We start from the raw sequence: 72,089 nt of genomic DNA, 5'->3' as shown, positions 1-72,089 counted from the left end.
ATCAAAATTCAAAATATCTTTACTTGCAAGCAGTTGAACACGGTAAATAATTGGAAATAATTTAAATTTATACTTCTGACCAAAACATACTTTAATTTAACAATGTGATTCTATACAATTAATAGCTTCTCCTTAAACCAAAGTGAGTTGAATATGGTTGGCGTACTTGCTGTTGCTATCATATGTCTGCACTTGATTTAATGAAAGTAATTATATTAATCAATTTTTAAGCATTTACGGAGTTAAAGGTTAAACAATATAAGTACTCCATCCATTATGTAGTATTTCCTTATTAATCAGTATGTTCTAAAAATAATAACATATTTTATTGGAAATTAAATAATTTAACTTAAACTTTTTAAATTAATAATATGCTTTTAAAATCTCATGACGTGTTCAAGTCACAAGTTAGACAATTTTTTTTTTTTCTAAACTTTGTGTCCAGTCAAACTACGGAAGAAAAAAGGGATTACGTAATAGATGGTAGATGCAATTGTAAACTTTAACTTTGTCCTATTTTAGAGGGAACCTTCAACCATTTTCTATTAGGAAGTTCAACTCCAATTATGAATGCTCTTAACAAAATCGCATGTTTCTTTTTGTTTTTGGACAAAAAGATTTCTTTTTTTTCTTCGCGCATATATATATATATATATATATATATATATATATATATATATATATATATATATACTAGTTTTAGGGTACGTGCTTTGCGCGTGTATTTATATTAAGGGGTACACAATTTTAAAAATCATGTAATATAAAAATAAAATTTTAAAAAGGATAAGTTCTTGAAAATGATGAATGTTAATCTCATTTAGCTAACTCAATGGAAAAAAGCTTGCTCCACAAAAGTCCTTAGATGCCTTATTGTGATTTTAAACTTATTTTATTTTACCTAGTACTAAAAACAAATAAATCACAAAAATCTTTTCAAATAAAATAAATTAAAAATTTAAATCGTTTGGTATTTTAGAGATTTGAAAATAATTATTAATGTTGCATTAATATTTTACCAAAATAATTCTATATAAAAGAATATAGGGAGCTATCATGTGTTGAAATGAATATGAAAAGAAACAAAAAATTAATACCAATTCATTCATTTTTGAATGCATTTTATCTACTAATGTTTTATTATTATTGATCTAAGTTTATATTTTTACCAATTTGACTTTTAATACTATAGAATAACTATTTCGCTTTATTTTTTATATCGTTAACTACCAATGCTCTTCTTATAAAAACAATTTTATGTAGCCTAGTAGTTTTTCAACTTGAAAAATAATTTTTACTTATATAATTAATTTGGAAAGAAATTGAATTGGATATTTTTAGTTTCTAATTAGTTAATTAATTTGGACATTAATTATTTGCTCTCAACCTTAAAGGAAATAATTTTTTTGTTGACTCAAATTCATATTAGCTCATCTAAGCTTTAAATATTTAAATTTAACAATAATATTATCCAAGAATGTATAACGTGGAAAGTTCCTTTTACCCTTTGAAGTTTTAATTAATATTAGTTTGCCTAAATAAATTTAGTTAGATATTTTTTATGATATAATTTAAGTACCTAAATGTTTGAGTTTGTACATTATTCATGATTAACACATCTATCATTTTAGAACTTGCAAATTTTCATTAAGTTTTATATTTTAATGCAAACACATATTTTAAATAATATTATTTTTTTTAATTTTTTTATTTTTAGCAAAATATCGTTCATATTTTTTACCCTTTATAAATTAATTTCACATTAGATATTTTCTAATATTTGTAACTTTAAAATTAAATTAAAAAATTATTAAATCTTTTCTTATTTGAATTAGATAGAAATTCATAATATTTAGAATTTTAAAGTTCATTAAAATTTTACCTTATAAAAGTATTTTTTTTTAAAAAAAAAGAAATAACTATAGATTTCGGTCCTATTTCCTTGTTGGAATCCATAACTTAACGTGAAAGGAACTTAAAAGTGAGGTGTTATTACTTGGCCTAATTTATAGAAAATTTTGAGGTAAAATCTTACCCAATCCCAAACTCTTAAATATTAGGAGTTTTACATAGTTCAAATAAGGAAAAATTTAATAAGAACAAATTTATTTGATTTTAAAATCCTAAATATTAGAAAAATAATTAATTACAATCTTGTCCAATGTGAACACTATTTTTAAGGGGCAAAAAAGGCGAACGACATTTCGCTAAGGGCATTCATGCTTTTAATATAGTACTAGTCTGTATGTACGTATGTTGCACGTAAATATTTAATCAACTAAAGAACGACTAAAATATTTCAGAATAATATTGTTCTCTATTTCTCAGAATATTTTAGTTAAAATAACTAAAATTTTAGTCGTTCTTTATTCATCGGTAGACATGAGGAATATCTATAAACAAATATTATTCTTTTCCAGATCTAACTCCACATCACATAAAACTAAAAGATTTTAACATTAAGAAATAAGGGAACAAAAAAGAAAGCAAAACAAATCATGTTAGGAAAATTATCTTTGGTTTGAGTAGAAAGAGAAGAAATAAAAAAGAGAAGCTTTTGCCATGCTTATAACCAACATATAAAAGTACCTATCCGTTTGGAACTTACCCGGCTAGAGGTCCATGCGGCTATACACTTGTGAGAGTATCTACGGTAAAACTTTTTTTTATAACAGTAAGGTGTGGTTTGAGGTATTCTTATTCAGGTAGGACTTGTATGGAAGTAGGATGCCTGATTGGTATAAGAATTCAATGCAAAATTTATTATGGTGAGGTTTTTGATGTTAGAATTTTAGTTTAGATTGGAAAAGAATTCCAGCCTTGGATAATTTACAATTAAATCCTTAAATTATACAAATATTTAAGGGCATAAAAGTCGATTAATATTTCAGGGATATTTTAATCGTTCAACATTTAATAAAAAATATATGTGCTTTTATAATAATATAGATATATACATACACACACACACACACACACATATATATATATATATATATATATATATTATGTAAAATATTATATGTAAAAAGAGAGGAACTTGGAATACAGGTGAAGTTATCTATTAAACTTCAAAAGTACTATAAATTTTGTTGTAGGACAATGAAAATTATATCAAACTCAAACTGGAGATTTTTCGGCATATTTTCAACAAGTAATTAGTAATTAACTAATGTTTTATTCCCCAATATCACACACAAAAGGGGTGATTTGTGTGATGCCCAATTTTCGTGTGCACTGGATTATCGAAGGACCTGTTTCTTTGATGCATTCCTTATACAACAATTGCGGAATAAATAATGCAGAAAGTAAAGAATATAATGGTTTTCACGTGGTAAACACCTGGCTCAAAAAGGTGAAAAAAATACAACATACTTCCAAGTAGGATTTTTCTCCAATACTTCACTAAACTCTGAGCCAAAAATAAAGTATACAAAACTCTTGCAAATCTAAAGTTTAAACTCTAACCCTTGTAGCAACACGCCACGGTTGTTGCGACTACTTCAAGTTAACTCTAACTCGAATAAGACAACTCAAGTACCTACTAGTACAAATGCTTCAAAAGAAAGCTGAAAGGTACAACTCAAAAGCTCTTACTACACTTGAACTAGAATTAAAGACATACACATAAAATCTTTATGGAACTGGTTCTTCAATATAGTTCATATAGCTTCAGGTTCGCACCCTTGAATCTCACAGGAATTGCTCATAAAATACCTTGTTATTTTATTCTCAATTCTTGCTTTACTTAAGTATGTGTGCGATTCTGTAAAAAAGAACAACATTGGTATTTATAGAATTAATAGAATAAAGAGTAACGAGAAGCCTGATGCTTTACACTTCTTTGGTGGAAGAGTTCTAGTTAACTTCAACCTCTAACGCTTTCCTTATCTTGGATAGAGATCTCTTCAAGTAAGGAGTCTTGTTCCTTATCAAATATGCAATCTTTTAGTTCATGGATTATCAGAAATAATCACTTATACTTATCCATTGCACATGCATTCCTTTTGTTTGTTTTTTACTGTGACCTGCGTACAGTGTTCATGAACCTAGTTCATGGATATGTTCCTTTATCAAATCATAAAAACCTATAATGCTCAAGTCAATAATTTCTCCCTTTTTGATGATGACAAACTCTGTACTTTTTAGAAGCAAGGAACCTATTTTAACTTAGCTCAACATCAAACACAATGTCAAAATATTTTTCATTTTAAGTCACAAATCATCAAGGACCAAGTTCATTAGGTTATAAACATTACAGTCCCAAGCAAAAGCATAATATATCTTCCCCCTTTTGTCATCATCAAAAAGTTACATAATTAAGTTAAGTAACTAGGTTTTAACAAATATTACTTATGGACACTGGAGCTATTTCAAATGCAATCATGGATTCAAATTTCTCTTTCTTTAATCTAAGTATATTAGTCATCTAAGAAATATCAACATAAAATAATTTGAGCAAAAACAGTAAATTTTATTAATTGATAAGATCCTACCACAAAGCATACGAAGAAATAAACAACACATAACCATGAGCGAAAAACAAGAAGGGTTAGAAATATCCCACTTGGGTCTTACAAATGGACTAGTTACATATGGGTTAGGAAGGAGTTAGGACTGGGAAGTACCAAGTTCTTGGTTCTTGGATTGAAGCAGCTTCATCATATCTTGAAGAATTCTTCCCCTTCTCTTATGCAAGCTCAAACTTGAGAGAGTCTCTCTCAACTTCCACTTCAGCTAACTGTTTCTGCAGCCTCTTAATCTCTGCATATTTAACCCCACATTCCTGCTCTAGTTCTCTAACCGTGATGTTCTTAGGTACCCTCTTAGATGAACTACATTCTTTGGGAGCAGTTGGGACTTGGTAGACACAATCAGTTAAAGTTCTAGTCCCAAAGTAGTCTCTACTATTACACACATCCCATTTCTTGAGAGCCTTCTGCCTTAGAAACATTTTTAGGTTCAGTGAGAGATAAGAAAGCATCAAAAGCATAGAGATTCTTTAAAGAAGATCTGATTTTAATTCCAGAGGTTGGATCGGTGATTATGTTTCCAATGGAATGAGAACGTTGATATAACCCTATGGTTTCACAACCAACTAGTTTTCTTTGGATGTTCCTTCCTTTCTTTGTTTTGAGGAACATGTTCATGGACAAGTTCCTTCGAGGTTTGAGGATCAGTTCCTCTCTGGTCAGTTCCCCCTGTCAGATTGACCTACGTGGAAGGACCTAGTTCATCCCCTATTCCTTGTTGTGATACAGCTTATGGCTAGACTGCTGTTTTAGCATTTAAATTTTTTGTCATCCCAATCTCTTCATCATACTGTTCCTTCCTCTCAAAGAGAATGTTAGTTTTATCAAAAGTAGCATGCACACTTGTAACGACCCGACTTATCGTTTTAAGAATTTATACCCCGTTCAGTGACTTAAAGTCTCGAGCAGCCTCGCAATATGTATTATGACCCGTGTGTGTGGTCGAGTTTGATTTACGGATGATTCGGAGAGATTTGGGACACTTAGTCCCTGAGATGGAAGCTTAAGTCATAGGATTTTTACCATAGTTGGAACTGTGTGAAAACGACTCCGGAATAGAGTTATGTCGGTTCCGTTAGCTCAGTTGGGTGATTTTGGACTTAGGAGCGTGTCCGGACTTTGAATCTGAGGTCTGTAGCCAATTTAGGCTTGAAATGGCGAAAGTCGAATTTTTTGGAAGTTTGACCGGGGGTTGACTTTTTGATATCGGAGTTGGAATACGGTTCTGAGAGTTGGAACAGCTCCGTTATGTTATTTGGGATTTGCTTGCAAAATTTGATGTCATTCCGGGTTGGTTTGATAGGTTTCGGCACGAGTTTTAGAAGTTGGAAGTTTTGAAAGTTCATAATTCGATTCGATGCGCAATTCATAATTCCGGCTTTGTTTGATGTGGTTTGAAACCTCGACTAAATTCGTATGATGTTTTGGGACTTGATGGTATATTTGGTTGAGGTCCCAAGGGGCTCGGGTGTGTTTCGGGGTGGATTCGGACCAAATTGGAGCTGTTTGGACTGTTGTTGCTGAAGTCTGGTTTCCTTCTTCGCGAACGCGAAGGGAGTCCCGCGTTCGCAAAGAGGAATTTGAGGGACTGATGGTTTCGTCTTCGCAAACGCAAAGCTGTGGACGCGAATGCGAAGAAGGAGCAGGGCAAGCCTTCGCGAACGCGAAGCATAGAACGCGAAGGAGTTGGTCAGCTGGTCCTCGCGAACGCGACAAGGAGTTCGCGAATACGAAGAGGAAATGATGGGGCAGAAACAGTTGGCCTTCGCGAACACGACGAGGAGGTCGCGAACGTGATGAAGGATTTGAGGCAGTTGGATTTTGGCCTTCGCGAATGCGAAGCAATGGTCGAGAACGCGAAAGAGGCCTATCTGGGCAGAATTAAAAGTCCCAAAACGGGGGTTTGAGTTCATAATTCAAAATCAAATTTGAGCTCGGTAGAAGGCGATTTTTGGAGAGATTCTTGCGTGGATGTTTGGGGTAAGTGATTCTTATCCAGTTTTGATTAATTTCCTTGATTATGTCTTTGAATCCATCATTTAATTCGGATTTAATGGAGGAAAAATCAAGATTTTTGTAAAATTTTCCAAAAAGAAAATTTAAGATTTGGAAGTCGAGTTGTTATTGGAATTCGATAAAATTAGTATGGATGAACTCGTATCGGAATGGGTGTTCGAATTTCATAAAAATTATGTCGGGTTCCAAGAGGCGCGTCCCACGTTGACTTTTGTTGACTTTTTGGAATAAAATTTTAAGTCGACGTATTATTATCCGGAATTATTTCCGATAAATTTTAATGAAGTTATACAATTAATTTGGATAGATTTGAACGGTACGGAGGTCAATTCAAGCAAGAAGGCGATTTTGGAATATCGACATAACTTCAAAGAGGTAAGTGTCTTGCTTAACCTCGAGTGGGGAAAATTCTCCTTAGGCATTGAGTCTTATATGCAACTTGTATAATTGAAAACCATATTCGTGAGGTGACGAGTACGTACTTGGTTTATATGTGCAAATTTTATTGAGTTAAAGTCTTGAGCATATTGTGTAGTAAATTAGATAATTGTTGGCATATATTTAATCATCTACTTGTCGTGCCTAAATCCTTGTTGTTGACTCTGTTGTTATATGACAATGTGATGTGATTGTTATTTGATTATTTATGAAATTTCGTGAATTTGCTGGTTTGATAATTATTGGAATTTAATTTTATTTTGGATTTTTTCCTCTGTGAATAATTAATTAAATGGGCTTAAGAAGAGGTGTTTATATAACTATTGAAAATTTGATCTTTTATGAAGACTTTGCTTTATGTTGAGTAATTTCTATCTCTATTGATTATTTTTGGGTGTTGTACACATTGTGTGTAGCATTTGGCTATTTGCTGTGAAATTAATTGACTTGGTTGTAGCTTTAAAATTTGGTTGTGGCTATTGGGCCAATTGTGATATGAATTAATTTTTGTTATGTTGCTGTGATAATTTTCCGTGTAAATTGTTGTGTTGTGTGAGTTGTTATTTTGGGGAGATAAGGGTGGCATTTCACCGTTGATATTATGTGGTTATAAGGGTGGCTATAGGAGCGATAAGGGTGGCAATAGGAGCGATAAGTGTGACTATTGATATTGTCTGGGCGGAGCGATAAGGGTGGCTATAGGAGTGATAAGAGTGGCAATAGGAGCGATAAGGGTGGCTATTGTCAGGGACGATATGTGATGGTGTGGGGTTGTGGTGTTAATGATTTTTATGTGATGTTGTGATTTTTTTGTGTTTATATTTATACCTTGTGCAACTTGTCTTGTTGTTAGTAAATTGATAATAATCTGATTTATGTTAAAATTGGGAGCCTGCGGCTATTGCCAGGCGGTTTATAAAGTGAAATGTGGGCACGAGGTGCCGTGATTTGTGATATGAAATGGGGATATGGGCACGTGAATTGTCCGTGCAGTTGTGATATGAAATGTGGGCACGAGGTGCTTTGATGAAATGATAATGATATTTGGCACGTGAATTATCCATGCAGTTGTGATATGAAATGAGGGCACGAGGTACCGGAAAAATATGATGATTTAATTATGGGCACGAGGTGCGGTAAAAATATGAAAATGGGCTGAAACCCGTATTTTTGAAAAATATGAAAATGGGCTGAGACCCGTATTTTGATGATTATGAAATGAGGTGTCACATGGTGACTTTTTAATTGAAAGAATTATATTCAAAATATTTATTTGGAAGGATTTTTACTTAGAAAGTATTATATAAAAGAATTATATTTGAAAGATATTTATTTGAGGAAATTGTATTTGAAAAGATTTATTGAAAGAATTATATTTGAAAAATAATTATTTGAGAAAATTATATTTGAAAGAGAGTTATCTGAAAGAACTATGTGAAAGACATTTATTCGAAGGGCTTGATTTAATTGGGTGTAATTGTATTTTTTAATTGTTGAGTGATATTAATGGTATTCTTGTTGTCGGTTGTACATATCACTGGTTGCCTTATCCTGCCCTTATTATTATTTGTCTCCTATTATTTTGTATATTATATTGCACAGGTTATTAGACTAGTGAGTGTCTTGACTATACTTCATCTCTACTCCATTGAGGTTAGTCTTGATATTTACTAGGCACCGCTGTGGTATGCTCACTCTATACTTCTGCACATTTTGTGCAGAGCCAGGTATTGGAGATATCGGACTTGAGCAGAGTTAAAGCGCGATCATAAGGATTCAAGGTAGAGTTACTTGGTCATCGCAATCCCTTGGAGTCTTTTCATTTCATTGTACTATTAAATTGTAATCAAGCAATATTGTATATTCGGTCCTCGTGATCATTCCATGTATTCAGTTAGAGTTCGTGACTCAGTACTACCAGTCTTGGGAGGTTGTATATTCAAATTTATTCCGCCGTTAGTTTTGGTTACTTATTTAATTAAAAAATATGGCTTCAAAATATAATTGAAATCGGCTTACCTAGTCTTAGAGACTAGGTGCCATCATGACGCCTGTGGTAGAATTTTGGGTCGTGATAAGTTGGTATCAGAGCTCTAGGTTCATAGGTTCTACAAGTCACGAACGAGTCTAGTAGAGTCTTGCGGATCGGTACGGAGACGTCTGTACTTATCTTCTAGGGGCTACAGAACTGTTAGGAAATTTCCACTTCTTTCATTCCTGTCGTGCGGAATTTGTTGAATTTGAAATTTGACCCTTTGTATCTCCATTCTCTCACAAATGGTGAGGACACATGCTACTGGGTTAGCTGAGCAGGCATCTGCACATACTGCTAGGGCTGCAAGAGGCCGGGGTCGAGGTAGAGGTCGAGGAAGGGCACGTGCTGCGACTAGAGCACCTGTCAGAACAACTGTTGAGGATCCACTAGTAGCTCCAGTTGGGGGACAGGTACCAGAAGCACCTGTTGTTACCCCCGGACTTCAGGAGACCTTAGCACAGTTCCTGAGTATGTTTGGTACATTAACTCAGGCGGGATTGATCTCTGTTGCACCAAATATTTCGCAGATTGGGGGAATAGCTCAGACTCCTACCACAACTCCAGAGCAGCAGGTTCACATTGGTCAGGTTCTGGGTGTAGTACCGGTACAATCTGTTATTCCGGTTCTGCCTGAGGTCAGTCCCGAGGCATCAGAAGAAGAACAAAAAAGACTTGAAAGGTTTAAGAAATATGATCCACCAACTTTCAGTGGCACAGCTACAGAGGATGCCCAAGAATTTCTAGAGAATTGTCACCGTATTCTCCGCACCATGGGTATTGTGGAAGTGAGCGGAGTTGCCTTTACTATATTTCAACTGTCAGGCACAGCGTATCGGTGGTGGAAAATTTATGAAGAAGGTAGACCAGCCGATGCAACACCACCAACTTGGACTCAATTTTCGGAAATGTTCTTGAAAGAGTTTGTTCCCCAGACTCTCCGAGATGCGTGGCACACGGAGTTTGAACGGTTGCGTCAGGGCACTATGATAGTGTCAGAATATGCTATCAGGTTCAGTGAGTTAGACCGTCATGCACCTATCTTAGTTCCTACAATCAGAGAACGGGTTCGCAGATTCATTGAGGGGCTCGATTATGATATTAAAATATATATGGCTCGAGAGTTGCAAACTGATGCCCCATTTCAACAAGTAGTAGAGATTGCAAGGAAGATTGAGGGTGTTTTAGGCGAAGAAAGGGAGTCTAATGAGGCCAAGAGGTCTCGAAGATCTGGAGGGTTCAGTGGATTTTACTCTTCAGCTAGAACCCATTAAAACGGAGGCTCGAGCAGTCGGTCAGCTTAGTCCGCACATCAGATTTCTCGGAGTGCTCCAGTTTATAGTGTACCACCGACACGAGATTCTTATAGTGGTTATTCCAGTTATCCGACACAGACTCAGTACGAGCAGCCGCGACCTTAAAGGGGTTGTTATGAGTATGGTGATACTAGGCATATCATGAGAGATTGTCCCAGACTTGGGAGGGGTAGATTTCATAAGAACACTCCAGCTACAAGCTTTATTCCAGTTGATACTCCACGTGCACAGTCATCTAGAGGTGGAGGACAGGCGGGTAGTGGGCACCTAAGAGATGGAGCCCCGACCCGTTGATATAATTGCTATCATTTGGCTGAGGTCAATACACCAGATGGTGACGTTACAGGTACGATCCTGATTTTTGTCATAAAAGGATGTTTTCCCTTAATTTGATTCGATTTTGAATATTGAGGTGAGTCCTCATATTATGCTCCACTTATGGGTGAGCTTCGTAAAATTGTGACCCACTTATATGTTTATCCCTGTTGGGAGATTTAAAGATGTGAACCCGTGTCTATCATTTTATTTTGTACGCCATTGAGGGCTATAAGTCCAAAAGTAATTTTTTTTTATTATTCATTACAATGGGTTAAATGTGTTTCGGAATAATTGATTTTAATTTTTTTATGAATTATATGCCCTACCAGTATGAGAGTTCATTATATGTTGTGAAAAATTATTTATGAAATATATTGAAAAGAAGAAATAAAGGAAATTGAAAATTTCAGTTGGCACAATGTGCAACATACTTGTGATTCGGAGTTGAGGACGAGATCCTCACATTTTTACATGATGTGAAATATTTAAATCGGGCTGCAAGCCGCGATGGAAGTTATGTAAGGACGAGGTCCTTGTGGTGAAATATTTATGAGTTTAAAATTTTTTCTTTGTAAAATTTAATTGTACAATGGTATTAATAGGGAGTCATGCCTGTTAGGCTTATTTAATAATTCTTGTATATTATTCAGTGCATATTCAGCCATTTTGGTGCTGTAAACATTGAGTTTTAACCTATGAGATGAGTGCCCAGGTGGCGTTAAATGTGACTCATTAACCCGAGTAAGCAATCATGAGGTCTTCATACCTCACATTCTGTTGTAAGTGTTGTGAAAATTCAAAATGAGGTGGTGGTTAATATGAGATTAATTGATGATGCTGGAATTAATTATGAACAGCTTTTAAGACCAGAGATGTGGTGATGAGCATACATATGATGTGCTTCATGTCCTGATATCATTATGATACTGCAGTGCTTGTAATGCTGAGATTGGTGTTATTGATATATACCGTGTGGTATTGTGTTGGGTTGTAGATGTGTTGTTAGGAGTTGTTTTGGTGTTACTCTGGCAGGTGGATAGGCCCAATTACAGGGGAGACTCTGCCGAAATTTCTGAAAAATTTGGGAGTTAGTAAAAATTTGGAGGATTGAGATTTGCAAAGGAAGAGATAAGTTATGTTATGTGTTTGAGGGCGAATGATCCTAAGCGGGGAATAATGCAGCACCCCAAAGAAAGTTTTGACTTACTTCAACACTATCGAGAAAATTAATGTGTGCATAGGCACGAGTTGCTATAGACAGTTGAGACTAATACTGTGCGTTGTTGTGAGAAATCAGGCCTTTTAAAAATATTGGAGCGTAAGAAAATAGCCTTAAAGTTTTTCAAATGTGGATAAAAGAAATAATCTCAAATGAGATGATGTTGTCACACTTATCTCAAATGCGGTAGCGTGGAATCAACGGAGAGTATATGTGTAAAAGTAAAATCATCAATGTGGTAACCGCAGAATAATTCTTAGCACGTTCGAGGACGAACATTTGTTTAAGAGGTGGAGAATGTAATGACCCGACTTGTCGTTTTAAGAATTTATGCCCCGTTCAGTGACTTAAGGTCTCGAGCAGCCTCGCAATATATATTATGACCCACGTGTGTGGTCGAGTTTGATTTACGTATGATTCGGAGAGATTTAGGACACTTAGTCCCTGAGATAGAAGTTTAAGTCTTAGGATTTGTACCGTAGTCGGAACTGTGTGAAGACGACTCCGGAATAGAGTTCTGTCGGTTCCGTTAGCTCAGTTGGGTGATTTTGGACTTAGGAGCGTGTCCGAACTGTGAATCTGAGGTCTGTAGCCAATTTAGGCTTGAAATGGCGAAAGTCGAATTTTTTAGAAGTTTGACCGGGGGTTGACTTTTTGATATCGGAGTCGGAATGCGGTTCTGAGAGTTAGAATAACTCCGTTATGTTATTTGGGATTTTCTTGCAAAATTTGATGTCATTCCGGGTTGGTTTGATAGGTTTCGGCACGAGTTTTAGAAGTTGAAAGTTTTGAAAGTTCATAATTCGATTCGATGCGCAATTCATAATTCTGGCTTTATTTGATATGGTTTGAAACCTCGACTAAATTCGTATGATGTTTTGGGACTTGATGGTATATTTGGTTGAGGTCCCAAGGGGCTCGGGTGTGTTTCGGGGTGGATTCGGACCAAATTGGAGCTGTTTGGACTGTTGTTGCTGAAGTCTGGTTTCCTTCTTCGCGAACGCGAAGGGAGTCCCGCGTTCGCAAAGAGGAATATGAGGGACTGATGGTTTGGTCTTCGCAAACGCGAAGCTGTGGACGCGAACGCGAAGAAGGAGCAGGGCAAGCCTTCCCGATCGCGAAGCATAGAACGCGAAGAAGTTGGTTAGCTGGTCCTCGCGAACGCGAAGAGGAAATAATGGGGCAGAAATAGTTGGCCTTCGCGAACACGACGAGGAGGTCGCGAACGCGATGAAGGATTTGAGGCAGTTGGATTTTGGCCTTCGCGAATGCGAAGCAATGGTCGCGAACGCGAAAGAGGCCTATCTGGGCAGAATTAAAAGTCCCAAAACGGAGGTTTGAGTTCATAATTCAAAATCAAATTTGGAGCTCGGTAGAAGGGGATTTTTGGAGAGATTCTTGCATGGATGTTTGGGGTAAGTGATTCTTATCCAGTTTTGATTAATTTTCTTGATTATGTCTTTGAATCCATCATTTAATTCGGATTTAATGGAGAAAAAATCAAGATTTTTGTAAAATTTTCCAAAAAACAATTTAAGATTTGGAAGTCGAGTTATTATTGGAATTCGATAAAATTAGTATGGATGAACTCGTATCGGAATGGGTGTTCGAATTTCATAAAAATTATGTCGGATTCCAAGAGGCGCGTCCCACGTTGACTTTTGTTGTCTTTTTGGAATAAAATTTTAAGTCGGCGTATTATTATCCGGAATTATTTTTGATGAATTTTAATGAAGTTATACAATTAATTTGGATAAATTTGAACAGCCCGGAGGTCATTTCAAGCAAGAAGGTGATTTTAGAATATCGGCATAACTTCAAAGAGGTAAGTGTCTTGCTTAACCTCGAGTGGAAAAAATTCCCCTTAGGCATTGAGTCTTATGTGCAACTTGTATAATTGAAAACCATGCATGCGAGTTGACGAGTACGTACTTGGTTTATATGTGTAAATTTTATTGAGTTAACGACTTGAGCATATTGTGTAGTAAATTGGATAATTATTGGCATATATTTAATCATCTACTTGTCGTGCATAAATCCTTGTTGTTGACTCTGTTGTTATATGACAATGTGATGTGATTGTTATTTGATTATTTATAAAATTTCGTGAATTTGCTGGTTTGATAATTATTAGAATTTAATTTAATTTTGGATTTTTCCTTCTGCAAATAATTAATTAAATGGGCTTAAGAAGAGGTGTTTATATAACTATTGAAAATTTGATCTTTTATGAAGACTTTGCTTTATATTGAGTAATTTCTATCTCTATTGATTGTTTTTGAGTGTTGTACACATTGTGTGGAGCATTTGGCTATTTGCTGTGAAATTAATTGACTTGGTTGTAGCTTTGAAATTTGGTTGTGTTCATCGGGCCAATTGTGATATGAATTAATTTTTGTTATATTGCTGTGTTAATTTTCCATGTAAATTATTGTATTGTGTGAGTTGTTATTTTGGGGAGATAAGGGTGGCATTTCACCGTTGATATTATGTGGTTATAAGAGTGGCTATAGGAGCGATAAGGGTGGCAATATGAGCGATAAGGGTGGCTATTGATATTGTCTGGGCGGAGCGATAAGGGTGGCTATAGGAGCGATAAGGTTGACTATTGTCAGGGACGATATGTGATGGTGTGGGGTTGTGGTGTTGATGATTTTTATATGATGTTGTGATTTTCTTGTGTTTATGTTTATACCTTGTACAACTTGTCTTGTTGTTAGTAAATTGATAATAATCTGATTTATGTTGAAATTGGGAGCCTGCGGCTATTGCCAGGCGGTTTATAAAGTGAAATGTGGGCATGAGGTGCCGTGATTTGTGATATGAAATAGGGATATGGGCACGTGAATTGTCCGTGCAGTTGTGATATAAAATGTGGGCACGAGGTGCTGTGATGAAATAATAATGATATTTGGCACGTGAATTATCCATGCAGTTGTGATATGAAATGAGGGCACGAGGTACCAGGCAAATATGATGATTTAATTATGGGCACGAGGTGCCGTGAAAATATAAAAATGGGCTAAGACCCATGTTTTCGAAAAATATGAAAATGGGCTAAGACCCGTATTTTGATGATTATGAAATGAGGTGTCACATGGTGACTTTTTAATTGAAAGAATTATATTCAAAATATTTATTTGGAAGGATTTTTACTTAGAAAGTATTATATAAAAGAATTGTATTTGAATGATATTTATTTGAGGAAATTGTATTTGAAAAGATTTATTGAAATAATTATATTTAAAAAAATAATTATTTGAGAAAATTATATTTGAAAGAGAGTTATCTGGAAGAACTATGTGAAAGACATTTATTTGAAGGGCTTGATTTAATTGGGTGTAATTGTGTTTATTAATTGTTGAGTGATATTAATGGTATTCTTGTTGTCGGTTGTACATATCACTGGTTGCTTTATCCTGTCCTTATTATTATTTGTCTTCTATTATTTTATATATTATATTGCACAGGTTATTAGACTAATGAGTGTCTTGACTGTACCTCGTCTCTACTCCATTGAGGTTAGTCTTGATACTTACTGGGCACCGCTGTGGTGTGCTCACTCTACACTTCTGCACATTTTGTGCAGAGCCAGGTATTGAAGATATCGGACTTGAGCAGAGTTAAAGCGCGATCATAAGGATTCAAGGTAGAGCTGCTTGGTCGTCGCAGTCCCTTGGAGCCTTTTCATTTTATTGTACTGTTAAATTGTAACCAAACAGTATTGTATATTCGGTCCTCGTGATCATTCCATGTATTCAGTTAGAGTTCGTGACTCAGTACTACCAGTCTTGGGAGGTTGTATATTCATACTTATTCCGCAGTTAGTTTTGGTTACTTATTTAATTCAAAAAAAATGGCTTCAAAATGTAATTGAAATCGGCTTACCTAGTCTCCTAAAATTCCATTCCGCGCGTATCAACCTCCGAACGCCTTCATATCTCCTCAATTCCAAGACAAACGATTAGAAACTAGTCAAACAACGTGCAAATAAATCAAAATATACTCCAATGCTTGCAATTTAACAATTTATAAAAATTCTTAATTCCGCTCGAAAAATCGACAATGGGGCCCACGTCTCAGAACTCGACGAAACTCATAAAATCTGACAAGTCATTCAATTACGAGTCCAACCAAACCAAAATAACTCAAATTCGACCACAACTCGGCCTTCAAATCCTCAATTAAGTTTATAAAATTTTCTACTATTTTCAACCCAAATTCAAACATAGGAGCATATCTCGAGGTTTTACGTCTCAAATCATAAATCTACAGGTGAAAGACTTTTTTTTTAAAATATCAAAATCCAGCTCGTTGTTCAATTAGAAATCTCATATTTGAATACACATGTCAAAAGAATAATAATTATGTCATAAAATAGTTTAATACCTTGAATGAAAATTAACTACAATTGTAGTTTGCGATTGTTGGGCATACTGTTGCTTCGTCTGAAAACCACGAATTGGAGGACATTTAGTCTGCCTTGAATCTCGAGAAAACAAGGTTGAAAAGCTTTGTAATCGATTCAATGGTCTTTGGAATACCACCGTCAGAAGCTCCCTTTAACTTTTCCCATCATTATCATATTCTCCTTTAACACTTATAAAGCATCCCTAATTGGGATTACTATTACTGCCAGCAAAAAGGGTGGGCTTGACCCTTAATTCTCTTCCTAAATTATTGTCTAAAGTTACCAAAGTCCAAATACGGAACTACAGATGGCCCAATAATCCCTACTTACTTTCTTAACTCTCTTCTTTGTCCCATACTACGTAAATGTAAATATTAACAAAATGACTACAAATATACGTATAGGTAAACTATAAAAATAAAGAAACTATAATTAATGAGATAATTCAAAAGTTCATATATATATATATATATATATCGGATCGTTACAGTTGCGAAGAGTAGCATCAAAAATTATTTTTCTAAAAATATTTTACTCTCTAACCAAACACTAGAAAATATTTTCTTTCGTACCAAACACACCCATAGCTTCAATTTTCAAACATGACAAAGCGAAATTCAGACTTGTCCCTCTAGCATAACAACTTGTATAATCAAATCATGTCATTTTTCCTTATAGTATAATTTATTACCATTATTTTATGTCTTGATCTTCCATGTGATTAAAGAAGCTATTACAATCGTCCTAGCAAAATTTGATATTAAATTTCAGAAGGGGTGACCTTCCACCACACGCTACTTCGTGCATGCACTAAATCTCCCAATATTCAGCAAACCAACTTCACTTAATATGAAAATAAGGGGCATGCAAAGCTGCCAACACCTGGCTAAATAAATCTTGAATTACAAAATTATGAAGTAAGTAAATTATCACCCCAACTGCAACCATATTAAAACAAAAGGGCCTAAATTTTATATGATATGATAGCAGCTAATATAATTATCTGGAAATTAACAAAACACTAAGGGTGTGTTTGGTATGGACGAAAATATTTTTCTTAAAAATGTTTTCCTGAAAAACGAGTAGTTTTATCACTTATTTTCTCATGTTTGGTTAATAAGTGGAAAACCTTTTCCAAAATATATTTTTTTAATATTTAGTTAGTGTGTAAAAAATATTTTTTAGGAAATATATAATTTAGGCAAATACTATAGGTGGGGTGGAGGGGGAGGAGGGGGTGGTGGGGTGGGTGGGTAGGGAATGGGGTGGGGAAGGTGAAAAGAGTTTTGGAAAATGTTTTCCCTCTTTTTGGTAGGGAAAATATTTTCTTCCAATTTAAGACAACTAAATATGAAAAAATTGAAAAATATTTTCCAGACCTTCACACCAAACACACCCTAAGCACTCAATATTTTGTGCATGGATACGAAGACGAAAAGTTGAAGATGTACGCATGGTTTGAATTGCACATAAATATCCATCTATTAGCAAATGCCCCACCAAATTAAGAAACTCTCAAAGTTTTAACTCGACGTTTAACAACTTCATCATCTTCATGAAATATTATTTTTCCCACTTCCATGTGAATTAAATTCTCATGTTGTCTAATAATTTGGGTTGCTTACATTTGATTTGTTAAAATATTGGAACTGTCGATTTTAAGGTGGTTGGACATAATAAATAATTGAAAAGATAATGAAGCATATATTGTAATTGACATGTGCATCAAAAACTACAATCATCAACTGTCAAGTCCTTGCTATTGTGTGATAATATTCTGTTATCAATCAATTTGTGTTAACATTTTGTATTGGAATTTTTTTTTTTTTTTAAAATCAGGCATGAAATTTCAGAGCAATACATCTGCTTACGCACGGCAATTATATAACTTGCTTTCTTTAAATATCAATGTTCGAGAAGAAAGTGATGTAGACGACAATAGGAATGGAAAATATGGCAAACTGTAACACCTCAAGCGTTTTTTTTAGTGTCAGGCTTTTGAGGTAATATCTAGCCTCAATCGAGCTTTCCAAAAAACAGAGAAATCAGTTTTACAACAGTTGAAAAAGTTTCTGAACAAAAGGAAAACCATTTTCAGTTTGTTTTCTTGATGAATACCTTATTGAAGAACATAAACCCATTGCCAAGCTATATATAGGTTGAAAAACCTCTAGGCATACTTATACTCCAACCCTTTGTGAGATTCTTACTGGGTTATTTCCTGTTACCAAAACGATACAAGTGGGAGGGGATGGTTCATGGTTAAGACTTCAGCATTTAACAGATAGGTATGAACAGTCTTTTAGAGTGGGATGCTCTAGTGGTGAGCACTCTCCACTTCCAACCAAGAGGTTGTGAGTTCGAGTCACCCCAAGAACAAGGTGGGGAGTTCTTGGAGGGAGAGAGCCGAGGGTATATCGGAAACAGCCTCTCTACCCTTGTATGAACAGTCTTTCAGAAAGCCTGCTCTTTGTTAGAAAAATCCTTCCTTTACAAAGAGGACTATGCTCTTGCACAACCCCTAGACCTCCTTTTCGTGCTGATAATGAGAAAAGTTCTCTTTTAGAGGAAATGAAATTAAAAACGGAAACCATTGCTAAAATAACCTGCCTTGGACATTATAACAGAGTAAGTATAAGTGTTTCTTATTCAATGGAATATCTTTATCATGTTGTCACACTTGTACAAATGATAAGTATCATGAAATGAAGCACACAATTTTAGCATCCAAATATATAAGGGAAAATGATCAACCACAGCTAACCACAATTGTTGCTTCGTAACAAGACTAGTAATCTTTTGTTCCAAAATTCTTGCACCAGAGTTGAGAAGGAATGGGCCGTACTGGATGATGTGGCCTTTGCTGCAAAATAGAAACCTTGTTATCACATGAATGCAGATCAAATATTTTGCAAAGTGCACACACGAACTCATTTTAATAGGTGGTATGGTTGGTTGCATAGGAAAAAAAATCCTAACATAAAATTCTGCGCAACCAATACAACTTTTCATTGCAATATAATACTCTGCATTACTAATCTAGTCTCTACATAACTAATACTACAAAGTTCAGTCTCCGATATAGAAAAATGTTATCTGCATAACTAATGCAGCATTTGGTTACAAATACCGACATAACTCATTTCTTTTCAAAAGAAAAGTACCAACATAACTCATGTAAATCTATATACTCCGTATTATTTTATAAGGAGAAAAACGCTTAGTAAGAATATGTGCTAGAATAAGAGTATCCAAAGACAAATATCTTTTTAATGTAGACAATCACTACATAATAATCTCGTGTTATTATTTGTCGTATAATAATCTCTATATTATGATTCATTGTATAACAACCCCTACATTGTTATTTACTGCACAACAATCCCAACATTATTTGTTATCACATAACAATCTTCTGTTATAATCCCTGCATAACAAGTACATGAATCAAACGGCCTTAACAGTATCAAATCAATAAGAAAAAGAGGAGCAATAGAGCAACCAAGAAGAACACTGATCATTCTAAAAGAATTATATTAAGTTGATCAAAGGCTAGAACAACCATTTACATAAACAAATAAAAAGATTCAACAAGACATCATCTTTGAACTGAACCTTCAAATTGAACAAACAAACATAAATAACCATTTTTTTCAGGTTGACTGAGCCTGTTTTTGCTCCAGCCAGACGTCATATACTTTTAAAATTTTCAATCTATTTACATGTACACTTAATAAAAATTTTGTTTAAGAATTGATCATTTTACAGCAATTACTAATTGATTCAATCCAATAATATGAATGACAAATCATCTAGGCTGAACTTTTTTGCAAGAAACGCTGCCAGGAGTTTCTTGCAAAAAATATGAATAACAAATCTCTACAACGTAATCATTCTTTCCTCTGTCTTGCTACACCTCGACTAATCCTTCGGGTAGCCTATCCAGCACGCAAGCAGCCAAGCACAAGTTACCAAGGTAATCTTACTCACCAAGGTTGGAGCAAATGACTCACACTAAGTGTTATAACTGCAATTCAAACTAGGGATCATCAGGTTACTACTCTCATGTCTCAACCACTAGGCCATCCCCTAGGGGACTCGACAGAAGCATGGATATTTCCCTCTCAAGTCGGCCAGTCAAGGTGAGCTGGAGGAGGACAGATCAAACAAGGGGGGAGAGTTTCCCGACGTGATATTAAGACTTACATCAAGGTCTTACAATAAACATCTCATGGATAGATGAGATGTTTACCTATGTCTATAAGTAAGATTACCGGGAATGTCCAAAAGCCACTCACAGCCTCAAGTAAAAGATGGATATGGTACTTTCTTTTTATAAGTGAGATGATTGTAATCTTACCTTACATAAGTTTTCGTCTCGATTAGGTTCCCAGGCAAGTGATCTCAGTCAAAGCAATTGGATGTCATTGTAGCATAATCAAATTCTATTGATGCCAGATTTTGTTAGCTCCAATTATTTCTGAAAAATCATAGTAGGCAGCATCTAGAACAGACTTTCACATGCAATATTAAGCCTACTATGATTGCGAATCATCAGTCCATCAGCTATAACAATTGCATGCTATACACATTTACGAAACTAAATAACGTCACACATAGCTGACAGGCTTCTGAAAGCAATTTCTTTCTTGGAGATTAGGCTAGGGTTTCTTTTTCTTTCTTTCTTTCTTTCTTGGAGATTAGGCTAGGCTAGCAATTTCTTTTGGCTGGTCGTGGGGTTTAAAAGTCAAAATAGGGCCTCTAGATTCAGTGTTTTTTACAGCGAAAAGGCTACTGAGATTTTAAGTAAGAAGTGAACTGCACTTTGTTTTTACATAACGGTTTACGGGCCAACTTGCGTGCACCTCGATTATTCCACTATTCCACTAGGTACCTACTATCTACTACCAAAACTGCAATAGAGTAACTCTGCCTAATGCCCCCAAGACTAAGGCAGATGGAAGTAAATCACTTGGTGTGTTTTATCTCCAGTGGTAGTTGAACCCTAGTCTCTCATAGTTTAACTTCATTGACCATTAGACCACACCCTTGGGTGCTAAGCGAATTTCACACTTTCCCGAAACACAATCTATAACAAACTATAAAAATTACTCAATATATATGTGCGAATAACAACATAACTGCAACTAACATTACTATTTTTTTACAACGAAGAAATCTCCAACGACCAGTGGCGCACAACCCCTCTACTCCTTCTCCACTTACATATCAAGCTTTTGTCTATGGCAGGGTTCAAACCCGTGATATGCGCCTAACCCACACATCACGCATTGTGCTCTTACCACTACACCAAAACCCCGGGGGCTGCAACTAGCATTAACATTTCAACATCAAATGTAGAATATCGACTATACTAATCTACAACACAAATCAAGCATAATCAAAATGATATCATAGCAAGCTTTTGAGAAATATTACCTTAATTACAAAGTTGAGTTTTAGTTTCAATTAATCAGCCATAAAAAACAATTAGTTCGCAACATTCAACTACATGTTAAATGCTTTAGATAAATTACTATCATGGCTTGAGGATAGTAAACAAAACATAAATAAATAAAAAAAGTGTTGCTACCAAGAACGAGACCCAAAAAAAAGGATAAAGAAGATAAGCCTAGAACAGAATAGCAGAAGAAGAGGATTCACATGCCAAAAAATATGTCATGGTGAACAACAATATGAAGAACAAGAAGCAAATTCAGAGAGACAGATAAACATAAATGATTGAAGAAGAGTCACTAAAAACCAAATAAGAAGAAGATGACAACGAAGAAAATATTGAAGCATACTGTAGAAGAGTCCTAGTACTCGGATACCAAAAGGTCTTATTTTTCCAACTCCTTTTCTTTTGTAAACTCTAATATTAAATTCAAAGAACCACCACTTGTGCCTCACTGTCTGAAGTCGCATCAGTTCACCCATAATAAGTAATAATCCCTTCCTTCACATTTCTCCGTCGCTTTCATTTCCTACTTCTTACATTCATCACTGAAGCTAAAGCTGCAGATACATTTATACTCCTAATTCCTACCACTACACTTCTAGCAAATATATTTACCTCAAAGCATGGTATGTTCTCAGAGAATTAATTTCCCAGGATCAAAAGAACTCATATTTGAGTTCATTAACCAACTTCAACAATCAATTGTATCAAGAATAAGAAATCCTGCTTTCTGCCAAACGGAATATAAATACTATTCACCATATGATGAGATTGTTTTAATTTCACTTCACCACACATGCTGAACCTGAAGATCCTAAACTCATTGCATCAAACAAATACAAAGTACAAAAATCAATTTTCACCCCAAAGCTAACGCCTTTATCCAATTTCACCAAGATCAATCTCTAACCAAAATTAAAGCACAATATGTGATTTCAATCTTGAATCTCAAATTGTTACGAATATATTTCACATAAAAAATAAGTGAAATTTGGAGATACTGACCTCGAGTTCGGCGGATTTCAAGGCGACAGGGATACATATGAGCACGATTCCAGCGAGAGCAATGGCAGTGTTACGCTGCCAATGCTTGGGCCTACAGTAGGGCCCACCACTCATGCTCCAGACCTTAGTCCTGAAGTCCACACCATGTCCATGGGCGTGATCTCCTCCGCCGGCCATTTTTCTTCCACAGCTGATAAGATGCAGAATTATGCGAACGAATTTGACTGGATACAGAATTTTAAAAAGAAATAATTTTTTTTATAATTTGTGGTGTGCGACTAAAGAGCTCAAAAAAATCACCCAACTAAAGGTCACTTTTTTTTTTTAATCACAAAAGTTCTCTATTTCTGTCATCTTACCCACAAGGTCACGCACTACACTTTTTTACTTTTTATTTAAAGCTAAATATTTAAAACATAATAAGGCACCAATTAAAAATATTTTTGATCTGCTCCGAGACACGACCCGATATCTTTTATACCAAATTTACTTATTTTTAGTCTCATTAAAAAGGTAATTTAGTGTGAGCAAAAGACAACATTTAAAGGATCATTTGACGCGAGCTAAAGTTCACCATCGTTTAATCAACTAAAAATATTCATTATCTGGTGAATTTATGGCAATTATAATGAGCAAAAGATATCAATTGGACATTGCAGAAATATTTCTGTGATATGCTAGATAAAAAGAGTATTGTTAAGATAAATGAAACAGTACTATTAAAAAGATAAGTTCAATATAAATAATTAAAATTAAAAATTAAAACCAACAAATAAATGCCTCTGAAAATTGAAACTTGCAATCTGTGGTAGCATTAATAAGAAAACGAGTAATAGACCAAAGGCACTCTGAATTATATCATATTAATAATCTTCTCCAAAGGTTTGATCTTCCTCAAATTAGTGCCTTTCCTAAATAATTACCTTAGTCAAGTGACCTTCGAAGTAATAACTCAATATTTATGTGACCGTAAAAGCTTCTGATTAAGAATAAAATTAAAATTTTAAATTAAAAATTTAAAAATTTAAAAAGTAATTATTTTTTTTGGAACAAATTAAAAGGAGCTTACATCAATTGAAGTAGAAGGTACAATATTTTTGGCTTTTTTACACGCTTGATCTTTTTTTAACTATAATTTTTTTTTAAATAGCAACATTTATTCTTTATTCCATAAAGAGCACTTTTTATTATTATTAGCATATTATAAAAATTAAGCTCAACATTTAATAAGTTAACTGACTCACTAATCACAGGAAGTACTTTTTTTGTCCATCTCCATTCTCCCTTTCCAACATTCATCTTGTTCACTCTATTTTTGAAAATCTGATGCATATGTGTAACGACCTGGCCGGTCATTTTGAGTATTATAACCTCGTTCCCCCATTTACTGCTCAATTTATGCTTTATAGTTGTTTTATGACTTGCCGGGTTAGTTGGTTCGGGTCATGAAGGAATTCGAAATGAAATGAGATACTTAGTCTCATAATTGAAATTTTAAGTTAGAAAAGTTGACTAGATGTGGACCTATGTGTAAAAGACCTCGGATTTGAATTCTGATAATTCCAACAACTCTGTATGCTGATTTTGGATTTAGGAGCGTATCCGAAAAATTATCTGGAGGTCCGTAGTGGAATTAGGCTTGAAATGCCAAAAGTTTAATTTTTGAGAAATTTGACTGGGGGGTTGACTTTTTGATATCGGGGTTGGAATCTGATTCTGAAAATTAGAATACCTCTGTTATGTCATTTATGACTTGTGTGCAAAATTTGAGGTCAATCGGGCGTGATTTGATAGATTCCGGAGTCATTTGTAGAAATTAGAAATTTAAAAGTTCATTAGGCTTGAATTGGAGTGTAATTCATGGTTTTAGCGTTGTTTTAGGTGATTTGAGGATTCGACTAAGTTCGTATGATGTTTTAGGACTTGTTGGTATATTTGGTTGAAGCCCCGATGGGCTCGTGTGAGTTTTGGATGATTAACGGATCAAAAATTTAGACTTGAACAGTTGCTGAAATTTTCTGATATCTGATGTTGTTTTCCTTCTACGCGATCGCGTGAATGTATCTGCGATCGCGTAGGCTTAGTTGGTTAGTGGAGGTTTTTGTTCTACACGATCGCATGGGGATATCTGCGATCGTGTAGGGTTAATTTGAGCCAGTGATATTTTGTGCTTCGCGATCGCGTGAAGCGGGACGCGATCGCGTAGCTATGTGAGTTTGTTATTCGCGAACGCGTGAAGAAGGTCGCGTTCGCGTAGAGGAAATGGGGCAGAAATGGAAATCACGCATTTGTGCTTCGCGATCGCGTGGTTAGGTCCGCGATCGCGTAGGTCTGTGATATTGTGCATCGTGATCGCGTAGGAAAGTCCGCGATCGCGTAGAGTTAAATCTGGGCGATAGAAAATTATTCTTCGCGATCGCGTGGGAATGTTCGCGATCGCGTGGGAATGTTCGCAATCGCGTAGAGCAAATGTCTGGGCAGAGAGTTTAAGTTCTAAAAGTGGGACGAAGTCCCATTTTCAGTTTTTGACGGATTGGAGCCCGGGAAGAGGCGATTTTCGGGAGTTTTTTAACGAAACCAATGGGGCAAGTGTTCTTAACTCAATATTGTTTAAATTACATGAATCCATGGTTGTTTTTATCATTTAATTGATGAATTAAGTTGGAAAAGTTTGAAAACCCTCTTGGTTTAAATTGAAGATTTGAGGGTCGAGTTGGGGCCGGATTTTGATAAAATTGGTATGGTTAGACTCGTGGTTGAATGGGCTTTCAAATTTTATAACTTTTGTTGAGTTCCGATATGTGGGCCCCACGGACAATTTTTGAGCTAAATTTCAGATTTTTTTTATGTAAAATTAGCATTTTCTTATGGAATTAATTTCAATGAATTTTATTGACTGAAACAAATTATTTATGGCTAGATTCGAGGCGTTTGGAGGTCAATTCACGAGGAAAGGACATTGCAGAATAAGAATTTCACGGCTTGAAGTAAGTAACAGTTTTAAATCTTGTCCTGAGGGTATGAAACCCCGGAATTTTGTGTCATGTGATTATTTTGGAGATGATGCACATGCTAGGTGACAGGCGTGTGGGCGTGCACCGAGGAGATTGTGACTTAGTCCGTCCCGTAAAAACCGTATAGTTGAATAATTTATTGTTAGCTATATTCTCTCTATGTGTTGAATAAATTTGACTGTAAATCATGCTTAGGCTATGTTATAGTATTGTTGGAACTCGTAGAGGTCGCGTACTTGTTGAATTATTTACTAAATATTATCTTGTACTCGGTCATGATTTTTCTTGCGTATTATACCTCAGTCTTTCTAGATATTTATTGATACACTATGTTATCTTTGTTTGGACTGATCTTTGTGATTTCTAAGAGCCCGAGAGACTAGAGAGGTTGAGGAATGAGTAAGGCCGAGGGCTTGTCGGTGAGGTAAGGATATTATGGTACGTGAGTTATCCGTGCAGGATAGTATAGCACGTGAGTTGTCCGCGCAACACGTGAGTTTTCCGTGCAGATTATGGCGTTTGGACTGTAGGAGCCCCTCCGGAGTCTGTACACCCCCAGTGAGTGCGGGTACCTATTGAGTGTGAGTGCTGAGGGCTGAGAGCCGAGTGGTTGAGTTGTTGTGACGAGTGGAGTGATTGTTGCCTTGAGAGGTTGTACTTACTTTTCATTTGTTGTTGCGCTTAGTTGCTATTTGTCATTGTTGTGAAATTCTCTGAAAGATTTTATATCCAGATTACATGAACTTGAACTGTATAAATTGATTTGACTTAAACTGCTGGATTTGAAAGCATGTCTACTCTCTATTGGAATTACTGAAAATGAACTATAACTGTGTAGCTCGTCACTATCTTCAGTTCCTTATTTATTATTGTTACTTGCTGAGTTGGTTATACTCATACTACACCCTGCACTTCGTGTGCAGATCCAGGTGCTTTTGAACATAGCGGATGTTGATTTTCTTGCACATTTAATTTTTCGGAGATTCAAAGGTAGCTGTCGTGTTTCGCAGACCCTTGCTCTCCTTCCCTATCTCTTTGTTTACTGTATTTGGTCTTAGACTATTATAGACTATTTTCTTTTGCCTTGTATCCATATTAGATGCTCATGTACTCAGTGACACCAGGTTTTGGAGGAGTGTTCGTATCCGTATTTGTGAAATTTTGTATTGTATTTAAATATTATATTTTCAAACTTAAGAGAAATTGTGGTTTATTGAGATTATCGGCTTGCATAGTATCGAGATAGGCGCCATCATGACAGGTTGAGATTTTGGGTCGTGACAAGTTGGTATCAGAGCCTATGTTACGTAGGTCTCACGAGTCATGAGCAGGTTTAGTAGAGTCTTGCGGATCGGTACGGAGACGTCTTTACTTATCTTCGAGAGGATGCAGAACCTTTAGGAAAATTTCACTTTCTTGTATTCTGTCATGCGAATTTGTTGATTCCGAAAACTAAATTTTTGTTAATCTATTCTCTCACAGATGGTGAGGACACGTACTACCGGATCGGACGGTCAGCCACCAGTTAAGGCCGCGAGAGGCTGGGGCCGTGGTAGAGGCTGGCGTTGAGGTAGAGGTCGAGGTGTAGCTCGTACCACAGTTGGACCAGCACCTGTAGTACCACCAGTTGCTCCAGCTCAGGAGCAGATTCCAGATATAGCTGAGCCGACAGGATCAGCTCAGGCACCAGTTGTGCCCATCGAGATTCCAAGCCTTTAGGAGACTTCGGCCCAGATATTGGCAGTTTGCACTGGTCTGGCTCAGGTGGTTTCAGCTCAGGCCGCACCTGCCACTTCTCAGGCCGGGGGAGGTACTCATACCCCGATTGCCCGTACTCTAGACCAGGTAGTACAGGGACTTCAGATACCGGGGGCACTACCAGCCCAGCCAGTTACAGCTGCTCAGGCCCCGGTAGTTCCTGTTATGGCACATGATGAGTAGAGGAGACTTGAGAGATTTGAGAGGCTTCGACCTCCATCTTTTAGCGGTGCGGAGTTAGAGGATGCTCAGGGTTTTTTGGATAAGTGTCAACGGATGCTTCGGACAACGGGTATTCTAGAGACCAATGGGGTCTCATTCACTACTTTTCAGTTTTCTAGGGCTGCCTTCAGATGGTGGGAGGCTTACGAGAGGTGTAGGCCGATCGGTGAAGCACCCCTTACCTGGCAGCAGTTCTCCGGTCTATTCCTGAGGAAGTTCGTGCCTCAGTCCCGCAGAGAGGAGCTGTGCAGGCAATTTGAGCATCTTCGTCAGGGTGATATATCTGTGACACAGTATGAGATGAGATTTTCAGAATTGGCCCGTCATGCTATTTGGTTGATTCCCACAGACAAGGAAAGGATCAGGAGGTTCATAGATTGCCTCACTTTTCAGCTGTGGTTACTCATGACTAGAGAGAGAGTGTCTGGTGCTACTTTCGACGAGGTTGTCGACATTGCTCGTCAGATTGAGATGGTTCGCAACCAGGAGCGGCTTGAGAGGGAGGCTAAGAGGCCTTGTGGTTCAGGTGATTTCAGCGGTGTTCCTTCAGGGGGTCAGTTTTACCGCGGTAGGGGTCGTTCTTACAGACACGCTCAGACAGGTCGTCCAACTCATCGTGGTGCATCAGCTAGCCACAGTTCTTACAGTGCTCACTCAGGCCAGTCTTCATTTAGTGCACTACCAGCATAGAGTTCTCATCATGCCTCGTCCGCTCAGGCTTCTACAGGTTTCTTCGGGTTATTAGGAACAATAGTTCCTTCAGATGAGGGGTTGTTTCGAGTGCAGAGAATTGGGTCATTTCAAAAGAGATTGTCCTAGGTTGTTGAGTGGGGCTCTGCAGCAGAGTTCTCGACCAACGGCACCAGCACCAGCAGTTACAACACCCACCCAGCTAGCTCGGGGTGGGGGTCAGGCAGCTAGGGGTCGCCCAAGAGGGGAAGGCCGGTCAGGTGGTGGTCAGGCCCGATTCTATGCTTTTCCTGCTAGGCCAGATGTTGTTGCCTCAGATGCAGTGATCACATGTATTGTTTCAGTGTGCCACAGGGAGGCTTCTATATTATTTGACCCTGGTTCCACTTATTCATATGTATCATCGTATTTTGCTCATTATCTGTATATGCCCTGTGAGTCCTTAGTTTTACCTGTTTGTGTATCTACACTGGTGGGCGATATTATTACTGTGAACCGTGTGTATCGATTGTGTGTGGTAAGTATTGGGGAACTAGAGACTAGAGTTGATCTCTTATTACTCGGTATGGTTGATTTTGATGTAATCCTGGGTATGGATTGGTTGTCTCCATGTCATGCTATTTTGGACTGTCACGCAAAAATCGTGACGTTGACGATGCCGGGGTTGCCAAAGGTTGAATGGAGAGGTTTTCTAGATTTTGTTCCTAGCAGGGTAATTTCTTATTTGAAGGCCCAACGTATGGTTGGAAAGGGATGTCTGTCATATTTGGCCTTTGTGAGAGATGTTGATGCTGATACTCCCATTATTGATTCAGTACCGGTCGTGCGAGACTTTCCGGATGTATTTCCTGCAGACCTGCTGGGTATGCCACTCGATAGGGATATTGATTTCGGTATTGACTTGGTGCAGGGCACTCAGCCCATTTCTATTTCTCCTGAGTTAAAAGAATTGAAAGAGCAACTTCAGGAACTCCTTGTGAAAAAGAAAGATGGTACTATGCGAATGTGCATTGATTATAAGCAGTTTAACAAAGTGACAATCAAAAATAAATATCCTTTACCGCGTATTGAGGACTTATTTGACCAGCTTCAGGGAGTGAGGGTGTTCTCCAAAATTGATTTGAAATTTGGGTATCACCAGTTAAAAATTCGGGATTCGGATATTCTAAAGATGACATTAAGAACTCGCTATGGCCACTACAAATTTTTTGTGATGTCTTTTGGGCTAACCAATGCCCCAGCAGCATTTATGCATTTGATGAATAGTGTGTTCCAGCCATATCTTGATTTATTTGTCGTAGTATTTATTGATGATATTCTGGTGTACTCACGTAGCCAGGAGAAGCATGCACAACACTTGGGTATTGTATTACAGAGGCTGGGAGAGGAGAGACTTTATGCCAAATTCTCTAAGTATGAGTTCTGGCTTAGTTCGGTGGCATTCTTGGGACATATAGTGTCCAGTGAAGGAATTAAGGCGGATCCGAAGAAAATAGAGGCAGTTCAAAGTTGGCCCAGACCATCTTCAGTTACTGGGATTCGGAATTTTCTCGGCTTGGTTGGTTATTATCGTATTTTTGTGGAGGGATTCTCGTCTATTGCATCGCCTTTGACTAAATTGACCGAGAAAGGTGCTCCGTTCAGGTGGTCGGATGAGTGTGAAGAGAGCTTTCAGAAGCTAAAAAACAACTTTGACTACTCCAGTATTAGTGTTGCCTACAGGTTCAGAGTTTTATACTGTGTATTGTGACGCGTCGCGTATTGGTCTCGGGCCTCGGCGCAGTGCTGATGCAAGACAGTAGGGTGATTGCCTATGCATCCAGACAGTTAAAGGTACATAAGAATAATTATCCAGTCCACGATCTTGAGTAAGCAACTATTGTTCATGCCTTAAAAATTTGGTGGCATTACTTGTACGGTGTTCGGTGTGAGGTATGTACCGACCATCGGAGTCTATAACATTTGTTTAAACAGAAGGATCTGAATTTGCGGCAGTAGAGGTGGTTAGAGTTGTTTAAGGATTATGACATTACCATTCTCTATCATCCCGAAAAAGCCAATATGGTGGCTGATGCCTTGAGTCGTAAGGGGGAGAGTTTAAGCAGCTTATCATACTTACCGGTAGCAGAGAGGCCTTTAGCCTTGGATGTTCAGGCCTTGGCCAACCAGTTTATCAGATTGGATGTTTCCGAGCCGAATCGAGTTTTGGCTTATGTGGTTTCTCGGTCTTCTTTATATGATCGCATCAGAGAGTGCCGGTATGATGATCCATATCTGCTTGTCCTTAAGGACACGGTTCAACACGGTGATGCCAAGAAAGTCACTATTGGAGATGATGGTGTATTACGGGTGTAGGGCAGGCTATGTGTGCCTAATGTAGATGGTTTGCGTGAGCTGATTCTCAAGGAACCTCACAGTTCACGGTACTCTATTCAACCAGGCGCCGCGAAGATGTACCAGGATTTGAGGCAGCACTATTGGTGGAGGCGAATGAAGAAAGATATAGTTGAGTTTGTAGCTCGGTGTCTAAATTGTCAACAGGTAAAGTATGAACATCAGAGGCCGGGAGGATTGCTTCAGAAACTTGAAATTCTGGAGTGGAAGTGGGAGTGTATTACCATGGACTTCATAGTTGGGATCCCACAGACTTTGAAAGTTTGATGTTGTTTGGGTGATAGTAGATCGGTTGACCAAATCTGCGCATTTTATTCCAGTTGGTACTAATTATTCTTCGGAGCGGTTGGCTAGGATTTATATTCGCGAGATTGTTCGCATACACGGTGTGCCAGTGTCCATCATTTCAGATCGGGGCACACAATTTACATCACAGTTTTGGAGAGCAGTGCAGCAAGAATTGGGCACACAGGTTCAGTTGAGTACAACATTTTACCCTCAGACGGACGGATAGTCCGAGCGCACTATTCATATATTGGAGGATATGTTACGCGCTTGTATCATTGATTTTGGGGTTCTTGAGATCAATTTCTGCCACTCACAGAGTTTGCTTACAATAATAGCTACCAGTCAAGCATTCAGATGGCTCTGTTTGAAGCTTTATATGGGAGACGGTGTCGGTCTCCGGTGGGTTGGTTTGAGCCGGGTGAGGTTTGAATATTGGGTACTCACTTGGTTCAGGATGCTTTAGAGAAGGTCAAAGTGATTCAGGAATGGCTTCGCACGGCGCAGTCTAGACAGAAGAGTTATATCGATAGGAAGGTTTGTGATGTTACTTACATGGTTGGGGAGAAGGTTATGCTCAAGATTTCACCCACAAAAGGTGTGTTGAGGTTTGGGAAGAAAGGCAAGTTGATCCCTCGGTATATTGGGCCTTTTGATATACTTAAGAAAATTGAAGAGGCGGCATATAAACTTGCTTTGCCACCTAGTCTATCAGGTATTCATCCAGTGTTCCATGTATCCATGCTCCGAAAGTATGTCGGGGATCCGTCTCATATTTTGGATTTCAGTACAGTACAGCTGAATGATAATTTGACTTATGATGTGGAGCCGATGGCTATTTTAGACCGACAGGTTCGAAAGCTGAGGTCAAAAATCATAGCATCAGTAAAGGTACAATGGAAAGGTCAGCCAGCCGGAGAAGCTACTTGGGAGATTGAGCAGGAGATGCGGAGCAAATATTCACACTTATTTGAGACTCCAGGTATTGTTCTAAACCCGTTCGAGGACGAACGTTTATTTAAGAGGGGAAGAATGTAACAACCCGGCTAGTCGTTTTGAGTATTATAATCCCGTTCTCCCATTTACTACTCAATTTATACTTTATAGTTATTTTATGACTTACCGGGTTAGTTGGTTCGGGTCAGGAAGGAATTCGGAATGAAATGAGACACTTAGTCTCACAATTGAAAATTTAAGTTAGAAAAGTTGACAAGTTGTGGACCTATGTATAAAAGACCTCGGATTTGAATTCTAATAATTCCAACAGCTCTGTATGGTGATTTTGGATTTAGAAGCGTATCCGAAAAATTATTTGGAGGTCCGTAGTGGAATTAGGCTTAAAATGCCGAACGTTTAATTTTTGGGAAGTTTGACCGGGGGGTTGACTTTTTGATATCGGGGTCGGAATCCGATTCTAAAAATTAGAATACCTTCGTTATGTCATTTATGACTTGTATGCAAAATTTGAGGTCAATCGGACGTGATTTGATAGATTCCGGAGTCATTTGTAGAAATTAGAAATTTCAAAGTTCATTAGGCTTGAATTGGGGTGTAATTCATGGTTTTAGCATTGTTTGAAGTAATTTGAGGGTTCGACTAAGTTCGTATGATATTTTAGGACTTGTTGGTATATTTGGTTGAGGTCTCGAGGGGCTCGGGTGAGTTTTGGATGGTTAACGGATCAAAAGTTTAGACTTGAACAACTGTTGGAATTTTCTGATATCTCATGTTGTTTTCCTTCTATGCGATCTCGTGAATGTGTCTGCGATTGCGTATGCTTAGTTGGTCAGTGGACGTTTTTGTTCTACGCGATCGCATGGGGATATATGCGATCGCGTAGGGTTAATTTGAGGCAGTGATATTTTGTGCTTCGCGATCGCGTGAAGCGGAACACGACCACGTAGCTATATGAGTTTGTTATTCACGAACGCGTGAAGAAGGTCGCGTTCGCGTAGAGGAAATAGGGCAGAAATGGAAATCACGCATTTGTGCTTCGCGATCGCGTGGTTAGGTCCGCGATCGCGTAGGTGTGTGATATTATACATCGCGATCGCATAGAGTTAAATCTGGACGATGGAAAATTGTTCTTCGCGATCGCGTGAGAATATTCGCGATTGTGTAGAGCAAATGTCTGGGCAGAGAGTTTAAGTTATGAAAATGGGACTTCTTTTTGACGGATTGGAGCTCGGAAAAAGGCGATTTTCGGGAATTTTTCAAGGAAACCAATGGGGTAAGTGTTCTTAACTCAATATTGATTAAATTACCTGAATCCATGGTTGTTTTTATCATTTAATTAGTGAATTAAGTTGGAAAAGTTTGAAAACCCTCTTGGTTTAAATTGAAGATTTGAGGGCCGAGTTGGGACCGGATTTTGATAAAATTGGTATGGTTAGACTCGTGATTGAATGAGCTTCCGGATTTTGTAACTTTTGTCGAGTTCCGATACGTGGGCCCCATGGACGATTTTTGAGCTAAATTTTAGATTTTTTATGAAAAATTAGTATTTTCTTATGGAATTAATTCCAATGAATTTTATTGACTGAAACGAATTATTTATGGCTAGATTCGAGGCGTTTGGAGGCCAATTCATGAGGAAAAGACATTGTAGAATAAAAATTTCACGGCTTGAAGTAAGTAACAGTTTTAAATCTTGTCCTGAGGGTTTGAAACCCCGAAATTTTGTGTCATGTGATTATTTTGGAGGTGACGCACATGCTAAGTGACAGGCGTGTGGGCGTGCACCGAGGGGATTATGACATAGTCGGTCCCGTGGAAACTGTATAGTTGAATAATTTATCGTTAGCTATATGCTCTCTATGTGTTGAAGAAATTTGACTGTAAATCATGCGTAGGCTATGTTATAGTACTGTTGGGACCCGCAGAGGTCGCGTACTTATTAAATTATTTGCTAATTATTGTCTTGTACTCAGTTATGATTTTTCTTGCGTATTATACCTTAGTCTTTTTGGATATTTGTTGATACACTATGTTATCTTTGTTTGGGCTGATCTTTATGATCTCTGAGAGCCCGAGAGACTAGAGAGGTTGAGGACTGAGTAAGGCCGAGGGCCTGTCGGTGAGGTAAGGATATTTATGGCACGTGAGTTGTCCATGCAGGATATTATAGCATGTGAGTTGTCCGTGGAGCACGTGAGTTGTCCGTGCAGATTATGACGCTTGGGCTGTAGGAGCCCTCCGGAGTCTGTACACCCCGAGTGAGCGCGAGTACCCATTGACTATGGGTGCTGAGGGATGAGAGCCGAGTGGTTGAGTTGTTGTGATGAGTGGAGTAATTATTGCCTTGAGAGGTTGTACTTACTTTTCATTTGTTGTTGCGCTTAGTTGCTATTTGTCAATGTTGTGAAATTCTCTGAAAGATTTTATATTCGGATTACATGAACTTGAACTGTATAAATTGATTTGACTTAAACTGCTGGATTTGAAAGCATGTCTATTCTCTGTTGGAATTACTGAAAATGAACTATAACTGTGTAGCTCGTCACTATTTTCAGTTCCTTATTTATTATTGTTACTTGATGAGTGGGTTGTACTCATACTACACCCTGCACTTCGTGTGCAGATCCAGGTGCTTCTAGAGATAGCGGGTGTTGATTTTCTCGCACAGTTAATTTTTCGAAGATTCAGAGGTAGCTGTCGTGTTTCGCAGATCATGTCTCTCCTTCCCTATCTCCATGTTTACTGTATTTGGTCTTAGACTATTATAGACCGTTTTCTTTTGACTTGTATCCATATTAGATGCTCATGTACTCAGTGACACCAGGTTTTGGGGGAGTGTTCGTATAAGTATTTGTGGGATTTTTTTATTGTATTTAAATATTATATTTTCAAACTTAAGAGAAATTATGGTTTATTGAGATTATCGGCTTGCCTAATATCGAGATAAATGCCATCACGACAGGTTGGGATTTTGGGTCGTGATAATATGTGAATGCCACCTAAATTCAAGATGTATTGATTTATACGTCTTTTATACTTTGTATATCAAGTATCACTTTAATTCGAAATGTATTTTTATGTATATAATTGTTGTATATTTATTTATGAAGTGCCATCTTATTTTAAGATGTATTTTTAATATATATTTCAAATATATTTTATATGTCAAGTGCCATTTTAATTCAGGATGTATTTTTTATGTATATGTTTTTTGTATATTTATATGCCATCTTAATTAAATTTAAGATATATGTTTTTATGTATATTTCACATGTCTCATCTTAATTGAAGATGTATTTTTTATGTATATATTTTATATGTGTTAATTCAATGTATATTTTTTATATATACATTTTTATATATATTAACATATATTATTATCGAAGTAAGATCTTTATGTTAAGAAAGGAAGAAAGAAGGAAGAGAAAAACTTAAGAAAGATAATTAAAAAGAAAACGAATGGAACAAATTTAGAAAATATATTGGTTTCGGCATAAAATAAAATTAAGAAGATGAAGAAAAAGAAGGAAAGCCAATAGATAAAGAAAAAAAAAAGGACATGATTTTTGTAGAAAGAATTATTGACTTTCCATTCAAATTGCTTATGTTTATGGATTAATAAATAATATTCCTATTTTAATAGAATTGTGTGCTACAAATATAAATATTTTTTTGTCACAACTGTAATATTGAGTTTCATGCTAAGAATTTGTTATTTTTATTTTTATTTTTTTCCAACAAACGAAAAATATAGATGATACCAATAACTTCTTAGTTAACTTTTCAGGAATGATGAAAATAGGTGGTTTCCTTCTGTTTCTTTCTTCTTCTTTCTTTTTTTTTTCCAATTTGGTAGTAAAAATAATATAATGGCAAAATAGATCGTGATTTCCTTGAACTTGACGATTTTATGCTGGCCAAATTATCACTTTGAACTTAATAATTTAATAGTCTCGATTGGCCTAAAAAATATACTAGTAATATTTTTGAGACGTAGAGAATATTAAATATTAAATTAAATAATAATCCAAAATAAAGGTGTAAAGAAAAAAAGGGGTCTAAGATAGTCTGTCACTACAGTCCTGTACGCGACACTTGCCACTAGATAAACAACCCCTGCCGCCCCTTTCATTCAACACACCACTTTGTTAATCTCGCCCCAATTTCACAGATATTTCTCCACTCCACAAATCTCTCTTTTAAGTCGAGAACCATGGTCCTACAACTATGGGACACCATTAAAGATTCAATCACAGCATACACAGGTCTATCTCCTGCTACTTTCTTCACAGTTGTTGCTTTGGCTCTTGCTTTCTACTATGTTGTCTCGGGTTTGTTCGGTTCATCTGATCATGGTCACCACCAAAGGTCAAGAGATTTTGAGCAACAGATGCAGCCTTTGCCCCCTCCTGTTCAACTTGGAGAAATTACTGAACAAGAGTTGAAAGAGTATGACGGCGCTGATCCCAAGAAACCTCTTTTAATGGCTATTAAGGGTCAGATCTATGATGTTTCTCAAAGCAGGTTTTTTTCTTTGTCCGCTAGTGTTTTAAGCTATTTTGACTTCTGGGTATGTGACATTTTTGCATAGTCTTCAGTTTCTGCTTTAGATGCTTTTGGATTTTGACTTTGATTTTTGAGATTGCTTTTGGGTGTGGGATTTTCCTTTCTTGATTGTTAATGTAGGTACTTTTGTTAGATGATGTCTTGTGGAAAAGTTGGAAACTTTATATGCACTTTTGGGCACATAACAAGTCTTGATGGCTTTGGAGAAGTTGGACTTTTTGCTCATTGTGTATTGCAAGTACTGTGAATTACTTTTTTGCTGGAAAAAAAGTGAATTATGCTGAAGTTCTCAGGTTTTGCAACCTGGTATTACACGCCATTGCCTAATAGTCTGGAGTAGGAATGGAAATTGCCTATTATTCTGGAGTAGGAATGGAAATTTGTGGAAATTGGGATTGATGTGTAGGTCTTACAATTGGTATGCATTTTTTTTCTCTTACTTTTGGTGCCCGACTTGATGGGGAAAGCTTTGGATAAAATGTTTTCTTTTCCCAATTTTCTTGAACGTCTTTTAAGTGTGTAACACTGCTGGTAAGGTGGTGAGGGCTAGTCGAAGGGCAACTGATTGAGGTCCAAAGGGCTTTTAGATGTCTCGGGTCCAATTCTTTAAGATAGCAAAGGTGACCTATGCTTGATTCTTAGACGAGTGAGTCGAGTTCTCCATTTTTGCAATCATAGATCACCTTTTGCATTGTAATCAACTAGTCTTCTCAACCAATGTCTTTATTTTTATTTGTTGAGGTTTTGGGGAGATAGTAGACATATTTGGTTTGTTGTTTCTCTAGTTTATTACGTCCACTATAATCTCGTTGGAGTGCTGAATTGCTTCGGTTGATTCTAAAACTCTTGGATTCTGAAATGTTTAATATGTACTTTTTTTCTTGTATCAGCAAACAAACCGTCAAATGAAGATCTATTATATATTGAATTATGAGGTCAAATTGCTTTAGGTGTGTTTCTGTTAGTCCCACCATACATTAAATTTATCTAGGACTATATCCTTGATAAATCAAATATTCATGAGTCTGTATAAATTTGTATACTCACATGTAAACCTAACGTATCTTGATCAATGTTAAGCTTTATGAGCTGCTGAGGGCTGTCATCTTTTCAGTAGTTTTTCAACAGTAGGTGCTGCTACAACATCTTTGTGTTTAAACTTGTATGTGTTTGTGCAGAATGTTCTATGGACCTGGGGGACCTTATGCATTGTTTGCTGGTAAGGATGCTAGTAGAGCTCTTGCCAAGATGTCCTTTGAGGAAAGAGATCTCACCGGGGATATCTCTGGCCTTGGTCCTTTTGAGCTTGAGGCCTTACAAGATTGGGAATACAAATTCATGAGCAAATATGTCAAAGTTGGGACTATCAAGCAGGCGGTGCCAGTAATTGATGGGGCAGCTGACGGCGAATCTGTTGAAGCAACTGATCGTGAAGCTAAGCCAGCCGAGGATGGTGCATCAGCGAGTGCCAAGCCATTGGAAGATGATGTTCCATCAAAGAGTGTTGTTGCTGAAACTGTGGACAAATCTGATGTTGATGTCGACAACAAGGATTAGTGGTGACAAGTAAAAGCTGAGAACCAGAGGGAACTGTTCTTGTGGAGATCCAAAAAAATATGACACGGTGCATTTGTTTATTATCTTGTGTCACATGAGGCTCCTTGGCAGTCAAGTTAGTTTAAATGTCTAAATTGTTGTATGAAATAATGAAGAAAGCATTTTACTTCCTGTTTTTATAGGCGTTTTATTGATGTAATACTTGATTATGGTGGAAAGACCTCTTTATCTCAAAGCAGTGCATCTCTAAATGTTGCAGGTGCAGTATCCACATATTACCAATAATATGTCTCATCTCTTTCCGCCCTTACTTTTGGTGTTTTTGAAGCATTCTAGACTTCACACTGAAAGAGAAGTCTAGAAGTTCGGTATGGACCCAAGTTAGCTGGCATACTATATATTTCTCTAAATTCTATACTTTGGGGTGTCAAGTTTGTAATGGTAGTACTTCTATTGCACCACTTGAAGGAGACATTGCTTGCTATTTTTGATTTTACGATGCGCAAAGCAAGACCTTTCTGCTTTGCCTTTTCCCTATGCCGCCTTTGAAGGACTATGTGGATATCTCAAGGTGGCCCATGGACAGGGCGAGAGGGCGGATGAAGGTTAGAAATTATCGGTTAATCCGAACTTAATAGCTTTAGTTTTGTTTATCCTCAAAATCGGATAACAATTGAATTTGTAAGTGGTTTTAAGGATACGCGAACTAACTTGACACAACGATAAATTAGATTGCGATTGAAATAAATAATGGTAAAGTAAATGCAAACCACACGAATTGAACAAACTTAGCCTTGGGAGGTTAATCGTCCTCGAGCCAGGTACGCTTCAATCGATATCAGAATACAGAAGAACAAGAGCTTAAATAATAATGATATATTGCTTTGGGATGCGTGTTACAATATATTCAATGAATTATCAGACCCCCTTTATATAGTAGAGGAGTCCTACTTTAGGTACAATTTTTTAAAAGGCAAAAATTCCTTGATTAACTGATTGCCGGTTCCTTATTGATATGCGTCCAGATTCCCGCCGAAATATCTGACCAGTCACGGATATTTCGGTCTTCTGTTGGTTATGCTAACAATGTCTCTTCGAGCTCGTTCAGGGCTAAGATCGACTCCGGGGTCTCAGACTCAATGTTCTCGAAGGCATGTATTCTGACCCCGCGTTCTAGCTCGATGGGACTCAAGGTCGATCTTCAGCCCTTGGTTGTCATGTTCCGAGCATAATCTACCATGTCGTAAGCGAGCTCGATTTCGACCGTATACAGATAGTCCCCTCGTTTTTCGGAGAGTAGTCGACGAGAAACGACATGAGCTTCCGATCCTGACTTCGATACCCCGTGATAGAAACGACAAAACAGTTGAAACGTCTCGTCAGTCAAGTCTTAATGACATTTGAAAAACTATAAATACCCCCTCATTTGTTCATTCAAACTTTACATTCAAACCTTCTGCCTTCGTTCCTAAGAAATTTCAATACTTCCAAGCACTTATATTCTGGTTACTTTGAGATCTTTGATAAGAACTCTCATCCGTTTTTATCTCAAACTATCGAGTGTACTCTTTTAACTTTCGCCTTTTCCTTATTTCCTTTCCATAAAGAAATGGCGAAAACTTCCAAAACCGTTCCCCAAAAAGAAACTCCTTCCACCTCGCGGCCGACTACCGAAGAGACCGCTTCACGTGTTGTGGTCGAAGAACCAACACCGGAACCTCCTCTAAAAATATTCATCCCCGGGGGGGGGGGGGGGTGCCCGGTCAATGCAGATTTTAAAGTCGAAAAGCCCTCCTCTGTACCAGGTCGGTGTGAGGAGGTCTCGAGGTACATCTGCTCGATCACCGAGGATATTCTCTCCGAAGTCAAAAAGGATTGTAACTGGGTTGACAAACATGTGGTGGTTCCCGAACCTGACGAAGCCATCACCACCCACGTCGAGGGATTTTTAAGTGTCTACATTTATCCTTTCACGTTGGGCCCCTTGGATCCGGTTATCGTCGACTTTTGCAAAATGTACGACGTAAACCTTGGTCAAATTCACCCTTCTTTCTGGAGGATCGTAATCCTCCTCCGTTTCTTTGTAAGCAAGATCGAAGGGTGCCCTTTCACTATCGACCACCTCATGCGTTTATATAGTCCCCGACTCTACCGGGGGGACTGATCAAGCTCGCCCGTCGGGCCAGTAAAGCCGTGTTCTCGAGTATCGATGAAGATAAGGATCGAGGTTGGCTAGGCCGTTTCGTCCTAGTAAGGACCTCGGACTTGATCCCAACCGAGCACATGTCGTTCCCTGAGAAGTGGAACATGAAACGTAAGTATAATTTTGTTTCCAAAATTTAATTTATCCCCTTTTTCCTTCCTTCTTATTGGTGTCCTATGGTGGTGCAACTGTTGCTCGGATCCCGAATGCAGTTCCTCGACTCAAGGAATGGGTCGAGGGCATCATATCACAAAGGCCTTATTCCGAGCGCTCGGGGTGCAATCTTTCAAAGGGCCGATGGGAGGCTCTTCGCATGGTGAGATCTCTTTCAAGAGTAATATTTCGTTTCCCTTTTGCATGATTAAGTCCTTACTTGTTTTATTTCTTTTTGCAGGTTTACCCAAGAAAGTTCAAATGAGGCCCCCATCCGGTAGTGACGATTTCCCCACTGAGTCCCCTGCTCCGAAATAGGCTGAAGAGAAGAAGAGAAAAAGGGCTCAGAGTTCTCCGAGCTCGCAGAAAAAGAAACCAAGGAGGAGGCTCATCCGCAAGCCAAATGAAACCTCCAGCTCTCGAATACTTGATTCGGACTCCCTCTACCGGCTCAGGGACGAGTCTGAAGAGGATGAAATTTTAGTGGCCCGGGAGCCATCGGGCTCTGAAGAACGGGCATCAACCGAAGGGGGGACGATAGAGGCCAATCTATCCCAAACTCAAGAGATCGATGCATCAATGAGGGTTGAGAACCCTCAAGACGCCGGTTCTGCTCCACCCGGTGTCATCGATATAACGGGATCGCCTTAGTTCACAGACTCAATGTTTGATGAAGCTCAAGCGGCGAAGGAGCGTTCAAATGAGGGGGTCCAAGGAGCGAACGATTCCCTCCAAAGCTTTTTTGACGGCGTGGACTCTATTTCCACGTAGGATATCACCGGATTGGGTGATTTAGAAGTACCAAGAAGAAGTCCACCCTCGGGGACAAGTGGGTCTAACTCGAGCCCGAGATTGGTCAACCGATTCCCTGCCCCGAGTGCCGATCCCGGTCGGAAGCAGTCGATCATTATCTCTATTCCGGAGGACGCCCGGGTCCTTTCTGCGCCTGTTGGGGTAGCTAGTTATCTCCGGTGCCTGGTGACTGAAGAAGACTAATCAAAGATGAACGAGGTGGAGTCTCCATGCTTGTTCAACGAAGCACAATAGCTATTGAATCGGGTAAGGTGTTACCAAACCTTTTCAATTTCCAGTTTTGGTTACTTAATAATCTTAGTATTTTTCCTTGTATTCGCAGGCCTCGGTGCTTCACCACGAAACCTTCCTCAGATATCGAGAAGAGCTGAGTCTCCTCGAGGCCGAAGCCAAAGAGCTTATTGAGAAGAGAGATATGTACAAACTTCTCAGTGAGCAACGCGAGGGGGCGGTTAAGAGCCTCCGAGCTGAGCTGGAGGTGGCTCGAAAGGAGCATGCCGACTTGGTCGAGCAGGTAAAAATATTTGATCTTAGTGACGAAGAGCTAGGTTCGGTGACTAATGGTCGGAATCCGCAGGTCTAACAAAAAATCGATCAGATTGATCAACTGCGAGCTGAGATGGATGCTATCAAGGCCGAGATCGACGAATGGAGGGGCATGATGGATTTTTTGGCCTCAGAAAAAGAGGCTGCTCGGGCGCAACTGGCTTCGGCTGAGGTCCAGCTTCGAGCAGCAAAGGAAAAGGCCGAGGTGCAAGCCAAAAAGATTGAAGAGCTCTAGTCTTGGCTAAGTTCGGCTACCTCTAATTGAAAAATTATGGCCAAGGAACTTGAAACGGCCAAGTCAGCGGCCGTGATGGTTAAAGCCGATGCCGACGAGATGGTGGCCCAATATAAGGCTGATGGCGAGGCGGCCCAGGACCGCTTGAAGGACATTGTTGATTATGAGAAGCGGCAATCGCGAAGAGAGGCCCTCGAGGAGATTCATGCTCGGAGTTTAGATCTATCAGCCGAGATCGAAACCGCTAAAGGGTTCGAGCCTGAGGCCAAGAAGTTGGCCTACCTCGAAGAAGAAGAAGACTCCGAGGGTTTCGATAGACCCAGAGGTGGAGAAGACTAGGCTATTTAGACGCCTTTGTAGAATTTTTTTGTTTTTTTTGTTTTTTGTACTTGTGTACTTTTGTATTTTTCATTAAGGCATTTGGCCTTTGTAAAGACTGTATATAATATAAAAGGCTTATTTTTCCCTTCGACAGTTTAAGAATTTTGTTTTCCTTTGCTTTATTTTTTATGTTTGCAAAGGTCGAAATGCCTTAGCATAAAATAGTTAGGTCATGTTCGGAGGTTCAAACAGGCCTTGTCTTCGACATTATTTTGTTTAAGGCATCATGTGGGTTTGGTATGACCAGAAACCTTTTCCCCAAAGTACTTATGATTGTTTAGATTATAGTTTGTTGAAGGTACCCTTTAGAACCGGTTATGAAATTTTGAATGCCTTGTTTTTTGTTACGGGTCTCGGACATCCCGAGCCGTTTTAATATGGCCGTAGCCTTTAGTTCGGGTGTTGCCCAGTGGGCTTGTTACCCCGAGTTATCCGGGCTTGCCTAAGATAACAGTCCCCGAATGGGGATGGCCGTAGCCTTTAAGGTTCGGGCGTTGCCTAATAGGTCTCGTGCCCCCGGGCTTCGATAGGCCGAGCCGTCCGAGTTTGTTTTTGGACGGAAGCCCCCGATTGAGAGTGATTGTTTGAACCCGAATAAAGGTGGCCCTTGGGCTTGATACCTTTAGGGGATCGAATGTTAGAAATTCCTTAAAAGGAAAAGAAATAAGAGAAATTCTTAAGGGACAAAATATTTATCCGCAAGGTATAAACTTCTTTTTATTCTTGTGCGTAATAGTTACACATTTTTACAAGTTTTGTGCCAGGGATCGAGTAGTCTATGTAGGCATGGTTCATTTGACCGTTTGGCCCTTACAATAAATCCTATCGATCGAGCTGAGACCATTCAATCATAAAGTTTCCTTCCTTGCTAAAGTCATTATCCGAGGGTGTACCTCCCAGTGTTCGGGGCCAGGTGTAGAGAGGCCTCGAATACTGTTGTCGTGATCTTCGATATCGGTTCGTAACCGGCCTTCAATTTTAAGTTAGCACGATTTAATGTTGCCTCATTAAAAACCTTGCCGGAAAACCCATTTGGGCCAAAACCGGTTCAAGGGAAAAAGCGTGCAACGCGTGCTTTTAGGCCTAAAGATTGTATCGTTCTTTGATGATTGTCTGTAAGTGTTAGTTCGTAATGTAAATAAATAAAAGGAAATGAATGGGGTCGTACCTTAACAGTAATATCGCTTTAAGTGAGTTATATTCTAGTTGTTCGGTAGTTGCTCACCGTTCATCGTTCCGAGCTTGTACGATCCTTTACCGGTGATCTCGATAATTTGATAAGGTCCTTCCAAGTTTAGCCTCAGCTTTCCTTCGTTTGGGTTTCGGGTGTTTAGTGTGACCTTCCTTAACACTAAGTCCCCGATATTGAAGTGTCGAAGGTTGTCCCTTCGATTGTAATATTGCTTTTGGGTGGCCAACCGGACAAGGGCTGCTTCACGCCTTTCATCTAATAGATCAAGGCTCGCGTTCATAACCTCGTCATTTGATTCCTTGGTTGCATATCGGAACCAGAGACTTGGTTCTCCGATTTCGGCTGGTATTAGAGCTTTCGCGCCGTAAACCAGTGAGAACGGGTGGCCCCGGTATTGGACTTCGAGGTCATACGGTATGCCCATAAAATTTCGGGCAGGGTTTCCTTCCATTTTCCTTTGGCGTCGGTCAACCTCTTCTTGAGGTTTTGGAGTATGGTTTTTTTTGGTCGATTCTCCTTGCCCGTTCCCACTAGGGTTGTAGGGTGTTGATAGGATCCTTTTGATCTTATGATCTTCGAGAAACTTGCTAACTTTGTTGCCGATGAATTGTTTCCCATTGTCACACACGATCTCGGCCGGCATTCCGAACCTGCATATGATGTGATCCCAAATGAAATCGATGACTTCCTTCTCCCTGATCTTTTCATATGCCTGGGCTTCCACCCACTTAGAAAAATAGTCAGTCATAAACAATATAAATTGAGCCTTACTGGGTGCCCACGGAAGGGGGCCAATGATATCCACTCCCCACTTCATGAACGGCCATGGTGACAAAATCGAATGCAGTAGCTCCCCGAGCTGATGAATCATCGGAGCGTGTCTTTGACATTCATCACATTTTCGTACGACTCATTCGTGTCCTTTTCCATATCGATCCAGTAGTAGCCGGCTCTAATCATTTCGAACCAATGATTCAGAGCCTGAATGATTTCCACAGGTGCCTTCATGGATTTCCCTCAAAATGTACTCGGTATCTCATGGTCCTAGACGTATCGCGAGTGGGCCATCGAATGTTCTCTTGAACAGGGTTCCGTCTTCGGACATGCTAAACCGGGCTGCCTTTGTACGTAGGGCCCTCGATTCTTTTATATCCGAGCACAGTTTTCGGGTCTTCAGATATTCTATATATTTATTTCTCCAGTCCCAAGTTAGTCTCGTTGAGTTAATCTCGGCATGGCCTTCTTCCACTACCGATCTCATAAGTTGTACGACTGCCCCCGAGTTGACTCGTCATCCTCGACCGATGACCCTAAGTTAGCAAGGGCATTGGCCTCACTATTTTGATCCCGAGGTACGTGTTGCAAAGTCCATTCTTTGAACCGATGTAATGTTACCTGCAACTTATCCAGGTACCTTTGCATTCGTTCTTCTCTGACCTCGAACTTCCCATTAACTTGGTTTACCACAAGGAGGGAGTCGTACTTGGCTTCGATCACCTCAGCCCCCAAGTTTTTGGCTAGTTCGAGACCTGCAATCATGGCCTCATATTCGACCTCATTGTTAGTCAATTTCACAGTCCTAATAGATTGTCTAACTACATTGCCTGTGGGTAGCTGATAAGTGGGGATTTTGACTACTTATTAGCGCCTTTTAGCTTTTGTTTTAGTCTAAAAGTATTGAATTGTGTTCCCGAAACTAATGAAATGTGCAAAATTGCAGGAATATTGGAAGTTAGACTTCCGAGATGAAATCTGACTCAAAGAGGAGTAGTCCGAGCACAAGGCAACAATAGGGCACAAATTCATACAAAGTGCGGTCCGCATAAGAAATTGCGGTTCGCAGAATTCCATCTGCGACCGCAAACAATGAAGGAAATCCCAGCAGACTTTCTAGCAAACTGCGGACCGCACAGGAATTGTGTGGCCGCAAAAGAAGAGCTTGAGATCAACTTCAGAGGATGTGAAAATTTCCAAGTTCCAAGTTCCAAGTCCTTCAGAATTGCGGACTACACAAGAATTGTCCGGCCGCAGAAGAAGTGCCTTGCAGCCGCAAAAGTGAAGATATGGACGCAGAAGACCAAGTTGCGGCCGCAATGTTAAATCTGTGGACCGTTAGAATATTGCTTCATGGCTGCAGTTCAGAATTGTGCGGCCACAGAATCACAGCTCCTACAAGATGAAGAATTCTGCGGACCGCATATGGAATTGTGCGGCCGCAGAACGTCCCGAAGGGCATTTTTATCTAAAATTTCCAGCCTTGTATAAATAGACGAGTTTCACAAAATTAGGTTAATTTTTGAGATCAGCTAGTTCTGTAGCCGTTTTTCTTTGCCTCTTTTGGAATTTTTCTATATTTTGGAGTATTTTACTATAGATTTTAACATTTTAACTTTACAATATGAGTTTAATTAGTATTTCTTCTTCTATTTTTTCAATTTCAAGCATGAGTAGCTAGATGTTTACTAGGGTTGTGACCCAACACTAGTGTGTAAACCTTATGGGTATCTAATTTAGTGCTTGTTTATGATTGGGTGTTTATTATTTAGCCTTGTTCATGCTTTAATTTGTGAAATTAATGGTTGCAAATATTAGTTCATGCCTATTTGACTTAGTCTCTACTTGAGAAAGAAATACTTAGTCTAGGAAAACGTGGATAACAGAAATTGGGTCAATCGAGAGATTGATTAACCCAATTGAAGGGTTCAACCTAGAGATAGTAATAACCCGACTTGAGCTTTTATCAACTGTTTTGTGTGATACCCATTTGGACTTGAGAAAGCCATATTGGGCAAAACCACTCCTTGACCGAGAGGTATTGAGTGGGTAATTGAGAGTTGATAGTTATAATACACCTCGATCAACAAAACAAGCATTAAGGTTTATATCCCATTAGGTGAACACCTAGGCGATGGTCATAGCCCTAGGCTTTTTATAAACTTGAAAAACAACAAAAACAATTATCCTAGTCTTATTTCTTTACTTTGCAATCTTTAGCTTTAAAATAGAAATAGCAGCAGAACCATTTTGTGGAAGTGCAAATTAAGATAATTCAAATTTACACATTAGAATATATACTCCTAACTCCCATATAGCTCCCTGTGGATTCAATCCCGACTCTTCATTGGGTTACTATAATTGCAATCGACTGTGTCATACCTTAATTTGAGGTGTGCATTGCGCGATAGGTTAATTTTTGGCGCCGTTGCCGGGGAGTTAAAAACAGTGTTAGCTTTATATTTGGGTGTGTTTTTGGAATATCTTATTTTCCTTCCGTGTTACTAACGTGTTGGGAAATTGTAGGTGCAACCATGGCAAACAATGAGCTCGGAAACATTGCTTTGGTGGATATGGACGTTGAGGATGATCAAATGGATGAGGTTCCTCTTGAACCTCAAGCCAATAAACGAGTGTGAGTGCCTCATGACAATGTGACCGCTCCACCCCCACCTCCACCACGAGCGGCTCCACACCGGGTGTTGTCGAATGAAGGATATTCAAGTGCAATAGTCCCTCCCCATATTAGGGTAGACAACTTTCAAATAACCAACGTGATGCTCACCTTGCTTGAGCAACGAGGGTTTTTCACCGGTGATCCGAGTCAAAATGCATACAAACATTTGAAGGGGTTCGTGGATACGTGTTAGGGGAGTAAGCAAACAAATGTCTCCGAGAATGCTTTGAGGCTAAGGCTTTTTCCCTTCTCTCTACGGGGGAAAGCTTTAGATTGGTTGGAACGTTTTCCAAACGATTCCATTCATACTTGGGATAAATTGGCGGAGAAATTTATTTCTAAGTACTTCTCTCCCAGGAACATGGCTATACTTCGGGATAAAATTCTAGCATTCAAGCAAGAGCCCAATGAATCACTACACGAGATATAGGAACGATATAGAACAATGGTTAAAGAGTGTCCCAACAATGATATGACAGAGAACATGATTCAACAAACTTTCTATCGGGGTATCAACACAACCAACCAATGTGTAGTGAATCAATTTGCCGGTGGAAACTTCATGACTACGCCTTATGTGGAGGCGTGTGATATTTTGGATAAAATGGTGGATACTTCATCGGCGTGGCAATCTCGGGCTAATGTTCCACAAGGTAATCTCAATGTGATTCACCTTCACAAAGAGTTGCATGACCATGGGAAAGCCATAGCCGAATTGACTACCACCATGAACCAATTGGCAAAGGCTTAACTTCAACTAGTGCAAAACCCGAGGCAAGTCAATGCAATGGAGGGAGTAAGCATGATGGTAAACAAACTGAGAACAAAGGGTCCACAAGTGCAACAAAGCGTGGACAATTTTGTGCAAGAAGATAGTGGATTTGATCAAGATGACTCTTATAATGACCAAGAAGAAGAGGTCCAATATGTGAGCAACTTTCAAGGGAACAGAAACAACTTCCAAGGCCTAAGCCAACAACAATGGCGAACTCAAAATAATCAAGAAAATTGGAATTCTCACAACCAAGGTAATTGGAGCGGTGGAAACAATCAAAGCAATTGGAATAACAATAACAATCAAGGAAATTGGAGTGGTGGCAATAATCAAGGGAATTGGCATAACAACAATAACCAAGGCAATTGGGGAGGTAACAATCAAGGCAATCAGGGGTCGGGTTTTCAAAGGCCCCCGATGTATCAACAACCGAGCAACCCGCCTACTTATCCTTCCCATGGTCCTAGTTCTTCCACCAATGAAATGAGACGTATTGAGAACATGTTCAAGTAAATGATGGAGAATAATGTCGATTCCGATGCCCAACTTGCCTCACACAACACATCGATCGGCAACTTAGAAGTGCAAATGGGGCAAATCTCTCAAGCTCTAAATTCTCGTCCTAATGGGGCCCAACCAAGTGACACGGTGGTGAACCCAAAGGGTGGGAACAACACGGGGCATGCCATGGCCGTTACTACAAGAAGTGGAAAAGGTGAGAATGCACCCACCTCAAGTTAAAGGCAACTTGTAGATGATGAGCAAGTGGTAAAAGAAGAAGAGATCCCGAACAATGTGGTGCAAGCACATGAGGAAGTACAGATTGATATTGATGACAATGTGGAAGAGACTCAAGAGGAAGTGAACCCGTCTAGGGATCACGTTATTGACATACCGGAACCGGTAGTGCAAAAGGCTAAGGCACCATTACCTAAGCCTACTCCTCCATATCCTCAAAGGCTTGCCAAGCAAAATGGTGAGAATCAATTCAAAACGTTCATTGACATGATGAAGAGTCTCTCGATCAATGTGCCATTAGTTGAAGCTTTGAAACAAATGCCCGGTTATGCAAAGTTTATGAAGGATTTGGTGACAAAGAAGTGGTCGATGAATTTTTAAACTATCAAAGTCACTCATCAAGTGAGTGCAATTGTGCATTAAATGGCTCCTAAATTAGAAGATCCCGGTAAGTTCACAATCCCTTGTACCATTGGAAGTGCCGAGTTTGCTAAAACTCTTTGTGATCTTGGGGCAAGTATTAATTTGATGCCCTATTCAGTTTTTAAGACTTTAGGAATTGGGCAACCAAGACCCACATCTATGATATTACAAGTGGCTGATTGCACCATGAAGAGACCATTAGGAGTGATTCAAGGTGTATTGGTTCGTGTTGATAAATTCATTCTTCTGGCGGATTTTGTCATTCTTGATTGTGAAGTGGACTATGAGGTACCAATTATTCTTGGAATACCTTTCCTTGCTACGGGGAAGGCTCTTGTTGATGTGGAAGTCGGAGAACTCACTTTTCAGGTGGGTGATGAAAAGGTAGTGTTCCACGTGTGCAAATCTATGCGAAAACCAAATAGCAATGAAGTGTGTTCTTTTGTGGACTTGGTGACCGATGTGATTGTTGATAACACAAGTGCCACGATCAATGTGGGTGATATGTTGGAGGCCGTCTTGCTCAACTTTGATAATGACGAGATGAATGGCTTCATGGAATGTGTGAATTCTTTTCAAGGAATGGGGTCGTACAACTATGCACCCCGAAAACTATTCTTGGATCTTGAAAATAGGAAAACTCCTCCTACAAAGCCTTCAATTGAAGCACCGCTGACCTTAGAGTTGAAGACATTGCCTCCACATCTTCGGTATGAATTTCTTGGCCCTTGTTCTACTCTACCGGTTATTCCTCTTGTTTGACTAATGTGCAGGTTGACTCTACATTGGCGGTGCTACATAAGAGGAAGAAGGCTATTGGATGGACATTGGAGGATATTAGGGGAATAAGCCCCGCATTCTGTATGCACAAGATCAACTTGGAGGAATACGCCAAACCATCTATTGAACATCAAAGGAGACTCAATGAGGCTATGCAAGAAGTCGTCAAAAAAGAGATTATCAAGTGGTTAGAAGTCGGGGTTGTCTACCCTATTTTCGATAGTTCATGGACTTCTCCGGTGTAATGTGTCCCAAAGAAGGGCGGTATGATAGCGGTCACTAATGATAAGAATGAGTTGATTCTCACAAGAACGGTGACCGGATGGAGAGTATGTATGGACTATCGCAAGCTCAACAAAGTCACAAGGAAGGATCATTTTCCACTTCCCTTCCTTGACCAAATGCTTGATAGGTTAGCCGGCCGTGCTTTCTATTGCTTTCTAGATGGATATTCGGGCTACAACCAAATCCTTATTGATTTGAAGGATCAAGAGAAGACAACTTCTACATGTCCCTATGGTACGTTTGCTTTCAAGCGGATGTCATTTGGGTTATGTAATGCACCATCGACTTTTCAAAGGTGTATGATGGCGATCTTCATGGACATGGTAGAGGACTATCTTGAAGTTTTCATGGATGACTTCTCGGTGGTTGGGGATTCCTTTGATTATTTCTTGGCAAATTTGGATAAAGTATTGGCAAGATGTGAAGAAACGAATTTGGTGCTAAATTGGGAGAAGTGTCATTTCATGGTCGAGGAAGGCATTGTCCTTGGCCACAAGATCTCTAAGAATGGCATTGAAGTCGACAAGGAAAATATTGAGGTTATTTCTAAACTTCCACCCCCAAATTCGGTGAAAGGCGTGAGGAGTTTCTTAGGCCACGCGGGATTTTACCGGCATTTCATCAAGGATTTCTCAAAAGTGGTGAATCCGTTGAGCAAGATTTTAGAGAATGATGACAAGTTTCACTTCAATGATGAATTCATGAGAGCGTTTGAATTGTTAAAGTTCAAGTTGACAACCACTCCCATTATCACCTTTCCTAATTGGAGTATCCCTTTTGAGCTCATATGCGATGCTAGTGACGTAGCGGTTTGAGCTATTTCGGGGCAACGCATCAACAAGATTTTTTATCCGGTCTACTATGATAGTAATACCATGAATAGTGCCCAAGTCAACTACACCATTAAGGAGAAAGAGCTCCTTGCCATTGTGTTCGCAATTGAGAAGTTCCGCCCATACTTGATGGGTGCGAAGGTTATTGTCTACACGGATCATGCGGCACTTCACTATCTTACGAGCAAGAAAGATTCCAAAGCTCAGTTGATGAGATGGGTGCTATTGTTCCAAGAGTTTGATATTGACATCCAAGATCGAAAAGGGAGTGAAAATCAAGTGGCGGACCACTTGTCTCGTTTGGAGGAGGAGGGGAGGCCGCATGATGGCCTTGAAATCAATGACTCATTCCCCAATGAACAACTCTTGGCTATTTCAATGAAGGATGTGCCATGGTTCGCGGATCTAGCAAACTTTCTTGTGTGTGGAATTATCCCGGATGAGTTCTCTTCAAACCAAAGGAAGAAGCTCAAACGGGATTGTCAAGATTATTATTGGGATAAGCCATAGCTTTTCCGGATTTGTACATATGGGGTAATTAGAAGATACATACCGGAAGAAGAGCAAAGTGATATTCTTGGAGCTTGTCATTCTTCGCCATATGGTGGTCACCATTGTGGAGCAAGAACGGCGGCCAAAGTGCTAAGTTGCAATTTCTATTGGCCTACTCTTTACAAGGATGAAAGTGATTTAGTGAAAAGATGTGATGAATGCCAAAGGGTTGGTAAAATCTCGAAGAAGAATGAAATGCCTCTCACTACTATTTTAGAGATTGATATCTTTGATGTGTGGGGTATTGACTTCATGGGTCTTTTTGTGAGTTCTTGTGGAAATACCTACATCTTGGTCACGGTTGATTATGTGTCTAAATGGGTTGATACCATTGCTCTACCCAACAATGAATCGAGAGGTGTGGTGGCGTTCTTGAAGAAGAATATTTTCACAAGGTTTGGTACTCCGTGGGCTATCATAAGCGATGGGGGGTCGCATTTTTGCAACAAGGCTTTTGACACTTTACTTAACAAGTATGGTGTTACTCATAAAATTATGACTCCCTATCATCCATAAGCTAGCGGTCAAGTGGAGGTCTCCTACCGCGAGATAAAGAGTATCTTGTCCAAAACAGTGAATGCTAACCGAACGGATTGGTCAAAGAAGCTTGATGACGCATTATAGACTTATCGGACTAGTTTCAAAACTCATATCGGAATGCCTCCATACCGGTTGGTGTTCATCAAAGCTTTTCATCTTCCGGTGGAACTTGAGCACAAATTCATGTGGGCTCTAAAGAAGTTGAATCTTGATTGGGATGCAGCCGCTAACTTGAGGGTTGCACATTTGAATGAATTGGATGAGTTCCGGTACCATGCTTATGCAAGTTCGTCCTTGTACAAAGAAAGGATAAAGTACCTTCATGACAAATACATCTGGAACAAAGAGTTCAAGGTGGGCGTTCTTGTTTTGTTGTTCAACTCACGGTTGAGGATGTTTCCCGGAAAGCTAAAGTCTAAATAGAGTGGTCCTTTTGAAATTGTGGGTGTGACACCTTTTGGTGCATTGGACTTGAAAAACAAAAGCAATGAAGTATTCCGAGTCAATGGTCACTGGGTGAAGCATTATTTGGGAAAAGTTGGTGATGGCCACATCGTGGCGGTGATTCATTTCAAATGATGGTAATCTGCATCGTGCCACGACGTTAAATTAGTAGCTTCTTGGGAGGCAACCCATGTTTCTTTTTCTTTTCTTTTCTTCTTTTGTAGTTAGGTGTTATTTTTGTGCTAACTATATTTGAAGTGTGTTGCAGGGATGAGTGTACTTTATAGGAATTATGCCCAGAATTTTGGTTAAGTGTGGGAAGAATTGCGCACCGCAATTGTATTGTGTGGACAGCAAAATTATGGTTGCTGCAGAAAAAGGTACTCTGCGGCCGCACAATTGCATTGCAGACCGCACAAGTTGAAGGTGAAAAATGACAACTCTCTAAAGTTGGTCCATCAGGAAAATGGCCAATTTGCGGCCGCAAGAAAAAATCTGTGGTTCGCAACAGAATCTGCGGCCGCACAACAAATTATGCGGACCGCAGAACAACAGGGCAACTGGCCCCTCAGGTAACAGAGTGCGACTGCAATGGAAATTTTGCAGCCGCACTCACGTCTCTTTCCCTTGGCAGAAACCGTAGAGTATAAATAGAGGTGCTAAGGCACTGTTCTCCCTTTTCACTCTCTGAGCTCACAAATTGCACCAAATTGAAATTTCTTGTTAAATTGTCTGCCTACACGCCTAGCCACTGTTGATCACTCATCTCTTGCATTAATTAACATCTGGTATGCTTCATCATCTTGATTAATTTCTTTAATTTTTAATGAAAATCTAGACCATTTATCTGTTGAATCTATTTGAACAACCATATGGGGTAAATATGTAATGGGTAGACTGGAAAATGCTCTAAGGAGAATGGGTAAATAGATTTTCATGCTTAGATGTTGTTTTCATGTCAAGATTGTGCAAAACCTTTTCAAGCCCTAGGTAAAATTGACCTTCTGTTCGTAATTGTTAGAATCTATGGCCGCACAAGAAATTGTGCGGTTCGCAAAAGTTAAAGACTAAGGCACCTTAGTAAGGCATGGTTCTGCGGCCTCAATAAAAAATGTGCGGACCGCAGAAATCCTATTGCAGCCGCAGAACAACTTATATCATATGATCAAAGAGTTGTCAAAATTGGTGACTCTCAAATGCGGCTGCAAGACAATTTTTGCGGACCGCAGAAAACTGGTTGCGGCTGCAAAACTGCCAATTCTATGTCATGAGAGAGTTGGCATATTGGTAATGTCTGAATTGCGGCCGCAATGAGAAATGTGTGGACCGCAATCTATTTCTGTGGCCGCACTGGAAAATTATGCGGTCCGCAATGCTCCTTCTGCGACCGTAATGTAAATTCTGCGGATCGCAACTCCCTGCCTTGCAAGCATGTTTCTACTGTATTTTTCACTGTATCTTTTGGTGTGTCCTTGCATTCATTCTGTATCTGAACTTGGATTGCAACTAACATACTCCTTTGCTTGGTACAGAAAATGGTTCGATCTAATGGTCGAGGCGACACTTCAAAAGGAAGGGATGACCCTTCTCGGGGACGAGGGAAGAGACCCTTACCTAGTGCCCAACAACTTGAAATCAGAAAGAAAACAACAGCTGGCAGAGGGAAAGGTGAAGACCTCTCAGAGACCAGTTCTTATGTCCCATCTAGGGACGTATCAGAGAGAAACTCAACCTCGGTACATGAGCAGCCAGTGGTCCAATCAAGTCCGCCAGGGAGATATCAGCTCAAGGATGAGCCGTCATCATCAGATAGCACCTCCGAGGGTTCGGAGAGTGCCAGTCAGGCTTCTGAGCTTTCCACTACACCTGTCCCACAGGCACCAGAGACATCAGTTCAAGACATCCCCGATGATGGTAGAGAGGGAGATGCTACTGTTACCGGCCTCGAGAGGTCGGAGAAGAAAGAGGTATGGGAGGACCGGTTTGTCTGTTTGGATGCCTTTACCAGTTTCCGTCAATGGTGGCCAGTGAGATCGCTCACTCTTGAGCGACAGTTTCAGTTAAAAGATCTCGAGAGGAATAACCCTGCAGTATTGAGATAGTTTCAAGATAGCAAAGGGTGGATGTGGTTTACCCAGAGCATGATGGATGCGAAAGAATACCTTGTCCGGGAATTCTATGCCAATGTGGCGCATATCAAGAAAGGGACAAAGGTGACTAAAGTGAGGAACCTCAAGGTGCGATGTGATCAGCACACATTGAACACTTACTTGGGGTTTGATGATGTCGAGCCTGTAGAGTACTTATAGAAAAGTGCACTTAGGGATGCAGCTAGTCCTTGGCTAGCTGAGATCTTAGCAGCTCCTGGGCCACCACCACCATGGATCACAACAGGGGTTTCTAATCACAGGAGTATGCTGAGCTTTGAGGAAAAGGGGTGGAAGACCTTTGTATATAGCCGACTAGAACCGAGCCAGAATGAGACATATCTTCCTATCCCACGGGCAGTTCTAGTAGATTCCATCATGGTCGGGTACCCCATCAATGTGGGAGCTGTGATGTCGGCCAATATCTCTTTGGTTGCTCGGCAAGCTGACACATCCTACCCGTATCCCAACACCATTGTAGAGTATCTTATGGATGCAAGGGTAGAACCGAGGGACTTTTGATACGAAGGTGCGGGCGAAGAAGCCCTTCTCATGGTACTCATTGATGCATGCACATAACCCTAGGAAAAAGGGTCAGCCGTCTACCACCCCAGGCCAGTCTGATGAGCCATCGGTGGTAGCTGCAGAGGCAGTTGACATTCCATCTACTTCAGCCGAGCCTTCAGCTAGTGTCGCAGCTATGCCTCCACCATCACCCTCAGTGCCCACAGCAGTCCCTGTCACAGGTTCCACCTCGCTTTTGAAGCCGGTGCCGATGCCTACTGCTTCACTCTCTGCGCTGCGAGTCTCCTAGACATTGGCGAGCCTCAACAACTGGATGTAGACAACTACTGCAAAGCTATCTGATTTATCCAGTACTGTTGTAGCACAGTCCTCTATGCTGGCACCTCAGATGCCTCCGTCAGTAGAAGACACTCTGAAGAAGCTCCTGGACAACCAGAACACTATCATGGCTATATTGGTACAACCTGGGTCAGTGATTGAAGAGCTGGGAAAAGAAGTTAAGAAAATGAGAAAGTCCCAGGCCTCCAAGAAGTTAGTAGACAAGCTTCGGAGACAGGTTACCAAGCTTGCGGCAGCCGGAGATATTCCATTTAATATGCTGATTGACCCACACCATCCAGGCCCATATCCTACAGCACCAGCTGGCCAGTTTGAGGAGCCAAACTCTATTGCTGACACTGCTGAGGCTGTTCATCAGATGTTCACCCACCCAGTCACTCCCAGAGTTGAGGATGATGAGATTCAGTTGGAGGAGACTGAGGGTAGTGACGCTGTTGTGGACACAGAGATGGCCACGGAGCCATAGGGAGTTTTTCTTCACTCTTACCTTTCCTTTACTCCTATTTTGTTAAGCATTGGGGACAATGCTTATTTTTATTCGGGGGGGGGGGGGTGGAGTTTATTTGACCTGATTTGATGATTCTGAGACAATTGGTTTGTAATAACTTGACAGTATTTTCTTTTGTTTCCCTATTCGTCATGCTTTCATTAGTTTTTGTTTTGTAGCTTTTTTATGTTTATTTTCTTATTAGTTAGTGTTTAAATCAATAGCTTGTTTTCGATTTAGTAACTTCTTTTTATGTTTTAGTAGATAATAAGCCTTTGGCTTTCTTAATGTCACAGTTCTTTCCAAAGGTAGTTTTTGTGTGAACCGGGTGACTCTTCCCAACGATGGATGGCGTGACAACCTTCTTAAGGGTCCGAGTCCATTTTTGGTGTGTAGATAATAATAGTAGTACTAATGAATAAAAAGACCTAATTAGGTCATGCTCGAAGAGTCAAATATACTTCACTTGGTACCAACACACTTAACTACGTGCTTATGGTTAGAAACAAGGTTTGTGAAAGAAATAGTTCTAGTTAGTGACTTTGTGACTCTTGTGTTGACTGAGGCAATCATCGAGTGGTTTAATCGAACCATAGTGATTTTAAATCTTGAATGTGGTCGTTGTGGGCCCTCGACTCTATCCTATTTAACAATCCAGTTACGTGAGGGGTGAGATATTTTGTTGCTAGTCCAAGTACCCGTGCGAATGGTCTAGAACTTGCCCCGAATGTGTTTCAAGATGAAATATTAAGTTTTTCTTGGCTTTAGAAGTGATTGTAGGCTTTCCTTGACCCGCTTAAATTTTCCATTGCCTACCAATGTTATTATCCCTAGTCAACCCATTCGAGCCTCGAGCCTTTCTCATTTGATAACCATGTTATAAGCCTTTACCCGTTTTGTCGTGACCCTCTATTGGCACCCGAGCTTTCCTTAACACTCTTGTGAAACAATTGGCTAAAAACGTAACTTTGGGGGAGAGACGCGGAACTTGAAAGAGGTGTCAAGGCACAAAAGAGAAAAGAATTGATGAGAAGGAAAGGCAAGAAAAGGAAATAACAAAAAGAAAAAATGCAAAAGAACGTGAATAAGTGGAAGAATTGAAGGGATTCAAAGAAAGGTAATGATACAAAACATGGAAAAATCAAAAAAGGGAGAAAATGAATGTCATGATCAAGAAAGAGTGATGTAAGTCTCTTTAGTTCTCCAAGGAAAAGAAAGTGCCTCAAAGAATTGGCAAAACATGAGCCGAGAACAAAAAAATAGAGTACTTAAGGAAAGGTGAACCCACTCAACCGTAGTGTATCCAACCTTAGTCCAAAAGCCTTCATTACATCCCGAAAAAGCCCTACTTGATTTCAAGCCGAGTGAGCTTACATTAGTGGCGATCTACATGAAGGGAAAGCCTATGGTACTTGAAGCAGTACTTGCGACATTCTCTTAAGAGAGATGAGTGAACCTTTCACAAATCTTTGGATTGAGTGCTAAAATTCTTAAGTGAGCTAGGCAAGCGGAGAGTAGAGGAGGAGGAGATTGGGATCCACAATGACCTACATGAGAAAACGAGCTTCCTTGATGAATAAAGTCAACTCTTGATGCTCAAGTGTCACATTAGAACTATGTGTGTATAAAGGTTTAACTTGTCGCCTTGTTGATAATACATAAGTAGTGTGGGTAATTGTTTGTCCCAATTGAAGTGTGAATGGCTCACCTTTGACTGGTTGAAATGACCCTTAACTTGTGGAGGTGAGAACTATTTTATTTTCTTGAGGACAAGCAAAAACTTAAGTTTGGGGGAGTTGATAAGTGGAGATTTTGACTACTTATTAACGCTAGCTTTTGTTTTAGTCTAAAAGCATTGAATTGTATTCCCGAAACTAATGAAATATGCAAAATTGAAGGAAAGTTGGAAGTTGGACTCCCGAGATGAAATCCGACTCAAAGAGGAGTAGTCTGAGCACAAGGCAACAACATGGCACAGAAGCATACAAAGTGCGGTCCGCAGAAGAAATTGCGGTCCACTAAATTCCATCTGCTACCGCAAATAATGAAGGAAATCCCAGCAGACTTTCTAGCAAACGGTGGACCGCACAGGAATTGTGCGACTGCAAAAGAAGAGCTTGAGATCAACTTCAGAGGATGTGCAAATTTCCAAGTTCCAAGTCCTTCAGAATTGCGGACCGCATAAGAATTGTGCGGCCGCAGAAGTGAAGATGCGAACCGCAGAAGACCAGGTTACGGCCGCAATGTTAAATCTGCGGGCCGCAGGAACATTGCCTTGCGGCCGCAGTTCAGAATTGTGCGGCCATAGAATCACAACTCTTGCAAGATGAAGAATTCTGCGGCCGCAGAACGTCCCGAAGGGCATTTTTGTCTGAAATTTCTAGCCTTGTATAAATAGACGAGTTTCAAAAAATTAGGTTAATGTTTGACGTCAATAAGTTCTGTAGCCGTTTTTCTTTGCCTCTTTTGGAAGTTTTCTATATTTTGGAGTATTTTACTATAGATTTTATCATTTTAACTTTACAATATGAGTTTAATTAGTATTTCTTCTTCTATTTCTTCAATTTCAAGCATGAGTAGCTAGATATTTACTAGGGTTGTGACCCAACACTAGTGTGTAAACCTTATGGGTATCTAATTTAGTGCTTGTTTATAATTGAATGTTTATTATTTAGCCTTGTTCATGCATTAATTTGTGGAATTAATGGTTGCAAATATTAGTTCATGCCTATTTGACTTAGTCTCTACTTGAGAAAGAGAGACTTAGTCTAGGAAAACTTGGATAACAAGAAATTGGGTCAATCGAGAGATTGATTAACCCAATTAAAGGGTTCAACCTAGAGATAGTAATAACCGTACTTGAGCTTTTATCAACCATTTTGTGTGATACCCATTTGGACTTGAGAAAGCCAAATTAGGCAAAACCACTCCTTGACCGAGAGGTGTTGAGTGGGTAATTGAGAGTTGATAGCTATAATACACCCCGATTAACAAAATAGGCATTAAGGTTTATATCCCATTAGGCGAACACCTAGGCGATGGTCATAGCCCTAGGCTTTTTATAAACTTGAAAAACAACAAAAACAATTATCCTAGTCTTATTTCTTTACTTTGCAATCTTTAGCTTTAAAATAGAAATAACAGCAGAACCATTTTGTGGAAGTGCAAATTAAGATAGTTCAAATTCACGCATTAGAATATATACTCCTAACTCCCATCTAGCTCCCTGTGGATTCGATCTCGACTCTTCATTGGGTTACTATAATTGCAATTGATCGTGTCATACCTTGTTTTGAGGTGTGCATTGCGCGATAGGTCAGTGTCTTCAATACGATACCAACTACGGACCCTTTTGCGTTCATGGCACCGTCCGTAAAGAGGGTCCAGATCCCCGATGAGGTTCCTGAGTTGATTAATAACTCTTTTTCTACCTCAGGTATTAGGGCCGGCGTAAAGTTGGCCACAACGTCTACCAAAATTTGGGATTTAATGGCGGTCTGGGGTCGATATTCAATATCGTACCCACTGATTTCCACGGCCCATTTGGCCAACTGGCCTGAAATCTCGGGCTTATGCATAACATTCCTCAATGGGTAAGTAGTCACGACACATATGGGGTAACACTGGAAGTATGATTTTAGCTTTCTAGAGGCGCTTAGCAAAGCGAGCGCCAACTTTTCTAGGTGAGGGTACCTAGTTTCGGCCTCACCTAGGGTCCTGCTAACATAGTAAATTAGAAATTACGTACCTTGATCTTCCCGTACCAGGACTCCACTTACTTCTATCTCCGATACTGCTAAGTACAAGTATAGTTGTTCGTATGTCTTCGGCGTGTGAAGCAGCGGTGGGCTCGATAGATACCGCTTGAGTTACTCCAAGGCCCATTGGCACTCCGGGGTCCATGAGAAGTTATTCTTCTTCAATAGTGTGAAGAACTGGTTGCTCTTATCGGAGGACCTCGATGAATCGCCCAGGGCGGCTATGCGCCCGGTTAATCTTTGCACGGCCTTCACATTATCCACAACCGTGATATCTATGGCTTTGATTTTGTCGGGGTTGATCTCGATTACCCGGTTGGATACCATGTATTCGAGGAATTTACCTGATGCAACTCCAAACGCACATTTTTCCGGGTTCAGCTTCATATTATATTTCTTCAATATGCTTAAGGTTTCCTGCAAATGTTTTAAATTGTCCTCTGCTCGCAGGGACTTAACCAACATATCGTCAGTGTAAACCTCCATTGATTTTCCTATTTGTTCCTCGAACATTCGGTTTACTAGGCATTGGTAAGTTGCACCGGCAGCTTTTAACCCGAATGGCATCATATTATAGCAGTATGTGCCGTATTTAGTGATGGAGGAGGTTTTTTCCTGATCACCCAGGTTCATCCATATTTGGTTGTACCCAGAGTAGGCATCGAGAAAACTGAGGATTTCGTGGCCGGCCGTGGCTTCGATCATGCGATCAATGTTGGGCAAAGGGAAAGAGTCCATGGGATATGCCTTATTCAAATCCTTATAGTCTAAACACATTCTTAATTTGTTCTCCTTTTTAGGGACTACTACTATATTTGCTAACCAATACGGATATTTAACCTCCCAAATGGACCCTATTTTAAGGAGTTTAGATAACGCGTCCTTGATGAAAGCATGTTTGACCTCAAACTGGGGTCTCCCCTTCTGCTTGATCAGATGGAACTTTGGGTCCAGGCTCAGCTTGTGAGTGGTTATCTCCGGTGGGATCCCTGTCATATCAAGGTGGGACCATGCGAAAAAATCTTCATTAGCTATAAGAAATTGAATGAGTTTTTCTTGAGCTCGGGGCTTAACCCCGTGCCCAGGTTACCTTTTGATCGGGTAAGTGTTCACTTAATACGACTTATTCCACTTCCTCGATCGTTGATTTTGTAGTGCTGGAGTCATCGAGGGCTATGAAAGATGAGGGGACCCCGTAGTCATCATCCTCGTCTACCCATCGATCCTCTAATTCTGTCGAGGCTGATATCAGTAATTGCTATTTGGCCCTGTCTTTGACCATCTAGTTCGGATCCTCCGATGTTGAGATTGTGGATACTGGGATCACTTCATCGATCGCGAACATTTTCTTAGCGGACGGTTGTTCCCCATAAACTGTTTTGACTCCGCTGGGTGTTGGGAATTTCAGCACCTGGTGCAGTGTCGAGGGCACTACTCTCATGTTGTGGATCCATGGCCTCCCAAACAAAGCGTTGTACCTCATGTCTCCTTCGATCACATAAAACTTAGCTTCCTGGGTGGTCCCAGCAGTGTTCACCGGTAATGTTATCTCCCCCTTAGTGGTTTCACATGCTATGTTGAATCTGTTTAGAACCCGGGCCGCATGCACGATTTGATCTTGTAGACCGAGGAGCTCCATGACCCTCGATCGGATGATGTTGGCAAAGCTACCTGGATCAATTAACACACGCTTAACTCAAATTTTATTTATGAGTACAGATATTACCAATGCATCATTGTGGGGCTGCACAATCCCTTCTGCGTCCTAATCGTTGAAAGACAAGGTTACTTCCGGTATGTCATCTCGAGTTCATTTCTCCCTCGTGATGGACACTTTGGTGCGCTTCAACATCGTCCCCCGAGGGATATCGACCCCACCAATGATCATGTTAATGATGTGATGAGGTTCTTCTTGTTAGGTCTATTTGTTAGAATCCCTATTCCTGAAATGATTCTTGGCTCGGTCGCTCAAGAATTCTCGAAGATGTCCGTTGTTGAATAGTCGGGCTACTTCCTCTCTCAATTGTCGGCAATCCTCCGTTCTGTGGCCATGAGTGCCGTGATATTTACACATCTGGTTAAGATCCCTTTGTGTTAGATCGAATTGTAGAGGTCGAGGCCATTTGGTATCTTTGATGCGTCCGATAGCTGATACAATAGTGGCAACATCGACGTTAAAGTTGTATTTTGATAACCTTGGTGCTTTTTTAGGCTCGATGGGCCTGTCGAAGACGTTTTTGCTCATGAGTCCCCGATTGGTCTGACCTCAATCACTTCTCCTTTCATTTCTCATAGAATTCTGCCCGGACCCGCTGGTTCTTTGGTCTCCATTATACGACTGATACTGATCCCTGTTTGGTCTCGGTTCACGATCGATGTCTCTCTTGACTCTGTCGATGGTTCTGACGGGATAAACGGACCCCGAAGGGGCCCTGAGTTGATCATCTTCCACTCTTGATTTTCGATTGATACCGGTTATACACGTCGGCCTAAGTAACGGCCGGATATTCTATCAGGTTTTGTTTCAATTGCTATTAAGCCATCGAGCTTAGAACATTGAGCCCTTGGTGAAAGCCTTAACGGCCCAATCATCAACGACCGGTAGCAGGTCCATTCGTTCCATTTGAAATTGGGACACGAACTCTCTGAGCATCTTGTTATCCTTCTGTTGTACTTTGAAAAGGTCTGATTTCCTAGTGTCGACCTTGATGGCCCCGACGTGTGCTTTCATGAAAGAATCCGCAAGCATAGCAAATGAATCAGTAGAATTAGGAGGTAAGTTGTGATACCATATCATAGCCCCTTTTGATAGGGTCTCTCCGAACTTCTTCAACAAGACAGACTCGATCTCATCATCCTCCAAGTCGTTCCCTTTGATGGCACATGTGTAAGAGGTTACATGCTTATTTGGGTTGGTCGTTCCATTATACTTAGCAATCTCGGGCATGCGGAATTTCTTAGGGACCGGCTTTGGAGCCGCGCTTGGAGGAAAAGGGTTTTACACGAACTTCTTGGAATCCAGGCCTTTCAATATTGGCGGTGCTCATGGGATTTGGTCTATCCTGGAATTGTAGGTTTCCACCTTTTTGTGATTAGCTTTGATTTTCTTCTCCCCTAATTCTATCCATTTTGTCAGCTCTTCGAGCATCTTTATTGTAAAGACCCGGCCAGTCGTTTTGAGAGTTGTAGCCCCGTTTCTCCATTTACTGCTCGTTCTGTACTTTATAGCTGTATTGTAACTTGTCGGGGCAGTCAGTTCGGGTCCGGTGAGGTTTCGAAATGAATTGAGACACTTAGTCTTAATGATGAAAAACTGAAATTGAAAAGGGTGACCGGATATCGACTTATGTGTAAAAGACCCCGGAATAGAGTTTTGATGATTCCAATAGCTCCGTATGGTGATTTTGGACTTAGGAACGTGTCCGGAAAATTCTTTGGAAGTCTGTAGTTCTATTAGGCTTGAAATGGCAAAAATAGAAACTTAAGTTTGGAAGTTTGACCGGGAAGTTGACTTTTTGATATCGGGTCGGAAACCGATTCTAAAAATTTGAATAGTCCCGTTATGTCATTTATGACTTGTGTGCAAAATTTGAGGTCAATTGGAATTGATTTGATAGGTTTCAGCATCGAATATAGAAGTTGAAAATTCTTAAGTTTCATTAAGCTTGAATTGGGGTATGATTCATGATTTTAGCGTTGTTTGATGTGATTTGAGGTTTCGAGTAAGTTTGTATGGTATTTTAGGACTTGATGGTGTATTTCGTTGAGGTCCCGGGGGCCTAGGGTGAGTTTCAGATGGTTAACGGATCAAATTTGGACTTAGAACAATTGAAACTTGCTGCTGCCTATTGATGCAATCACACCTGGGAAATTGGCTCGCAGGTGCGAGCCCACAGAAGCGAGCAGGGGCTGGTGAGGCAGAGTGCGCAAGTGCGAGTATTTTTCCGCACATGCGAGGTTGCAGGTGCAAAGGGAAGAGCGCATAAGCGAAAATGGAGAGGTGGCCGGGGAACGCAGGTGCGAAATTTTGGGCCGCACCTGCGAGACCACAGATGCGACTAATTCAGTCGCAGGTGCGAAAAGCCCTGGACAGAACATATAATTCAGGGGTTGGCTATTTTTACCCATTTTTGGATTTTAAGAGCTCGGGTGAGGCAATTTTCAGGCGAATGTTCAAGAAAAATATCGGGGTAAGTGTTCTTAACTCAATTTTGGTTAAAGTACCCGAAAATATGGTTGTTTTTAAAATTTAATTGGTGATTTAAGTTGGAAAATTTAGAAAACCCTCTTGGTTTAAATTGAAGATTTGAGGGTCGAGTTGATGTCGGAATTTGGTAAAATTTGTATGGTTGGAATCGTGGTTGAATGAGCATTCATATTTAGTAACTTTTGTCAGATTCCGAGATGTGGGCCCCACGAGCGATTTTTGAGTTAAATTTTGGATTTTGTTGGAAAATTAGTATTTTTATATGGAATTAATTCCAATAATTTGTATTGACTGAATCGAAATTATTATGACTAGATACGAGGCTTTCGGAGGCCAATTCATGAGGCAAAGGCATAGCGGAGTAAAGAATTTCACGGTTCAAGGTAAGTGACTTGTCTAACCTTGTGTGGGGAAAATTTTCCTTAGGATTGATATTGATATGATAATTGTGATGTGTTGAAAGTCATGTACGCGAGGTGACGAGTGTGTACACAAGCTAAATATGAAAAAACTCTGGTTTTAAATTGTGTAGATCTCTGCTACACATTAATTAAATTATTTTATCCGGTTATATTCATCATCATTGATCTATTTTTATATTTTAAATTTGCCTGACATTTTTCCTGCTAATTTCTTTTCCTATTTAGTTGAAACTTTATTTCTTTTATTCTGTGCTCATCATTTGAAAGTTGAATTTCTCAATTGAATTATTATTAATATAAAATATTTGACATTAAAAATTTGGTATTCAGGCAAGGTGTTAAATTTGTGAAATATTATTTTTGTTGAGTTATTCACTTCCGAATATTTTGTGAGATTTTATATTCATTGTGATTGATACGTGAGCTCCTTATTGCGGAAATAATGTTGTTGTTGATTTATTTTGGTAAGTTGAAATATTTGGGCACTTGAGGTGCAAATTGTGATATATTGTTATAATAATACGCATGCAGTGGTATAAGGTATGGGTGTTGAAACGCATGCGATGAAATAAGGGTGGCTTGATATGCGTGGCTAGTAGGAAAACTACAAGAAGTCATGCAGTGTGATAAGGGTAGCTAAAACACGGTAAGCTATTTCGGGAAAAATATTTTCTTTAAAATTTAATGTGAAGGTTCTCGCGGGTATATAAGGAAATGAGATATTGTGAATTTATTTATGATTTGGGACTACGAGGCGGTACCTCGGGAGTGCCCTTGTTGATATTTCTTTATGGCTGCATTGCCTTTGGTTATTTTTGGTATTTTCCATAAAGTTAAAAATTTCTATTTTCCTTCCGCGAGGTATTATTTGCCCTTATTTTTTGTAGTTAAATTGTGACATACTACTTACTTCATTTATCCCCATTGTCATTATTATTATTATTATTATTATTATTATTATTATTATTATTATTATTATTATTATTATTATTATTATTATTATTATATTGTTAAACTTTTCACCCCGCCTTTTATTATTCTAGTAGGGGCTGACCTGACCTCGTCACTACTCTTTGGAGGTTAGGCTTGGCACTTACTGAGTACCGCTGTGGTATACTCATACTATGCTTATGCACATCTTTTTGTGCAGATCTAGGTACTCCCTATCAGACCAGGCATCGGTGAACTAGCCATACGCGGAGACTTCACGGTATGTCTGCCAGCGTCCGCAGACCTCAGAGTCCCCTTCTATTTTTATTATGTTATTTTCCTTATTCTCTTTAGACTCCGATGTATAGAGACACTTAGAATAAATTCTTAGAAGCTTGTGACTTATTTCTACCGGGTTTATGGAGTTGAAATTATTTGAATTGAAGTTTTATTTATTTTAGATTTCTATTACGTTATTCCGCATTGATACGCTTACCTAGTCTTAGAGACTAGGTGCCATCACGACATCCTACGTAGGGAATTTGGGGTCGTGACAAGTTGGTATCGGAGCTCTAGTTCATAGGTGTTATGAGTCACAAGCAGGTTTAATAGAGTCTCGCGGATCGGTACAGAGACGTCTGTACTTATCTTCGGGAGGCTATATAACTGTTAGGAAAATGTTCACTTCTTTGATTCCTTATCGTGCACATTTGTTGACTTCGAAATTCTGAACCATTGTCTTCCTATTCTCTCACAGACGGTGAGGACATGCATAACTGGATCCGATGATTAGACACCCGCACCCCCTGTTGGAGCCGCAAGAGGCCGAGGTCGGGGCAGAGGTCAAGCCAGAGGCCAAGGAAGACCACGTGGTGTAGCCAGAGCACTTGCACGAGCTGTTGCAGAGGAGCCACCAATAGCTCCAGTTGGAGAGCAGGCACCTGAGACGCCTGTTACAACTTCTGCACTTCAAGAGACTCTTGCCCAGTTTTTGAGCATGTTTGGAACTCTAGCTCAGGCAGGGTTGATTCCACTTGCTCCTGCCACATCTTAGGCCGGGGGAGGAGCACAGACTCTCGTTGCTCGTACCCTAGAGCCACGGGTCCAGGTTGACCATGCTTCAGAGGTTATACCAGTGCAGCCAGTTGTCCCAGTTCAGCCCGAGGTTAGAGCAACAGTTTCAGAGGGAGAGCAGCTTAGGCTCGAGAGGTACAAGAGGTACCACCCTCCTACCTTCAGTGGCTTGGCATCAGAGGATGCCCAGGGTTTTCTTGAGGAGTGACACCGTATCCTCCGTACTATGGGCATTGCGGAGACTAGTGGGGTTTCTTTCACGACATTCCAACTTAGAGGAGCGGCCTACAGTGGTGGCGAGCATATGAGTTGGATAGTTCGGCTGAGGCAGCTTCACTCACTTGGACTCAGTTTTCATATATATTCTTGAGGGAGTATGTTCCTCAGAGTCTCAGAGATGCATAGTGCGCGGAGTTTGAGCAGTTGCGCCAGGGTTCTATGACCGTGTCAGAGTATGCTGTCCGATCCAGTGATTTGGCTAGGCATGCACCAGCCTTGGTTGCTACTGTTCGAGAGCGGGTTCATCGATTTATTGAGGGGCTCCACCCTAGTATCTAATTCAGTATGGCCCAAGAGCTGGAGATGGACATCGCATACCAATAGGTGGTGTCAAATTTCTAGGAGATTGGAGGGTATGCGGACTAGGGAGAGTGAAGAGAGGGAAGCTAAGAGACCTCGAGATTCTAGCACATATAACAGTTCTCGTGCCCCAACTGCAGCCCGTCATGGTAGAGGCTATGTGAGCCGTCCTATTCATTCAGCACTTCCAGCTTCTAGCGGTATTTCGGCTACTCCCAGACCTTAGGTTCCATATTATGCACCGCAGTGTCTACTGTACCTCATGTACGGGGTGCTTTTAACGGTCAGTCCAGTCGATCAAGCCCGAGCCAATCCTAGAAGCCACGTCCTCTGAGGGCTTGTTTTGAGTGTGGTGACACCCGTCATATCATGAGGGATTGCCCCAGAATTAGGAGGGGTGCACCTCCACAGATTTCTCATTCCCCACCCATTCCACAGGGCCCTCAGGCTTCTCAGGCCATGATTACTGCACCAATTGCCACTCCACCTGCATAGCTAGCTAGAGGTGGAGGTCGGACAGGTAAAGGTCGCCCTAGAGGGGGAGGCCAAGCCAGATATTATGCCCTTCCTGCTAGGACGGAGGTAGTTGCATCCGATTCTGTTATCACAGGTATTGTTCCGGTCTGTCATAGAGATGCATCAATCTTATTTGATCCGGGCTCCACTTATTCTTATATGTCATCTTATTTTGCTCCGTATTTGTGCATATCCCGTGATTCTTTGAGTTCTTCTATTTATGTATCTACACCCGTGGGTGAATCTATTATTATTGACCGTGTGTATCGGCCGTGTTTGATTGTTATCAGTGGTTTTAAGACCAGAGCAGATTTATTATTGCTCAGTATGGTAGATTTTGATATTATTTTGGGCATGGACTGGTTGTCGCCCTATCACGCTATCCTTGATTGTTATGCCAAGACGGTGACGTTGGCTATGCCAGGTCTACCATGGCTAGAGTGGAGAGGTACCTTAGATCATGTTCCTAGCAGGGTTGTCTCATTTATTAAGGCTCAATGAATGGTTGAGAAGGGATGTGATGCGTATCTGGCCTATGTGAGAGATGTTAGTGTTGATACTCCTACCGTGTAGTCAGTTCCGATAGTAAGGGATTTTCCAGATGTATTTCCAGCGGATCTTCCGGGTATGTCGCCCAACAGAGATATTGACTTTGGCATTGATTTGTTACCGGGTACTCAGCCCATTTCTATTCCACCATATCGTATGGCCCCAACAGAATTGAAGGAATTAAAAGAGCAGTTACAGGAACTGCTTGATAAGGGTTTTGTTCGGCCCAGTGTATCTCCTTGGGGTGCTCATGTCTTATTTGTGAAGAAGAAGGATGGTTCTATACATTATCCATTGCCATGTATTGATGACCTATTTGATCTGCTACAGGGTACCAGGGTGTTCTCTAAGATCGAGTTGCGTTCAGGCTATCATTAGTTGAAGATTCGGGAGCCAGATATCCCGAAGACTGCCTTCAGGACTCGGTATGGTCATTATGAGTTCCTTGTAATGTCATTTGGGATGACCAACGCCCCAACAACATTTATGCATTTGATGAACAATGTATTTCAGCCCTATCTTGACTCATTCGTCATTGTGTTTATTGAGAACATTCAGGTGTACTCCCGGAGCCGGGAAGATCATGAGCAGCACCTGAGGACTGTTCTTCAAACTTTGAGAGAAAAGAAGTTGTATGCAAAATTTTCAAAGTGTGAATTCTGGCTTGATGCAGTAGGATTTTTGGGTCATGTGGTAACGAACAAGGGGATCCAGGTATATCTGAAGAAAATTAAAGCAGTGCAGAGTTGGCCCAAACTGTCATCAACTACTGAGATCCTGAGTTTTCTTGGCTTGGTGGGGTATTATCGCCGATTTGTAGAGGGTTTCTCTTCTATTGCTGCACCTATGACCAAATTTACCCAAAAGGGTGCTCCGTTCAGGTGGACAGAGGAATGTGAGGTGGGCTTTCAAAAGCTCAAGACAGCTTTGACTACAACCCCAATATTAGTATTGCCTACAGGTTCAGGGTCTTATGTTATGTATTGTGATGCATCATGTATTGGTCTCGGCGTAATGTTGATGTAAGATGGTAGGGTGATTGCCTATGCGTCCAGACAGTTAAAGGTACATGAGAGGAATTATCCGGTCCACGACCTTGAGTTAGCAGCTATTGTTCATGCCTTGAAGATCTGGCAGCATTATTTGTACGATATCCATTGTGAGGTTTATATCGATCACCAAAGTCTACAACATATGTTTAAATAGAAGGATCTTAACTTGCGGCAGCGGAGGTGGTTGGAGTTGCATAAGGATTATGATATCACCATTCTCTATCACCCTGGTAAGGCCAATGTAGTGGCTGATGCCTTGAGTCATAAGGTGAAGAGTTTAGGCAGCTTAGCATATTTATCGGTAGCAGAGAGGTCTTTAGCCTTAGATGTTCAGGCCTTGGCCAACCAGTTCGTCAGATTGGATGTTTCCGAGCCGAGCCAAGTTTTGGCTTGTGTGGTTTCTCAGTCTTCTCTGTATGATCATATCAGGGAGCGTCAGTATGATGACCCACATCTACTTGTCCTTAAGGACACAGTTCAGCACGGTGATGCCAAAGAAGTCACTATTATAGATGGCGGTGTATTACGGATGCAGGGTAGGCTATGTGTGCCTAATGTAGATGGTTTGCGTGAGTTGATTCTCCAGGAGGCTCACAGTTTGCGGTACTCCATTCATTCACGCACTGCAAAGATGTATCAGGATTTGAGGCAGCACTATTGGTGGAGGCAGATGAAGAAAGACATAGTGGAGTATGTCTCCCGGTGCCTAAATTGTCAACAAGTGAAATATGAGCATCAACGATCGGGTGGATTGCTTAAGAAGTTAGAGATTCCAGAATGGAAATGGGAGCGGATCACTATGGATTTTATTGTTGGGCTTCCACGAACTTAGAGCAAGTTCGATGCAGTTTGGGTGATTGTGGATAAATTGACCAAGTCAGCTCATTTCATTCCTGTGGTTACAACTTACTCTTCGGAGCAGCTAGCCCATGTTTACATTCGCGAGATTGTCAGGCTTCATGGCGTACCAGTATCTATCATCTCTGACCGGGGTACGTAGTTTACATCACGGTTTTGGAGAGCCGTACAACGAGAGTTGGGTACTCGTGTGGAGTTCAATGCAAGATTTCACTCTCAGATTCACGGACAGTCCGAGCGCACTATTTAGATATTGGAAGATATGCTTCATGCGTGTGTGATAAATTTTGGGGGTGCTTGGGATCAATTCTTGCCACTTGCAGAGTTTGCTTACAACAACAACTACCAGTCAAGCATTCAGATGGCTCCGTATGAGGCCTTATATGGGAGGCGGTACCGGTCTCTAGTGGGTTGGTTTGAGCCGGGTGAGGCTAGACTATTGGGTACAGATTTGGTTCAGGATGCTTTTTAAAAGGTTAAATTGATTCAGGATCAACTTCATACAACCCAATTTAGGCAGAAGAGTTATGCGGATTGGAAGGTTCGTGATGTTGCATTCATGGTTGGTGAGCGGGTCTTGCTCCGGGTTTTGCCTATGAAGGATGTTATGAGATTCAGGAAGAAGGTCAAGTTGAGCCCTAGGTATATTGGGCCTTTTGAGATTCTTGAGAGGGTTGGAGAGATGGCTTACAGAGTTGTACTACCACCTAGTCTCACTGCAGTTCATCCAGTGTTCCATGTTTCCATGCTCCTGAAGTATCATGGGATCCATCTCATGTGTTAGACTTCAGCTCAGCCCAGTTGGACAAGGATCTATCTTATGTTGAGGTTCCAATGGTCATTTTGGACAGACATGTTAGAAAGTTGAGATCGAAGAGCATTGCTTCAGTAAAAGTACAGTGGAGGGGTCATCCGATAGAGGAGGCAACTTGGGAGACCGAGCATGATATGCGCAACTGTTATCCTCATCTTTTCACCTCTCCAGGTATAATTCTAAACCCGTTCGAGGACGAACGTTTGTTTAAGAAGGGGAGGATGTAATGACCCGGTTAGTCGTTTTGAGAGTTGTAGCCCCGTTTACCCATTTACTGCTCATTCTATACTTTATAGTTGTATTTTGACTTGCCGAGGCAGTCAGTTCAGGTTCGGTGAGGTTTCGGAATGAATTGAGACACTTAGTCTCAATGATGAAAAGCTGAAGTTGAAAAGGGTGACCGGATATCGACTTATGCGTAAATGACCTCGGAATAGAGTTTTGATAATTTCAATAGCTCCGTATGGTGATTTTGGACTTAGGAGCATATCCGGAAAATTATTTGGAAGTCCGTAGATCAATTAGGCTTGAAATGGCTAAAATAGAAACTTAAGTTTGGAAGTTTGACCCGGGAATTGACTTTTTGATATCGGGGGTCGGAATTCGATTCTGAAAATTTGAATAGGCCCGTTATATCATTTATGACTTGTGTGAAAAATTTAAGGTCAATCGGACTTGATTTGATAGGTTTCGACATCGAATGTAGAAGTTGAAAATTCTTAAGTTTCATTTAAGCTTGAATTGGGGTATGATTCGTGATTTTAGCGTTGTTTGATGTGATTTGAGGTTTTGATTAAGTTCGTATGGTGTTTTAAGACTTGATGGTGTATTTGGTTGAGGACCCGGAGGCCTCGGGTGAGTTTCGGATGGTTAACAGATCAAATTTGGACTTAGAACAATTGAAACTTGATGCTGCCTATTGATGCAATCGCACCTGTGGGAATTGCCTCGCAGGTGCGAGCCCGCAGAAGAGAGCTTGGCAAGCGCAGAAGCGAGCAGGGGCTGGTGAGGCAGAGTGCGAAGGTGCGAGTATCTTTCCGCACCTGCGAGGTCGCAGGTGCGAAGGGAAGAGCACAGAAGCGAAAATGGAGAGGAGAGCAGGTGCAAAATTTTGGGCCGCACCTGCGAGACCGCAGATGCGGCTAATTCAGTCGCAGATGCGAAAATCCCTGGACAGAACATATAATTCGGGGGGTGGCTATTTTTACCCATTTTTGAATTTTAGGAGCTCGGGCGAGGCGATTTTCAGGCGATTTTTCAAGGAAAATATCAGAGTAAGTGTTCTTAACTCAATTTT

At 40.0% G+C, this 72,089-nt stretch overlaps 1 protein-coding gene and 1 long non-coding RNA gene across 2 annotated transcripts; one reads left to right on the top strand and one right to left on the bottom strand.

Moving 5' to 3' along the window:
* Positions 1-18,879: 18,879 nt before the first annotated feature.
* On the bottom strand, positions 18,880-23,126 carry LOC138891561 (uncharacterized). The gene is made up of 2 exons (XR_011407888.1): positions 22,749-23,126; positions 18,880-19,145 (listed from the first exon to the last, which is right to left on the bottom strand). It is a non-coding gene; the product is annotated as an uncharacterized lncRNA (long non-coding RNA).
* A 13,002-nt stretch (positions 23,127-36,128) lies between these two features.
* LOC104086858 (membrane steroid-binding protein 2-like) lies at positions 36,129-38,426 on the top strand. Its single transcript, XM_009591201.4, has 2 exons — positions 36,129-36,592; positions 37,813-38,426. Exons 1-2 carry the CDS (start codon positions 36,282-36,284, stop codon positions 38,189-38,191), a joined length of 690 nt encoding a protein of 229 aa, XP_009589496.1. The 5' UTR covers positions 36,129-36,281; the 3' UTR covers positions 38,192-38,426.
* Positions 38,427-72,089: the final 33,663 nt, after the last annotated feature.

Source organism: Nicotiana tomentosiformis, chromosome 5, assembly GCF_000390325.3.
Source record: "Nicotiana tomentosiformis chromosome 5, ASM39032v3, whole genome shotgun sequence".
NCBI classification, from domain to species: Eukaryota; Viridiplantae; Streptophyta; class Magnoliopsida; order Solanales; family Solanaceae; genus Nicotiana; species Nicotiana tomentosiformis.
Note: the sequence above shows the minus strand (reverse complement) of the source record. Positions and strands in the feature narration are given on the sequence as shown.

Coding starts and splice junctions, on each gene's coding strand:
- LOC104086858 (XM_009591201.4), top strand. CDS start 36,282: ATGGTCCTACAACTATGGGACACCATTAAAGATTCAATCACAGCATAC. Junction 36,593..37,812: donor TATGATGTTTCTCAAAGCAG/GTTTTTTTCTTT, acceptor GTGTTTGTGCAG/AATGTTCTATGGACCTGGGG.